Source organism: Lepus europaeus, chromosome 14 (assembly GCF_033115175.1).
Source record: "Lepus europaeus isolate LE1 chromosome 14, mLepTim1.pri, whole genome shotgun sequence".
Lineage (NCBI taxonomy): Eukaryota > Metazoa > Chordata > Mammalia > Lagomorpha > Leporidae > Lepus > Lepus europaeus.
The window spans coordinates 74,817,723-74,889,811 of record NC_084840.1 but is presented as its reverse complement, the minus strand read 5'-3'; positions in this window follow the sequence as shown (position 1 = coordinate 74,889,811).

The window sequence follows — 72,089 nt, the reverse complement described above, 5'->3', positions numbered from 1 at the left end:
ATTTTGTAAAGCTTTTCTTCTGTTTACCAGTGTGATTATGAGTCTGAAAATAACTGCATTACTATATTTTCATACACTGGTGTGTTTTTATATTCAGCTTTATATGACAAATTGATTCATAAAATTTAGAACATTAACACCTCACTCCAATTGCTTGTGAATTAAAAAGCTCCTTCCATAAACACTCATTCATTACACTGTTTTACGGGAAAAAATAAAAGATGCAGTTGGTGGCTTTACATTAATTCTTCACCCCTAAGTATAGCCAGTGCAATTTTCTTTATTTTAAAGGAAGTACATAAAGAGTTCATTAGACCTTTTGCTGACAGTGCAAAAGGGAAGGCTTGAGCCCCAGCTCTGTGAGATAAATGAACCTCGCTGAGCATATTGTCACCAACAACTTCTCCAGAGTCAGGTGAAATGGCTGATTTGTTAATTAAGATGCAACTGAGTCTTTAAAGAATTGTTAAGAGTATCTTAACGTTGCCTCAGAGAAACATAGACCAAAATCATGGATTGTGAATTGACAATGACAGAACAACCAATCTACTCGGTTAAAGGATGCGAGAATGTAAACATAATCGAATAAGTGATTGCATACATAATTCTTATTTTAATTATCTGATTTAACTGAAGGGGACATTAAGAAAGGTAGCAAAATGCTGCAGAGATGCTAGGAAACTCTGGGTGACTTATTAAATTAAATATAACTTTATATACAAAAGTCACTTGTGTTTCTAAATACCAACAAGGAACAGTTGCTGACTGACAATCAAGACATTGTTTTTCAGATAGCATTTAAAAACAGTGAAACATCTAACAAAATATATGAAAGATTTGCATGCTTAACCTATAAAACATTGATGATAACTTTCAAAGCTGATATACCATGTTCATGGGTAGAAAACCTCTATGTTATTGATCTATCAGTGCTGTCCAAAGAGATCTAGATTCATATAACACCAAACAAATCATTAGAAAGTTGTTGATGTATAAATTGAGGAGCTAATTCTAAAATTTTTATGAAAAAGCAAAAAACTTAGAATAACCAACATAATTTAGGAAAAACTGGAGGGCTTGGGCTATCTAATTTCAAGACTTATAAAGAGGCTACAGAAATCAAGGCAGTGTGGCACTGGTCAAAGAAGAGATATATAGAACAATGAGTCTGAATTAGATTCCAGAAATAGATCTACATGTAATAGTTTTTTTTTAGATTTATTTATTTATTTGAAAGTCAGAGTTACACAGATAGAGGAAAGGCAGAGAGAGAGGGAGAGAGGTCTTCCATCTGATGGTTCACTCCCCAATTGACCGCAATGGCCAGAGCTGCACTGATCCGAAGCCAGGAGCCAGGAACTTCTGCTGATCTCCCACGCAGGTGCAGGGGTCCAGGGACTTGGACCATCTTCTACTGCTTTCCCAGGCCACAGCAGAGAGCTGTATAGGAAGTAGAGCAGCTGGGTCTTGAATCCGTGCCCATATGGAATGCCAGAGCTTCAGACCAAGGTGTTAACCCACTGTGCCACAGCGTTGGCCCCTACATGTAATAGTTGACGTTTTACAATGCTACCTTGAAAAAAGGGTAGCCCTTTCAACAATGTTACCAGAATAATTGTTATACATAACCAAAAAACAAAAAACCTGAAATATATCTTTCACCATACACAAAAATGAACTTGAAATGTTATCACCTAAATATTAAATCAAATACTACAAAACCTCTAGAAGAAAACTGGATAAAATTTGTTGAGCTTGGTAAAGCTATCTTAGGACATAAGAAGAAAACTGTGTAACAGGAGCAATTGATCAACAGGACTTCATCAACGTTAAAAAAAAAAAAAAACTTCTGCTCTCGGAGACATATTGTTATAAAAATTTTAAGTCAGAGACTGGAAGAAGATCTTTGAAAAAAAAAAAAAAGTGTGATATGATAAAGCTCTTGTGTCCATGATATTATTATAAAGAATTCTTAGAGTGTAAAAATAAAGCAAATAAGACAGTTAAAAGAAATGGGCAAAATATTTAAATAAAACTCATTACCCAATAAGATACATGAATGCTGATTGAGATGATGGATATAAGGAAATGCAAATTGAAGCCACAATGAAATATAAAAATGTACTTATTAGAATGGCTAAAATTTTAAAACCTAACAGTACCAAGTGCTGATGAAAATGTAGAGAAATAAAAGTCTCTTCTATTATTGGCCAGAATGAAATATGGCCCAGTCACATTGGAAAACACATTGACAGTTTCCTGTAAAATTGATCTACAAGCCAGCAATCAGCTGCTAAGTATTATCCCAAGATAAATGAAACTTATGTTCACATGAAGATCTGTGTGAGAATTTTTATTGCAGCTTTATTGATAATAGCTAACAATGGAAAATGACCCAAATGGCCATTGAACAATGAATGGATGAACAAATTGTAGTCCATTCACATAATGAAATACAATTAACAATAAAAAGGAGTGAACATGTAACAGCAGGAATGAATCTCCGAAGTATTGTGTTAAGTGAAGAAGATAGATAGATAAAAAATACTACCTCCTGTATGATTCCACTTACATGATATTCCTTTTTATGAAAAAAAAAAGAGATTTATTTGTTTGCTTATTTGGAAGGCAGAGTTAGAGAGAGAGAGAGAGAGAAGGAGGGAGAGAGTAAGGGAGAGGGAGACAGAGAAAGAGAGAGAGAATTGTCCATCCACTGGTTCACTCCCCAATGGCCCAAGAGCCTGGAATTCCATCTGGTCTCCCACATAAGTACAGGGACTCAGGCACTTGCGCCATCTTCCACTGCTTCCCCGCGCACATTAGCAGGGAGCTGGGTTGAAAGTAGAGCAGCTGGCTGGTGCCGCGGTTCAATAGGCTAATCCTCCACCTACGGCACTGGCACTAGTCCCGGTTGGGGACTAGTCCCAAGTCCTTGGGCCCTGCACCCACATGGGAGACCAGGAGAAGCACCTGGCTCCTGGCTTCGGATCAGCGTGGTGCGCTGGCCGCAGCGCTCTGGCCACAGCGGCCATTGGAGGGTGAACCAACGGTAAAGGAAGACCTTTCTCTCTGTCTCTCTCTCTCTTTCACTGTCCACTCTGCCTGTCAAAAAAAAAAAAAAAGTAGTGGAGCAGCTGGGACTCAAACCGGTGCCCATATGGCATGCTGGCACTGCAGACATGGTTTAACCCACTGCACCATGATGTCAGCCCTTACATTATTTTTTATTTTTTTAAACAGTTACAAAAAAGCATATTCTTGTTTAATTTTCATCCCCTTACAAAGACTAATGAATCAGGCTGTTTTGGAAATGCTACCAAAAATGGAAGACATTAGTAAAATTTTTGTTTGTTTGGGTGTATAATTGACAATATTTATATTTAACAAAAAAATGCAAGGTGAAAATATAAATGACCATAAAAATATTTTGGCTCTCATATTCTCATATGATAAACTATAGGTAACAAAGCTACATCAGACATTACCAAAATCTGGGGCAGTTGGAGGGGGTAAAGTGTAATGATGACAAAAGGAATATTTTAGAAGGTAGGAAATTTTCTAAATCTTGACTGTGCTGGTGGTTACACAACTCTATACTTGTATTTTTATCAAAACTCTAGAATTACAAGATTAAAAGGTTGAATTTGGGGCTGGGGATGTGGAATAGTAGCCTAAGCCTCCACCTGTGGTGCTGGCATCCCCTATGAGCACCAGTTGGAGTCCAGCTGCTCCTCTTCCAATCCAGCTCTCTTCTGGTGACCTGGGAAAGCAGTGGAGGATGGTCCAAGTGCTTGGGCCCCTGCACCCCTATGGGAGACCCAGAGAGGGCTCCTGGCTCCTGGCTTCGGATCTGCCTAGCTCCAGCCAGTGTGGTCATTTGAAGAGTGAACCAGTAGATGGAAGATCTTTCTCTCTGTCTCTCCCTCTATCTTTCTGTAATTCTGCCTCTTCAATAAATAAATAAAATCTTTTAAAAAATAAAAAATGTTGAATTTTACTCTAAATGACATGTTTCCTTTACAAATGGAATGATATCTATATATACTCAGACCAGGGTAGAAAACATGTAGAATAAATGATCTTTCCTAACTCGCACTGTGACCACACCAGTTAGGTGAGTCATAGTCAAGGTCCTTTCCTTACTTGGTTCACGGTCAAATCCACTCAGCATGTTCTCTGGTTGATTTGATGCCATTTTCTATCTGCCTTATGAAGCACTTAGTTCTTGCAAAAGCAAAACTAGCTGTCTCTGACTTATCTCCCCAGATACATCTATGTAAATAGGAAAAGACAACCTCTGGATGTCTAAATAATTTGCTTTTGAAGAAAGTTATCTCTAACCCTGGTATAGAGGAGTTCTTTGAGGGGGGAAAAAATTAATAGTCAAGGCACACTTGATGCTGAAGCAGTCAAAGCCAAACAGGACAGGGTTAGAGAAATCTTCCACAAACTCTTCCCCTAATATGTTCTTTAAGACACAGATCTCCCATAAAGGCAGCCCTTACTGTTGCTTCACTTTCTACATTCTCTGAGTATAATTCCCAATGGCCGGGGATACTGTTTACATTACTTTCTTTTACCACTGTATTTTCTTCATTTCCACCCTCTAGTCAAGTAGAAAGTTACACTCTGGTATTTCGGGGTAGATTGGTAATAAATAATTTGTAGAGTCTCCCTCCCCAAGGCCTCGGAGATCTATCAGACTCCTCTGACAATGTCTTTACTTGCTGGGCTTGGTGGCAGGTGGTGGTGAGAATCCTCAGGCCTTCCTAAAAATTGATTATCCCCATTTTCCAGTGACCCTAGAGTCAGAATTTAGCTCAATGTTTACATCACAATTTGCATATCGCACGCTGGTATGTTAGGTTAAAAGCATGCAAGGATGGAGAGAGGAAAACTACACTGAATGCTGTTCCACCACTTGTAGCAAAAAAGGAATAAACAAAATTTACATGATTTTCTGGTTGAAATTTGTATTTTGCTCAATATCTGATACAGGCTAATTCCTTTCTAACACATCTAAAATGAAGCAATAAATGATAAAAAAAAAAAAAACTAACACTCACGACTAATGGTTGGCGATAATCAAATGCCAGAATTTTACAATGATATAAATTATGGGAAGACAGATGGGAGCTGAGCAGGGGGAATTGGTCCAGGTCATGAACCAGTGACTACCCGGAAAAGAAGATAGGAAGAACCTGGCAGCTCTGCCACACCTCTCCTCTGACTGGGAACCACAACCGCATAGGAACATTATGGGCAAGGGTCCCTCTACCATGCTGAGTGCTGAAAGGAGAGAATTATCAGCCCTCATTCTTACCATCATGCTACAAATCCTAGAAACTCAATAAAATCCTAGAAAATCAATAGATATGAACGATAGCTAACGGAAGTCCTGTATACTAATTACTATTTCTGAAGGACAAGCTAGAGTCAAAAGAATTCATCAAAAATATAGTGAGTAAAAATTCTCCTTACCAAAGGACATAGGCATGTAGGAGCTTGCAAAGGCCCCCCATGATGAAAAATAAAATAAATACACAAATAGGTGTTATTCTCACTTTGACTGATTCTGGAGAGAGATTTACAACCAGAATATTTAAAACATGTTGCTTTATATGTTTTAAGTGGAACAAAAGCAAGCCCAATGATGAAGTTCTCTACTGAACATGATATGTCAGAACTTAGTAAAACAACATAACAGAATTTTTGGATAAAAAGGACTTCATGGGGAGAATGTAGTCTTTTTTTTTTTTTGGGTAACTTCAGCAGGAAGACTTTCTCAAACACCCAGGGGCTCAAGAAGGTTTAGCATACACATCCTCTTCCCAGGAAAGAGTGAAGATGTGTTTCCACCAACCAAGAGATCAGGTAAATTCCAGAGTTTAAGAACAGGAATGGGGGCCGGCGCTGTGGCATAGTGGGTAAAGCCAGCACCTGCAGCGCCAGCATCCCATATGGGTGCCTGTTCGTGTCCCGGCTGCTCCACTTCCCATCCAGCTCTCTGCTATGGCCTGGGAAAGCAGTAGAAGATGGCTCAAGTCCTTGGGCCCCGGCACCCATGTGGGAGACCTGGAAGAAGCTCCTGGCTCCTGGCTTTGGATTGGTGCAGCTCCAGCCTTTGCGGCCATCTGGGGAGTGAACCAATGGATGGAAGACCTCTCTCCCTCTGCCTCTCCTCTCTCTGTGTTAACTCTGACTTTCAAGTAAATAAATAAATCTTAAAAAAAAAAAAGAACAGGAATGATGTGACATGGAAGAATCTCTGTCATCAATGAATGAAGTTAAACTAGAGAGAGCAAATAGTAACATATATTTAAGAATAATATTCTAAAATCCTAAATTATATTAACAAAGACAGAAAATGCAAGAGAATGACCCTAACTTGTTCCAACTAGAATATAGAATATAATTTCCCTCTTTTGTTGTTACACCTTTATTATTTAAATTACTCAATTTGCTTAATGTAGACACACATAATTGCTTTTAAAAATATTCAAGCAAGGCCGGCGCCATGGCTCAACAGGCTAATCCTCCGCCTAGTGGCGCTGGCACACCGGGTTCTAGTCCCGGTTGGGGTGCCGGATTCTGTCCCGGTTGCCACTCTTCCAGGCCAGCTCTCTGCTGTGGCCAGGGAGTGCAGTGGAGGATGGCCCAAGTGGTTGGGTCCTGCACCCCATGGGAGACCAGGATAAGCAACTGGCTCCTGGCTTCGGAACAGCGCGGTGCGCCAGCCGCCGCGCGCCAGCTGCGGTGGCCATTGGAGAGTGAACCAACGGCAAAAAGGAAGACCTTTCTCTCTGCCTCTCTCTCTCACTAGCCACTCTGCCTGTCAAAAAGTAAAAAAAAAAAAAAATATTCAAGCAAGAAAGTTTATGAAGATTAATACATGAAATTCTTCTTTTGCTCTATCCCTAATTTTACTTCCTTCTCACCAAAACTAACACTTTATTCAAAATCTTCTTGATTGCCCAAATACAAATGTAAGAATATCTGAGGGTATTTTAAAAAGTTTCTGGAAAATCGAATTTACAAATAAGTGTATTTTGGTGCAAATATTTGAAATTCACACTTTCTTTCATAGTCTGCATTTTCTATAAACTTTTAAAGCCCCTTCATATATGTGTGATACATGTAAAACAGTAATAAAGAAAAGTATATTTTGGAAGGCTTCTATTTATGTTCAAGATATGAGAAAATATGATGATATAAAACAAAAAATGAAAGAGGAGGATGAAATTTTAAATAGAATTTTCATTTTATATGCTTTTGATAAAACACTTCTAATGAAAAGCAAGGGTTTTTTTATGCAAGTATCAAAACTTAAAAATACAATAGCAATTAAAATCTACTCTGCAAGTGGTAATAAACAGTTACAAATCATAGAGGGCATAGCTGTACTGAGATTTTCTGGAATCTTGAGAGATATGTTATGGTTATTTAAATTTTTTAATTTTTAATTTTTATTATTTTATTGTTATTGTTATGATATATGTTATTTTGAACCTTTTATTTGGAAATGATTTGAGATTTACAGGCAGTTAAATAGCACCAAGGTCTTACATCTCTTTCATTAAGTTTCCCCTAGTGAGAGCTGTAATTACAGTGTAATACTAGGACCCAGAAATTGATACTGCTACAATCCATAGACCTCACTCAGATTTCTCCTGGATTGTGTGTGTGTGTGTGTGTGTACTTCTCTGCAATTTTATCACATGTGTAGGTTCTTGTGAACATCACCACAATTGAGATACAAAACTGCTCTAGCACCACAAGGATCCCCTTCCTCTCAGCGTCCCTATCCCTGGCAAACCGTTAACCTGCTCTCTAGCTCTCAACATTGTTGTTTTGAGTAGATTATGCAAATGGAATCATACAATATGTGCCTTTAGAGATTGACTTTTTTTTCCCTCAGCATAATTCCCTTGAGATCCATCAAGGTTGCTGTATCAAGATTGTTTTCTAAATGTGTGCATTTACTGTCAAAGCCATGTCACATCAGTGCACACTATTAAAGGATTTACTATAAATAGATATGATAGTATGAGTCATGTGAGTCATAATCAATGATTCCTAATGGAGCAGGATAGTTGAAATTTACAAGGAACTAACATCTTCTATTATATTATACTAGCAGGATTGTTGTCAAGTAGTCCAATACTTGATTTTAAGAGTATGCTGTCCTCTAAGATACCCAGAACAAAAAAAAAAAATCTTTCCAAAGCTTCTTGGTATAAACCTAGAGAGAACTAACTGTTAACAGCTTTTGGACTAATTCAGAGCTTTCTTCTGGTTAAAAAAAAAAATAAAATTAGCTTTAGACCTGAAGCAAACCTCTTTCTACACAACCACTGTGTGACAGAAATGGAATATTTCCAGTTTGGACATTCACATAAATCAGCAGCTCTCAGATTTCACAGCATCATGTCAATACTACTTCTTGACAGTTGAAGGTCAAGGCTATGTAGGTCATCTTTTCTATTAAGAGAGAATGTAGGTGTTCTGGCCATCACCTGAGCGTTAAACCTCAGATCAGTTGCTACTTTACCCATGGTAAAAATACAGCTGAAGGGACCACCGCCTACAGTGCCAGCATCCCATATGGACCCCAGTTTGAATCCCGGCTGCTCCACTTCTGATCCAGCTCTCTGCTATGACCTGGGAAAGCAGTAGAAGATGGCCCACGTCCTTGGGCTCCTGCATCTGCGTGGGAGACCTGGAAGAAGCTCCTGGCTCCTGGCTTCAGATCAGCCCAGCTCTGGCTGTTGCAGCCACTTCGGGAGTAAACCAGCAGATAGAAGATCTCTCTCTCTCTCTCTCTCTCTCTCTCCACCTCTGCTTCTCTGTAACTCTGCCTTTCAAATAAATAAATTTAAAAAAAAATACAGCTGAGGAGTGGCAAGATGGAGTAATAGGAAGGGAACACACTGATAGTCCTGGGAGAGACAGTTTAATAAAAGTGGAGATACTGCAGGTTCAAGGAAGAGTAGGGGAAGAAACAGCAGAGGAAACTCTTCCGGAACTAGTGATTCACAGTGGACCTGCGTGGAGAGCGTGGGAGCCCAAGTTCAGGACACCAGCAGCAGAATCAACACATCAGCGCTGGAACGCGAGGTGAGCCGAACCTGAATAGCCCGAGACACCAGCAGGAAAGCAAAAAGAGGAGACTAGAGGGAACGAGGCTTGAAACCCTGTGGGGAAAAGTTCACCAGGCTAACTAGAAGAGAAAGAGGGAAAAAAAAGTGACCAAAACAGACACGAGTTTCTCTCTCTCCACTCACCTCTCAAAGGCGAGCAAAACAAAGAGCAGGCGCCATTTTGAACATACGTCATAAGCAGGGCAACCTCAGGTCTGCACCAGCCCTGAGCCAAGCAGAAACACCAGACTCTGGGGTGGGGTGGGGTGAAACAACAGGAGATTAGGATCTAATGAGTGTGTGGTGTTAATGAACTGAGTCTGTGAAAAAAGAGACGGTGGGGGAGAGAACTCACCGAATTCACCTGAGTACTCTCCAGAGACGCTACAATTCGGTAACCTTAGCAACCCAGTGGGAGTCTGCAGGAGAATTGGAGCCCAAACTGAGGGCAGCACAGATTCCCTGTGTGGTCCTTGGGAAAGAGTTTCCAATCTCTGGCTCCTGTGGGTATATAATTCACCTGCTAACTACCTCCAATTCCTTTCAGCTGTGCGGAAGTACTTCCCTTGTGAATCAAAAAAGAAAGAAAGAAAGAAAGAAAGAGAGAGAGATTTACCACACCTAACCTGGGAGTGTCACCTTTGGCACATCCTCAACCCTGAGGAACCAAACAGAGCTCTCAGGCCACACCCATCTCAAGCCTCTAAGGCTCCACCGAAAGCAGACAGTCCACTTAATATAGAGCCATAGTATAAAAAGAAAAAATACTGCAGTGAAGAAACCAAAGAATATCTCCAATATGCCAAACAACAAATGCAAAAACCGAGATAACAAGAACAAGGGAGACACTATGACACCCCCAAATGAAAAAGACACCCCAATTCAAGATTATGAAGATGATGAGATAGAAGAAATGCAAGAAGTGGATCTCAAAAAATTGATAAGAACATGAAGAAGTTCTCAAAAACAAATTCTTGAACTACAGAAATCCTTAATGGACAAGATAGAAAATCTCTCACGCGAAAATGAAATATTAAGGAGGAATCAAAATGAAATGAAACAACTAGTAGAACAAGAAACTGTGATAGTGACAAGAAATCATAATGAAATGAAGAATTCAATAGATCAAATGACAAACACATTAGAGAGCCTTAAAAACAGAATGGGTATAGCAGGAGAGAGAATATTGGACTTAGAAGACAGAGCACAGGAAAGCATACAGTCAAACCAAAGAAAAGAAGAGGAAATTAGAAATCTAAAAAATATTGTTGGGAATCTACAGGATACTATTAAAAAACCCAGTTCCTGAAGGCATGGAGAGAGAGAAAGGATTAGAAGGCCTTTTTAGTGAGATACTTGCAGAGAATTTCCCGGGTCTGGAGAAGGACAGAGACATCCTAGTACAGGAAGCTCATAGAACCCCTAATAAACATGACCAAAAGAGATCCTCACCACGACATGTTGCAATCAAATTTAGCACAGTGAAACATAAAGAAAAGATTCTAAAAGGTGCAAGAGAGAAATGTCAGATTACTCTCAGGGGATCTCCAATTAGACTCACAGCTGACTTCTCATCAGAAACCCTACAAGCTAGAAGGGAATGGCAAGACATAACCCAAGTACTAAGAGAGAAAAACTGCCAGCCCAGAATATTATATCCTGCAAAGCTCTCATTTGTGAATGAGGGTGAAATAAAGACTTTTCATAGCAAACAGAAATTGAAAGAATTTGTTGCCACTCGTCCTGCCCTGCAAAAGATGCTTAAAGATATGTTACACACAGAAACACAGAAACATGGTCATCAATATGAAAGAAGGTAAAGGAAGGAAACCTCACAGCAAAAGATCACAGGAAGCTCAATTTCTCTTTGACATAGAATTAAAGTCTGATTCTCTGTTAAAGCAATGTGTTAAAGTAATATATTATGTTCTCTTGATGTCTGTTAAATTCTAATTGTTCAAAAACAGCTGAATTTTTATTAAGAGCTATGGGTTATTTAAATATGTGCTTATTTTCAAAGATTGGAATAATCACCTTGTAACAACGATCAAATTTGGTCTATGTTATGTCATGATTTTAAGGAATCTTATTTCAACCAGATATTTTGGATTTTGAGCCTTCTTGGCATTCTTGACAGGCATTCATAAAATCAAAGTTTCAAACAATCTGGACTCTAAAATTTCCAGCAAATCTAGGACTTTGGTTTTTCCAGTTTGGGCCCAACTGAAAAAATTGAAGGACCTGTGTCTCTCATCTTATAGAGACACCAACTAATCAGGCTATTTGGATTATATTAGAAGTTCTGTCAAGTTGTGACGTGGTACTAAATTTTAAGTTTCTATAATGGAAAATGCTATTAATACAAATGTTTGAGAATTAAAAAGTCTAGTGATGTTGTGCTACTAGACATTATAGTTATCTATTATAATCAGAAAGCCCCAGAGGCCTAAAGGGTTAAATACTTGTAAAATCCTACAGGTGCTTTCAAAAATACTGTGAAGTAAGCAAGTGCCTCTTGTTGGTTGATGAGTTTATAATTTTAAACATGGCAACTTAAAGTCTTTTGTCATCCACAGTTATATATGATTTGCTGCTCATAAAACTAAAGCGTTGTTGGTTCTGTGTTTAGCTGTCCTCCTATAGGTTCCTATGGACTTTTTCCAGCCACTTGTATTGTATTCAGTACTTTGGGACGGCTCTGTAAACAGATGAAGCCAATAATGTATGAACAGTACCAACTGAGAGAAGTATGGTTAACTGAGGTTACTAAAAACAAAAAGCAATTCAAATCAATTGGCAATCTACAAAAAGAGTTACAGATTTTAAAAGCTATTATTAAAATTGCTATATTGGTCTATTATGTTATGTGTGTACATATTGTATGTCCACATGGGAAAATGTTATTAAGAATTTTATTTTAATTGGCTTATAGATAAGATTGTCCATAAATTTAAGCTGCTAATTTTTTTTTTGACAGGCAGAGTGGATAGTGAGAGAGAGAGACAGAGACAAAGGTCTTCCTTTTTGCCGTTGGTTCACCCTCCAATGGCCGCTGCGGCCAGCGCATCTCGCTGATCCGAAGCCAGGAGCCAGGTGCTTCTCCTGGTCTCCCATGCGGGTGCAGGGCCCAAGGACTTGGGCCATCCTCCACTGCCTTCCTGGGCCATAGCAGAGAGCTGGCCTGGAAGAGGGGCAACCAGGATAGAATCTGGCGCCCCAACTGGGACTAGAACCCAGTGTGCTGGCGCCGCAAGGTGGAGGATTAGCCTGTTAAGCCATGGCGCCGGCTGGTAAGCTGCTAAATTTAATCAAAGATACATTTTAATTCGTGTGACCTGAATCTCTGTATCATATGTTTTATACTTGTTGGTAGAAAGAAACTAAAAACATTTTATATGTTTGTGCTTAAGTTTACTGGTTAAACAAACTACACCATGTTAGATATTTAAGAGGTGCTTCCAAATACATGATTCTTAAAATTTATAGAACGCATTGGACCTTCTGGTAAATGTTTTCTTAAGTTGTTATCTAATAGTTGAAACTGTTTGCTAAGTATTCATGTGATATTGCTATTGTCAGCAAGCAATCTAGGACTTGCTCCCTCATTTCTCTATTCTTAGGACTTGCTCCCTCATTTCTCTATTCTAAGCCCAACTTGTTCTTTCATTTCTCTGTTCTCTTCATGGTAGGTAACTAATTCTATTATGAAAAAATCTGTATGATGCAAAATTTAATCTTTAAACCTTATAAAAGAGATGGCTAACATTTTTCTGTAATAGCATAGCCAAAATAAGAGCTTAAATTATAATCTCATAGTAGAAAAAACTTCCCTTTCATACCAAAGGGAAAGAAAGTTTTTAAGTAAGAATATAATTTTCCTCATGGGCATTGTCTACCTTAGAAAAACTACTACAGAACATGCCTGTGACTATAGACTTGTAGTTCAGGCCACCGAAGATTAGAGATGGGACTTGGGCACTCCCTTGACTTGCATCCTCTGGTCTGCTTTAACACAAACCAGGAGGAAAAGAAAGCTAGGCATCAGAAGCAATGGGTGGCAGGCCTATTAATGGCTGATCTGTACGGTGATCTGCCCTCAAGGAGACCCAACAGGCTAGTCCACTGCAGTGGCTTTCAATGTGGTAAGCCTGGGCTTCAGCAGAAGTCAGCTTGTGAAGAGCCCTGGCAGCTCTGCCAAGAGTTGGATCATTGGAAATGGACCTGTTCTGGAGTCAAAGGATGCCCAGGTCAGAGCCACAGATCTTATTGGCTCTAAGCTGAAAAGCCCTTCACTCAGCCCAACTTCCAAAGTGACCACTGCAGCTGAGGGGACGGCCAAGCAGGGCCAGCAACATTGCAGGCAGAACTGTAAATTTCTTGTTAGAGATGCCCCCTGCCTTTACCTGGCCAGCTCTCCTCCCAGGCCAGCCAAGTAATGAAAGTCAACAGAGTGCCTTCCCCCAGGAGGTTCACACCTCCCTTAGGATGTACCCCATATGAAGAGATAGATAGGTCTGGGCCTCTTAACTTACAAGGCCTAAAGCCCACCAGATTATTATCAAGCCCCTTCTATCAGGTTCTATTTGCCTCTCAATCAGAAAACTTAATTGTAGCTTAGACAGCACCTTTCTTAGCTCCTCTAATAATGACTCTGTCCTTTGTTCTAGACCCAGTCTAGCGTACTTGGGCCTCATTCCTTTGTAATCATAACCTCTACTCTACCACCAATGGCTCTACTCCCCACCTGTGTGTACTGATGATCCTCTTCCCCACTTAATGCTGCATAATTGTTCAGACCTGGTAAATGCCACTCTTAGGATCATTGGTTACTATCCTCACTCTGTCTTTTATGACCTTGTCTAAATATGATCAGAGTCGGCGAATTTGGAAGGCTTCCATAGCCTTGGCAACTCATGACGAGAGCCTAGGGTGGTTGCTGGTGCCATAAACTAGAGTGTCAATTTGTTGGCTCAACAACAGGAGTCACTGTGCACTTGCTCCTCATGTGAGATCTCTGTCCTTAATGTGCTGTACATTGTGATTTAATGCTATAACTAGTACTCCAACAGTATGTTTCACTTTGTGTTTCTATGTGGGTGCAAACTGTTGAAATCTTTACTTAATATATACTAAATTGATCTTCTGTATATAAAGAGAATTGAAAATGAATCTTGATGTGAATGGAAGGAGAGAGGGAGCGGGAGAGAGGAGGGTTGCGGGTGGGAGGGAAGTTATGGGAGGGGGAAGCCATTGTAATCCATAAGCTGTACATTGGAAATTTATATTCATTAAATAAAAGTTAAAAAAAAAGAAAAAAAATACAGCTGAGACAACTGGTATCTAAGAGACAGGCTATGGAATGAATTAAGCATCCTCACCAGACACTTGCCACAAGCAGAGCATTAGAATGTAAACTGCTTGGTTGATATTAATTTAGACCTCTTAGAAATGCCTCCTCTGAACTAAGATTCATGACCATGCACTCAGTTTTCATCAAAAATTGCTATTAAAAAATACCTTCACAAAATGCATTTATTTATTATTTTTAAGTAAAGTTTATTTTTCCTTTTGTAAGTAATGCATACCCCTTGTAGCCAAATTGAGAAAATGCAGGTAAGTATAAAAGAAGAACAATTGCATGGATATTCCTATTCCCCAAACACCACAGTTTATGTTCACTCTCTTTCTTTGTTCTATGAAATTACTTTAAGAAACTTGTGACAAGATAATAAACATAATTTACAAAGTATTTTTTTCCTGAGAAAATAGCACTGAGGACATGGTTTATGTTATTTTGTCACCTTAATCTGAGTCTAGACAATATCTTGAGAGAGAAAATCCTGTAAAAATGATCTTTTCAAACAAATCAGTAGGACTTCTTTAATCACAGCACTGGACTAAGTATCTTCTTTTCTATATATTTTACTTGGTGACAAGAAACTCAGAAAATCATCTGCTCATTTATCGTAATGAGCAGCTACAGTGAAACATCTCCTACTCCTTCTCCTTCCCCGTGACTTCTGTTCCTTTATCTTTACTTTAGCTCCCCCGAATATAAAATATAAATGAGTCTCCCCCCTTTTTTTGTAAAAAGCACTTACCAACTCCTTTTTGAAGATGATAAGATGCAAATAAATAGATAAATTTACAGACAGGCAAAAACATAATAACCCTTTTACTTCCACTCTGGGAAAAATATAAGAGTAAAATAATATTAGCCAAAGAAGAGGTAAGAGGGAGAGAGAGTTCAAAAAAAGAGTGAGGGTAGTTCAAAAAGTTAATGGAAACATGGAATTTTGTTTTAATTTTTATTTAATGAATATAAATTTCCAATGTACAGCTTATGGATTACAATGGCTTCCCCCTCCCATAACTTCCCTCCCACCCGCAACCCTCCCCTTTCCCGCTCCCTCTCCCCTTCCATTCACATCAAGATTCATTTTCAATTCTCTTTATATACAGAAGATCAATTTAGTATATATTAAGCAAAGATTTCAACAGTTTGCACCCACGTAGCAACACAAAGTGAAAAATACTGTTGGAGTACTAGTTATAGCATTAAATAACAGTGTACAGCACATTAAAGACAGAGATCCTACATGATATTTTTTTAAAATTAATTTTCTATGCAATTTCCAATTTAACACCAGGTTTTTTTTTTCATTTTCAATTATCTTTATATACAGAAGATCAATTCAGTATATATTAAGAAAAGATTTCATCAGTTTGCACCCACACAGAAACACAAAGTGAAAAATACTGTTTTAGTACTAGTTATAGCATCACTTCACAATAGACAACACATTAAGGACAGATCCCACATGAGATGTAAGTACACAGTGACTCCTGTTGTTGACTTAACAATTTGACACTCTTGGAATTTTTAAAAAATGTTTATTTTGATCCAAAAAATTGAAGTCCATGCAAAGTGTTTTCATAATATGCATTTTCATTAAGTTTTTGAAGACCCTTGTAAGCATGAATTTTAAATTTTGTTTTATACCAAAATGAAGTTATTCCACTTTCCATGGATTTTTTTAAGTAGCCTCATATAGGACATAGAGTGTTTACAAACTACATAATTAACCCCATATCACTAAGATTTGACTGCGCACAAAAATACACACAACACAAAAAAATGTAAAGATAGGATTTGGCTGGGTGCAAAAATACACACACACACACACACACGTACACACAAATGTAAAGATAATCTGAAGCTTGGAAGATTAGCAAAATGTTTGTTGAGACAGCTTCACTTTCCACACATCCTGTTTTCTGTTGTCCAGGGCACACACCGCTGTCATCCAACTGGAAGTCCTAGATTTTGGTGGGTGACTCTTTGAATGAACTCAAAATACCAGACTCTGTTTTGCTGCTTCTGTGTACCCCATGCTACTCCTGACCTGAAAAGTCCACACAGCGTGGAATATCGAGGTAAACTCGGGCTCCCCTGAGCGGTGGCATGCTAAGGTGACAAGATAAGACGGAAATGAGCAAGACGTAGAGATGAAATGAAGAAAAGCAAGCATTTTTTACATGCTAATAAAGGAAATTTGTAAAGAAAAGAGAAAATTTAAAAATTCAGAAAGTAAAAGGGAAGCACAGGGATTAAATACAAGTCAGGCAGTCTACAGGCTTATCTTATGTGAAAAGATTTGGAGGAATGGAGCTCATGGGTGCTGGGCTGGGACTGGCTATGCAGAGAAAATAAAGTGGCTTGGGATTCTGGTGGAAGGCGGGAGAGGACCTAGAAACAGTGGGGACAGTTTGGATAAATGCAGTTTCAGTCTCACACATTGGAAGATCTGGGAAAAAACAACCAGTTGACAGTCACCATAATAAAGGTCATAGTCCTAAACGCTGATAACATTTTACAGTTAGAATGCTGATTTTGTATTTGTTGGCCTTATTAACTCTTAAAATCCTGGTTGCATAGGTTGACCACATTATTATTGTTTCTGTACTGAAAATGATGTGTCTAGTTGGTTAAACAACACACCTGAAGAGGCCCTGGAAGTGGTGGTGGACCTATCAGAGAATAGCCCAACAGCCGGATAAATTATACAACGTACTGCAGCTGTCCAGCCAGTATTTGCTGGGGAAAATGAATGAATCAAATCTCACTTTGTTGCTGGATTTTTTTCTTAGTCTCATTATCCAAGGAAACTTTGAAATAGTTCAGAAAATTACTTCTTATTACACGATAATGGACTTCTAAACTACTGTATTTCTAAAATAAGCAAACTAAAACATGAACCAAAAAAAATTTAGAATACTTAATGTTGGAAAGTGTAAATTCTAAAAAAAAAAAAAAAAGCAGTATTCAAATTCCAAAGATAAATACTGGCAGCATTTTGGTGCTATATCCTAACTGTTGATTTCCTAGATGTTTTCATATGTATTTACATATATCATACATAAATTCATTTTTCAAGATTTAAAAACACATTGTAAACACTTTCACATTCACAAATGTTCCATCTACTCCATGAATTATTCTTTGTGTGTGTGTGTGTGTGTGTGATGAAAAACACATAAAATGAGATCTACCTGCAGCAAAGGTTGACACGTATCGTACAGCATCATTCAGTGGATATATGTTCACCATGGAGCAGAAGAATCTCCAGGAATTGTTCCTCTTCAGAATAAACCTACTGAGCAGCAGCTCCTCATGCTGCTGATCCTTGACCCCTGGCAATCAGCATCCTATTTTTGGCTTCTAAGGTTGTTTCCTCACAGAAGTGGAACTGTTGAGTGTTTGTCCTTTTGTGACTGGCTTATTTCACATTGCATATCCTCAAGTTTCATCCGTGATGAGATTTCCTTTAGTAAGGCTAAATAACATTCCATTATATATATGCATATATTATATAATTATATATAAGTATATATAATTTTTTAAAAAATTATTTTGGCTAAAAACCAAGAAGTGGGATAAGTGGGTCTTATAGTGGTTCTATTTTAATTTTTTTAACTTTTTAATTTTTATTTTTTAAAGATTTATTTTATTTATTTGAAAGACAGAGTTACAGAGAGAGGTAGAGACAGAGAGAGAGAGAGATCTTCCATCTGCTGGTTCACTCCCCAGATGGCTGCAATGGCCAGAGCTGAGCAGATCTAATGTCAGGAGCCAGGAGCTTCTTCCAGGTCTCTCATACAGGTACAGGCGTCCAAGGACTGGGGCCATCTTCTATTGCTTTCCCAGGCCATAGCAGAAAGCTGGATTTGAAGAGGAGCAGCCAGGACTAGAACCGGAGCCCATATAGGATGCAGGTGCTTCAGGCCAGGGCGTTAACCCACTGCTCCACAGCACCAGCCCCTCTAGTTTAAATTTTTTGAGGAAGCTCCAAATTGCATTCCATAGCAACCACACCATTTTTCATTGCTTCTCTTCAATTTCTCCACATCCTGGCTACTGTTTGTTATTTTCTGGTTTTGTTTTTGTTTTTTATAATGCTCACCCTGAGATGTTGAAGTAATATTTCATTCTGCTTTTAATTTTTATTTCCCTGGTGATCAGTGAAGCTGTCCCTTTCTTCATGTATCTGTTGACTATTTGTATGTCCTGTTTGGGAAAGTATCTATTCAAGTCCTTTACCCATTCTAAACAATTTTAATTTAAAAAAAATTTGGGTTATTTGGTTTGTTAATGAGTTATAGGGGTTCCTTATATTTTGTGGATAGTAATCCCTTACCAGATATAATTTTCAAAAACTTTCTCCAGTTCCATAGGCTGCTTTATATTTTATTGCTTCCTTTACTGCATACATGCTTTTTAGCTTAATGTAGTCCTCTTTCTCTATTTTCAGCCTGTTGGCCATGATCTTGGTGTCTTATCCAAGAAATCACTCCCAAGACCAATGTTATGAAGCATTTCCCTTATGTTTTCTTCTAAGAATTTTACAGTTTTGGCAGATTTTTTTCTTAAATTTATTTATGTGAGAAACAGACAGAAAGGTCTCTGATCTGCTAGTTCAATCATCAGATGTCTATAAGGACCAAGATTGAATCAAGCTGAAACTTGGATCAGGAACTCAACCCAGTCTCCCTTTGAGTGGCCAGGACTCAAACACTTGAGCCCTCATCTGTTACCTCCCAGGGTGTGCATTAGCAGGACACTGGATTTGGGAGCAGAGCTGTTTCTAACTGCAGGCACTCCAATATCGATGTAGGTGTTGTAGGTGTTCCAACCAGCAGCTTAACCAGAAGACCAAACACCCCAGTAGCAGGATTTTTTTTAAGTTTTTTTTAATTTATTTGAAAGAAAGGAAGAGAACTCCCATCTGTTGGTTCACTCCCCAGATGGCCACAACGATCTGGGCTGGGCCAGGCTGGAGCCAGAGCCAAGAGCCAGGAGCTTCATTCAGGTCTCCCACGTTGGTGCAGGGGACCCAGCACTTGGGCCATCTCCCAGGCCATTAGCAGAGAGCTTGATCAGAAGTGAAGCAGCCAGGACACAAACTGGCATCCATATGGGATTCCAGCATTGCAGGAATGCCTGCCCCCAGTAATGTGATTTTTAAAGATGGCCTGATAATTCATCACTAGTTCTAACATAATTTATTTAGTATTTAGTTGCTAAACATATAAAATGTTTCTAAGTTGTGGTAAAAGTATTGCTATGACAAACAGCTTGGCATTCAAATTTTTATATCTGACCATGAATATTTCCTTAAGATAAATCCCCATAAATAGACTTGGGAAACCCAAAACATTAAACATGCAACGTCTTTAGGTACTTCTACATTTGCCTATGGCATTATCCCTTAACCAACATTAAACTATGAAAATACCAGGGAAGAGCGGCAAAGGGCAGGTAGATATGATTCCAAGTTCCCTGGTTTATCATGGAAGCACCCTGCTTATGATTCAGATAATTCTAAGTTGGAGGAACTTGCAGAATCACAAAAGAAGTGTAATGACTTTAACAAAAGTCCTCTGGTACATGATCCAGAACGTAAAGTGCCAAATGTTTAATCAAGACTCTCATGAAAAAATAATACAAGACTTAAAGCCAATGTCAGGATACGCGAAGTTTTGTAGAAAATGGAAAAGGCAAGAATAGCTGCAAAAAGGTTTATGGGTGTGGCCCATGTAGAGGAAAGGTAAGGACAGCACAGGCCACCTTCCAGCAACTATCATTAAATACTTATGGCCGGCACCGTGGCTTAACAGGCTAATCCTCCGCCTTGCGGCGCCGGCACACCGGGTTCTAGTCCCGGTTGGAGCGCCAGATTCTATCCCGGTTGCCCCTCTTCCAGGCCAGCTCTCTGCTGTGGCCCGGGAAGGCAGTGGAGGATGGCCCAGGTCCTTGGGCCCTGCACCCACATGGGAGACCAGGATAAGCACCTGGCTCCTGGCTTTGGATCAGCGCGATGCGCTGGCCGCAGCGGCCATTGGAGGGTGAACCAACGGCAAAAAGGAAGACCTTTCTTTCTGTCTCTCTCTCTCTCACTATCCACTCTGCCTGTCAAAAAAAAAAAAAAATACTTATGCACAGCAGGAGTGGCCATTTGCTCTAGCAGTTACGACACACATTAAGTCAGCCACAGCCCACCCAGAAGTGCCTCGGCCTCACACCCATCTTCTACTCCTGACTTCAGTTTTCCACTAATACAGACCCTGGCAAGCAGTGAAGATCTGCCACAAGCAACTAGGTTCTGTCACCACAGGTGGGGAACATGGGTTGAGTTTTGGGCTCCCACCTTCAGCTTTAGCCCAGCTCTGACCACTGTAAGCATTTGGGAAATGAACCAGTGGATAGGAGCCTTCTCTCTCCCTCTGTTTCTCTCTCTCTACCTTTTAAATACATACATACATACATACATACATATCTTTTTAAAATACATAGCAAAGAAGAAGCAAAATTACTTGCATTTCCTTTTCTTCCCTTTTTCCTTATTCTGACAAATGATCTGTAAATTTAAGAGGTGAGGATGATATTGTAAAAAGACATATAGCTATTTAAAATGAGATTTTGTCTTTAACTTTGGAGATTCGCTCCTAGGATGGTAGGGTCACTTGCAGATGGGTATGAGCCAACGCTAGGGACACTCCTTTGAGAAGTAACATAGGCAATAGAAGCAGCGGAAGTCTTGGCAAGGGTATATTTTGAATAGATATTTGAAAAATGTGACAAGGCTAAGAAACCATGACTAGACACTTATAATCTTGTCATCACTCTAGGGGAACTATCCAGTCAGGTCATTAAAAGGGTAATTCTGGAGAATTCCTTAGCAAAATGAATGATTGATAAGAGCATGAGAAGTAGGTCAGCCTACAGGGACTACCACCTCCCCATGCAGCGCCTGTGTGTGCATCAGGCGAAGTCTCCCTCCTGAGCTAACACAGGCCCGTGCCTGAGTGGACACTGGAAATCAGAGCAAGGCTGCTCTCACTCTAGCAGAAGAAATCCTCTACCACAACAGTGGCAAGAGTCCAGCTCTCACGGACTTCCCCAGGGCAGATGCCGCTATTAGAGCCAAGATTCCATGATGCCAATCTAGAATGGTGCAGCATCTATGATTAAGAGCTTGGCTGTCAATGGGCTTGGATTAGCTCCAGATGCACCCATTACCATTAGTGACCTCCCTAAGACATCTCCCCTCCTGTAAAACTGATGTGATAATGAAGTCTTCCTCACCTTGCTTGAGAAGAAAGAGCTTGACCATCAGGATAAAAGCTCCAATAAAAAAAAAAAAATTGTGTTGCAATAGAAGGAAGACCTTTCTTTTGAAAAAGCAGCTGGTAAAACCCAGAATGGGCTGCCCGGTTAGGCAGGTCTCAGTTCTGGAATGTGGAGGCAGAGTTTGGCCTGCATTTTTTTTTTTTTTTGACAGAGTGGATAGTGAGAGTGAGAGAGAGAGACAGAGAGAAAGGTCTTCCTTTGCCGTTGGTTCACCCTCCCATGGCCGCCGCAGCCAGCGCGCTTTGGCTGTTGTATCGCGCTGATCTGAAGGCAGGAGCCAGGTGCTTCTCCTGGTCTCCCATGTGGGTGCAGGGCCCAAGCACTTGGGCCATCCTCCACTGCCTTTCGGGCCATAGCAGAGAGCTGGACTGGAAGAGGGGCAACCGGGACAGAATCCGGCGCCCTGACCGGGACTAGAACCCGGTGTGCCGGCGCCGCAGGTGGAGGATTAGCCTAGTGAGCCGTGGTGCCAGCCAGCCTGCATTTATTTTTAAAGATTTATTTATTTGAAAGTCAGAGTTACACAAAGAGAGGAGAGGCAGAGAGAGAGAGAGGTCTTCCATCTGCTAGTTCACTCTACAATTGGTCTCAATGGCCAGAGCTGTGCTGATCCAAAGCCAGGATCCAGGAGCTTCTTCCGGGTCTCCCATGCAGGTGCAGGGGCCCAAGTCCTTGGGCCATCTTCTATTGCTTTTCCAGGCCTTAGCAGAGAACTGGATCAGAAGTGGAACAGCCAGGTCTCAAACCGCCGCCCATAATGGATGCTGGCACTGCAGACGGCGGCTTTCCCCACTTCATCACAGCGCTGGCCCCTGGTTCTTGTCTGAACACTTGTAGCAGTGATATAGGCTGGCCCCTGGTTCTTGTCTGAACACTTGTAGCAGTGATATAGGCTGGCCCCTGGTTCTTGTCTGAACACTTGTAGCAGTGATTTAGGCAGAGAGGTAGCTAGCAAAGAGGCTATGAGGTCGTCAGACCCTCACCGCAGCTCCACCTACACTGTGGCCCTACTGCCTGCACCTCCCCACACCCACCACCCTTCCTGTGCAGTGGAAGACTGTAGCTCTGTGAAACTGCCGTTTAGAGCTGGGACCCACCAAACATATCCAGCCTGGCTGCCAGCAGCTTCTGCACGATGACCTTTAGCCCATTTTAATGTCATTGACAGACACTCCTCCCCTGTTCTGCATTTCACATCTCCGCACTTGTGAGTTTTCCAAAAAAGGACGAGGAAATGGGAGGTATTCAAGCCCTGCCTGCAGCCTCTTTGAAGATCCAGCTAAAGCTCACTCTTGAAACCTCCCAGAGTGCACTTGTCTCTCCTGCATACCAGCACTCCTTCTTGAGTGTGTGCCATTGCTTTGCATACAAGGAAATGTGCTTCTCTGCTGACTTTTTACTTAGGTCTCATCCCTGAATTCCTTCCAGCACTGGAGACAAGAACCTAGACCCAGATTCCTTATGACAGCAGGATATCTTCTCACACAGATGGGATTCAATTGTAAAATCCTCAGGAAACAGCGCATGCAGTTTTTAGAAAGAGATGTTTGTTTACGTAAATGCAGACAAGCGACACAGAGATCTTCTATCCCAGCTGGCTGCAACAGCTGACTTTGGGCCAAGATGAAGTCAGGAGCCAGGAACTCCATCCTGATCTTCCACATGTGTGGGAAGGGCCCAGCTACTTGGAACATCATCCAAGCAGGAAATTGGATTAGAAGGCAGCAGGCAGGACTGGAAGCAGGGATGCAGCTTGGGATGCCAATGCTGCAAGCGATGGCTTAACCTTCTGTAACACAAACCAGTGCCTACACTTAGCTTTAAAAGCTGCAGGAATGTGATACTGCTGTGAGCAGTGAGTGAACTGTGCCTTTTTTAAAGAAAAAAAAAAAGATTGATTTATTTATTTGCAAGGCAGAGTGAGAGAGAGAGAGAGAGAGAGAGAGAGAGAGGAAGAAATCTTCCATCTGTTGATTCACTCGCCAAATGGTTACAACAACCAGGGCTGTGCCAGACAGAAGCCAGGAGCTTCTTCCTGGTTTCCCACGTGGGTGCTGGGACCCAAGCATCTGGACCATCTTCCACTGCTTTCCCAGGCCATTAGCAGGAAGTTAGATTGGAAGTGGAGCAGCTGGGACATGAACCAGTGCCCATATAGGATGCTATATACATCCTATACAGGGTTTATACATTATGCCACAACAGAGCCCCTGGGTTGTGCCTTTTAAGGAGAAGCTCCAAGAAGAAACAGAATGTAAAAAACAAACAACTGCCTGGGTAGCCTTTTGGTAGACCTGTCCTGGATCACGCTTTGCTGCAAACACTGGAGTCAAATGGGATTTCCTTATGGCTGCAATCATATAAGATACTCTCCAAATCACCAGGGGGAAGGAAAGGTGATTTAAAAATTGGTGCCATTCACCTTGAGACACAATGATGGGGCTGGCGCTGTGGCATAGCAGGGAAAGCCACCGCCTACAGTGCCAGCATCTCATATGGGCGCCAGTTCAAGTCTCGGCTGCACCACTTTCCATCCAGCTCTCTGCTATGGCCTGGGAAAACAGTGGAAAATGGCCCAAGTCTTTGGGCCCCTGCACCCGAATGGGAGACCTCGAGGAAGCTCCTGGCTCCTGGCTTCAGATCAGTACAGCTCTGGCCATTGTAGCCATCTGGGGCGTGAACCAGCAGATGGAAGACCTCTCTCTATCTCTCTCTCTCTCTCTCTCTCTCTCTCTCTCTGCAACTCTGCCTTTCAAATAAATAAATCTTTAAAAAAAAAAAAAAAGATGCAATGATTTTAAACAGCCCTTGTCTTGGCTGTTGAGAAACAGAGCTTTTAATTTTTCCATACTATTTGTTGAACTCTTTACTTAGTGTAGGGTTAATCATTTGAGTAGGAAGTTAATTGAAAATAGAGGCCGGCGCCACTGCTCAATAGGCTAATCCTCCACCTGCGGCGCCGGCACACCGGATTCTAGTCCCGGTCAGGGCACCGGATTCTGTCCTGGTTGCTCCTCTTCCAGGCCAGCTCTCTGCTGTGGCCCGGGAGTGCAGTGGAGGATGGCCCAAGTGCTTGGGCCCTGCACCCGCATGGGAGACCAGGAGAAGCACCTGGCTCCTGCCTTCGGATCAGCGTGGTGCTCCGGCCACAGCGTGCGGGCCACAGCGGCCATTGGAGGGTGAACCAACGGAAAAGGAAGACCTTTCTCTGTCTCTCTCTCTCACTGTCCACTCTGCCTGTCCAAAAAAAAAAAAAAAAAAATAGATCCCTGTATAAAATAAGAATGGGAATAGAAGAGGGAGGAGGTGGAAGAGTGGGAGAGGTAGAAGAGGGAGGGTAGGGTGGGAAGAATCACTGTTTCTAAATTCACGTATATGAAATACATGAAGTTTGTATATTTTAAATAAAAGGTTTCTAGATAATAATAAAATAAAAAATTGATGTCATATGAATATGTTGATTGTCTTGTATGAAATGACACTCTGAGCATTGAGTTTGTAATTTTTTTTTTCATCAGGGAATCCATTTAAATTGGCTCTCTCAGTTAAGATTCTCACACCCTACATCAGAGAGCCTGGGTTGGCTTCCCAGCTCTGGGGCCAGACTCCATCTCCCTGCCAATGCAGATTGTGGAAGGCAGCTGTGATGAGCTAAGTAGTTGGATTCTTTTTTTTTTTTTGACAGGCAGAGTGGACAGTGAGAGAGAGAGACAAAGAGAAAAGTCTTCCTTTTTCCGTTGGTTCACCCTCCAATGGCCGCCGCGGCTGGCGCGCTGCGGCCAGCACACTGCGCTGATCCAAAGGCAGGAGCCAGGTGCTTCTCCTGATCTCCCATGCGGGTGCAGGGCCCAAGCACTTGGGCCATCCTCCACTGCACTCCTTGGCCACAGCAGAGAGCTGGCCTGGAAGAGGAGCAACCGGGACAGAATCCAGTGCCCTGACCGGGATTAGAACCCGGTGTGCCGGCGCTGCAAGCGGGGGATTAGCCTATTGAGCCACAGCACTGGCCAAGGTAGTTGAATTCTTACCGCCCACATGGGAGACCTGAATTCAGCTGGGCTTTTGGGTGAGCAGATGGAAGCTCTCTGTTTCTCCGTGTCTCAATTTTTTTTTTTTTAAATAAGGTTGCTATGGATCTTACCAAAGTATATAATTAAAGGTCCTGATTAATAATGCCTTCACCATAATTCCTTGTTTTCTAAATCATGGAGGTTAGGCTTCAGACTTAGCCTAGACATGACATTTCACTTAAATGTGGAAACCTTGGACTGGCACAGGGAATTTTCCATATGCATTAAACAAAAGACCAGTCATTAAAAATAAAGGCTTTTTCTCAATAAAAATATCTGTTTGAAGCTTTAATATATCTTAAAATATTTCAGATCACTTGTTTACTTTGAATAACAAATATTTCAAATAGGAAATAGGATTAAAAGTACAAATCTGGAAATAACTTGTTAATAGAGCAATATTCTGGGCATAAATTACTTGTAAAAAGTAGCTGTGCTTGAAAAAGTGAGTAAATAATTTACTGTTTCAATAAATAAGCTTGATATTAAAGGGACATGGAAGAATTTTTAAATAAAACAAACAATAGAGCATTTAACAAGAGAATCAGTATTTCCCAACCTATCTACAAGTATATTGTAATTTCATAACCAGTTTTTCTTGAAATGTATCGCTAGCGATAATAAACTATGTTCTAAAAATTTGAAAACTCTTTAATGTTTTATTTATTCTGTGTCATGTGGTGTTTGGAAAAGTTGCTACCTTGGGTACTGAAAAGAAAGTACAACTACGCTCTCATGACTCATGACAGTGTGAATTTGACCAATGTTTTCATCTCCACAGGTCTCCTTTTTTTCTTACCTGTACTCATGAAGGTGTTAGATTATATTAGATACTCATGATAATGTCATTTCTCTTCTTCTTCTTCTTTTTTAAGAAGTATTTTATTTATTTGAAAGGCAGAGTTGAGAGAGAGAGAGAGAGAGAGAGAGATCTTCCATCTACTGGTTCACTCCCCAAATGGCTGCAACAGCCAGGGCTGGGACAGGCTGAAGGCAGAGTCAGGAGCTTCGTTTGCAGCTCCCACATAGCACTTAAGCCATCGTCCATTGTTTTCTGAGGTGCATTAGCAGGGAGATGGATCAGAAGCAGAGCAGCTGGGACTCAAACTGGGACCCATATGAGATGCCAGCATTGCAGGCAGCGGCTTACCCTGTAAGCCAGGCCACCTAGACCCACGTCCCCTTTCTTTTTAAACCAGAATATTTATCACATAAATTATCATTGAAATCCTTAACATATTTTTTATTTTAATAATTTTTTAAAAAAATTAGAATAGTTTTAGCTTTAAAGAAAATTTCAAAAATAGTATGGAGACGTTCCATATGCCCTTCATCCAGTTTCCTCTTACATTATTGCAGTATACTTACCACAACTCAAAAACCAACATTGATTGGCACATAGCTTTATCTAAACTCCACACATCATTTGAGTTTAGCCAGTTTTTCCCTGTGGGATTCTTCTGTCCCACAGTCTCATCCAGGGTATCGTATCACCTTACAGAGTCATAACATCTTCGTAGCCTTATTTCTTCTGTCACAGGTTCTCAGATGCCCCTTGCTTCTGATGATCTTAGCAGTTTTGAATAGCATTGGTCAGAAGTTTCACAAAATGATTCTCAATTTGAATTTGCTATTTTTCTGAAAGTTAGAGTGGGGCTATGTGTTTATAGGGTGTGAAGTATCATCTTCATTGCATCATATCAAAGATAGATGACATCACTGGTGATGTTGGCTGATCACCTAGCCAAGGTAGGGTTTGCCATGTTTCTCCATTGCAAAGTTGTTTTTGTCCCTTCCCATCCATCACCCTTTGGTAAGAAGTCACCTAGAGCAGCCCATTCTCAAGTAGGAAAGGAGAGATTAAACTTCACCTCTCTTCTGAAATTCTTCTGTAAGAAGGAATTCTCTCTTTGATTTATTAATTCAATGACATATTTATATCAGTATAGACTCACAGGTGTTTTATACTTTGGGTTACTCAAATTATTCTTACTTGGACCATTGGGAGTTGTCATGTTGACTCCCATGTTCCTTTGGAAGACCTTGATCCTTTTGTTCTTTGACTACTCTTTAAATTTCTCTCCATACAAAATACATTCTTCTATGCTTTTTTAAAAAGTCATTTGCATATGCTTACATAGTGAACCTGCAAATAAATGTTGCTGTTTTGTAGGATATATCAAAAGCAGTGGCCATTTCCAGGCCTACTCCTAGTTCCATCTAAATACTATTAGGGTACAATTAATTTAACGGAGGCACCAAAATATTTATTAATTTGAAAGGCAGAATAAGAGAGAGAGAGACAGAGAGAGAGAGAGGTCTTCCATCTGCTGGTTCACTCCCCAAATGGCTGCAATGGCCAAGGTTGGGCCAGGCTGAAGCCAAGAGCCAGGAAATCCATCCAGGTCACCCACGTGGGTGACAGAACCCCAAGTACTTGAACCATCCACTGCCTTCCAGGGGCATTGCAGAAAGCAAAATCAGAAGCCTGGAGCACCAGGACTCAAACTGGTGCTCTGATATGGAATAGGGATGTCCCAAGTGGCAGCTCAAGCCAGTACGTCACACTGCCAGTCCCAAGACCTCTTTTTTTTTTTTTTTTTTTTTTTTTTTTTTTTGCCTTTAAGCCCTTGTACAGGTCTTAACACACACACTGAAGATCATTTCACTCTTGAGATTGAGAAAGAGGGTTTCTGGGACCATGGCCTGGGATTTCATGCTTCTTTTTTTTAAGACTTTTTAAATTTATTTATTTGTGAGGTAGAGTTACAGACAGCGAGAGGGAGAGACAGAGAGAGAAGTCTTCCTTCCGTTGGTTCACTCCCCAAATGGCTGCAATGGCCGGCGCTGCACTGATCTGAAGTCAGGAGCCAGGTGCTTCTTCCTGGTGTCCCATGCAGGTGCAGGGGCCCAAGCACTTGGGCCATCCTCCACTGCACTCCCGGGCCACAGCAGAGAGCTGAACTGGAAGAGGAGCAGCTGGAACTAGAACCGGCACCCATATGGGATGTCAGCACCGCAGGTGGAGGATTAACCTACTGCACCATGGCCCAGCCCTGGTTTTATGCCTTTGTAATAGGCTCGCCAGGCCTGCTTCATTCTGTACTTCTCTCTATACTTGTTCATTGAATCTTCAGACATATGCTGTTGGTCATAGGTTTAAATGGACAAGAAGGAAAAATGGCTCAAGCCAATAAACATGTCCCTGCCAATATTTTGGCAGGAAAGAGAAGGAAAGGCCGGATGGAAAATCAAGACACACGCCTGATTGGCAATGGAACGTAGAAGTATTAGAGTCACCTACTCTAGGCAGGCGCCGTGGCTCAACAGGCTAATCCTCCTCCTAGCGGTGCCGGCACACCAGGTTCTAGTCCCGGTCGGGGTGCCGGATTCTGTCCTGGTTGCCCCTCTTCCAGGCCAGCTCTCTGCTGTGGCCAGGGAGTGCAATGAAGGATGGCCCAAGTGCTTGGGCCCTGCACCCCATGGGAGACCATGAGAAGCACCTGGATCCTGCCTTTAGATCAGCGCAGTGTGCCGGTCGCAGCGTGCCGGCCGCAGCAGCCATTGGAGGGTGAACCAATGGCAAAGGAAGACCTTTCTCTCTCTCTCTCTCTCTCACTGTCCACTCTGCCTGTCAAAAAAATAAAAATAAATAAATAAAATAGAGTCACCTACTCTATAAAAAACAAAAGTGGGGAATGTTAGTAAAATGGCGCAGTCTTATCTGTGGTATGATCTACACCCTGACACCATCCTAGGCTCTAGCCCCCGCCATCATTGCTGGAAGCCAGGTGGCCACATGGCCCAAACACCAGTGTCAGACCCACGTCCATCTTAATGGGATTTGCTGCTCCTACTTCCCAGTCTGCCCCCTGGCAAATTTTTAAAACGACCTGTTCCTGAACGCGTGGCTCGCTCTCTCTTCCCTCTGTCTCCTAACCTCTGATTCTGTCTCTCTTACGCTCTCCTTCTCCTTCTTTTCTTCTTCGCCCCTTCCCTCCAGTCTGTTGGGTTTCCCCCAATAAATTCTTTCCCTTAAAAAAAAACAAGTATTAGAGACATATTTATGTATTAAGATACTATGTGATAAGCTACCATCATAAGCTAATAAACCTAGCTAAGTTGCTTCCCATGATGGATAGAGACGAGCAGATAGCATCATTATCCGGATGTAACAATGGAAAGAGAGGACAGGTGGCAAGCTCCAAGGCAGAGCTTCCCCAGATCTCCATGCCCTGTATTGCGTTTTGTTACAGATCTCTGCTTCAGCTGATCCTGGGTGGGACCTGTCATTGTGCATTCTTAACAAGGTGATGCAACTATTGCTGGTCCAAGGACCACACTTGAAGAGTGACCACCATACAACTTGAATGAATCAGAAGCACAGGTAATCACTGAACCCTTATGACGTTACTAGAATTCTCCTTATTTGAAACTCAGCTACAGAGATTTGTTGCTACTTTTCTTCTAATAATCAAACTAAAGGTTTATGATTTTGTTCACTACCAAATAGAGGTGGATGGGATTTGGAAATGCTGTAAATTGGTAAGAGGAGGTAGAGGGGACACAAGGGACATTTTCTAACCTCCCATTCTCAAAGGTAGGTCATTTTCCCTTAGTTATTTGACAGGAGAATATAATTGAGAAAACAAAGAAATTATTGTGTATTAAAATATCAGAGATCTTGGGCATGTCCTATTTGAGCTAGCATTTGGCTACATGCCACAGAGTGCATCATATTTCTAGACTACATGTCACATCAGACATGATCAATAAAGTGAATGATCAGTCAAGTGATTGGAGGGTATTTCTAGCCAGAATACTGTGATTCTGTTTGTTCATTTATTCCATAGATGTTCAGGGGGTATCTCTCTTGACCAGGCTCTGTCAGAGAATTAAGTCAGACACAAGACCATGCAGCTTCACATGCCAGCAACAAAATGAATACAAGACGTAATTACAATAATTGCACAAGTGTTGATGGGTGCTTTAATCCGAGGAAACATAGGGCAGCGTGATAGTAGTTGGGAAAAGGGAGTCCTGAGAGGCATCCAGTTCTAGCATCAACCTCTAATAACCTCTAATAACCTCTTGCTTCTTTTTCTCCTGCAAAAACATGAACATTGTGATAACCTTCTGCCTATTTCCATCATTGCAAGTCCACCACCAACAGATTACATATACAGAAAGTATTATCATACCCTTTCCTATTTCTCTAAAAATACAAGAACAAGAATGATGAATTTCCTATTCTAACATACCCTATCACCTATCACCACTTTGCCACCAAAAATGGTTTGTTTTTCATGGAAGAATTGACCATAATTGGGAAAAACGAACTCCAATAGCCTACAATAATCTATTAACACTGTAGCCCTGAACCCAGAAATGCCATTTGTATGCAACTGAATTAAGAACTATGACTACTTGTCATAACCCAATCAACTGATGCCATTTGCTTTGCATATGAGGCCAAAATATTAATTATCATCATCTACAAAGACCATAGCACTGGTGCAAACATTTTGCTTTTAGCAGATTGCTCACACTGAGTATAAATCACCTGCCGCTGTTTTCCTTGTGATTTACAGAACCTATTATCTGCAGTGGTTTTGTATTTGTCACCAGTGACTTCTTGACACAGCATTCCTACGAGAAGTTCATACCCTCTTCAGAAAACACAGCCGTGCGGCATTCAGAAATCTAATAGATTCAAATCAAAGTTTAATTTTTATGGTGTGAGTGGAGAAGGATTTCTAGGCACTAACCCTTTCCTTTGAAGTGAAATACTCTCAAGGTTTTTGCTCTGATGATTAAATTAATTGATGCACATGTTATTGCAAAAAAAGTTTTTAAATGAGCTTTTTGTGATCAAGATCTTTGTGATAAGCATCTCTGCTTTTTTTAGGAGTTGGGGTTGAAATTATTCGGTTAAATTAAACCTATAGACTTTGTGATGCTGATTTTTTTTGAAATGGCAAAAATTCAATGGGTCAGATTTACATTTTCAATGAAAAATCTTAAAAATGATGCACAGAAGCTAATTGTCTACAAAGGAAATGTTTCCCTTTTCTGATGTTCCAAACCAATGGTTCTTTTTCTTTCTTTGTTTTTGGAGTGTATCCCACACGCTGAATTGCCTCTCTCATTTACATATTAAAACTTACTGCAATGTGGGCCACGTGTTTGGTGCTGACCCTTTGGATGCCCAAATCCCATCTCAGAGTGTCTGGGTTCAAATCCCAACTCCTCCTGCTGACGTGCTCCCCGGGAGGCAGCAGGTGAGGGCTCGGGAACTGGGGTCCCTGCCCCCATGTGGGAGACCTGGATCCCTCCCCTGCTCCTGGGTTGTCCTGGCCCAGCCCAAGGTATCGCAAATATTTGGTGAATGAACCAGCAGATCAAAGATTTCTCTTTGTCTCTCTCTCTTTGCTTACCAAATAGATAAAATAAACGTTTTTTAAATAAACAAACAAAAAATACTTGCTGGAATGAGCGAAACAATCTCCAAAAGAATGGTAACAGTTGGCTCAATGTGCTACCGTGTATTTTTCTGTGCTCGTATGAGCATACAGATGGTGCTCTGTCACCTCCTACTTCTTTTTCTCCCTCTCTTCCTCACTTGGTTTTCCTTCCCCTCATTCCTCATGCCTTCCTGCCCTTTCTTTCTCCTTCCTTCTACTCCTCTCTCTTCATTCATTCTTTGATTACAATAGAAATGATGCACAGTGTGCAATGCACTACTTACTTTGCAGTACTTTTTTAACTTAACAATATGCATGCTTTTCAATCAAAACATGCAGTTCTTTCTCTTTTTAAAATCATTCTTAAAAAAAAAAAAAAGTATCCTAAGCTGCAAACATGGTGCCGTGTGTTCAACCTGAAATCTGTTAATGAATATAGGGAATTATTTTCCTTTTTCTCTCCTTTTTTCCTTTCTTCCCTTTTTTAAAATATTGATGGCAGAACTATCATAACAATTTGTTGCAATAAATTCCCATATGTGTGTGTGTGTATGGTTATATGTGCCAGGCTCCCAAAATGCGATTTTAATTATCATTCTGAAAACAGGGAGCAAGTGTCTGGCACAGTAGTTGAGATAGAGCTTGGAATTCCCAAAACCAATTTTGGAGTAGCTGGGTTTGGATCCTGGCTCAGCTTCCGATTCCAACTTCCTGCTAATGCACATGCCGGGAGGCAGCAGGTGACAGCTCAAGTACTTGGGTTCCTGCTGCCCGTATGGGACACCCAGAATGACTTCCTGGCTCCTAACTACGACCTGCCCCAGCCCTAGCTACTGTGGGCATTTGGGGGGAGTGAATCTCTCTCTGTCTCTCTTTGTATCTCCCCACCTTTCAAAATTACATAAATAAATAAGAAAATGGGAGGCTGTCTGTCGAACTTGAGTAGTAGGGACAGAAGTAGCACCTTCTTAGTAGATTGCCTCTAAATTCGAGAAAAGCCTGCACTGCATGTTCCCACGCATATGGTGACTATGACTTCAGCAGCAGGATATTTGTCCTCTGATGTGGTATCCTTTAAGACAGGAGTTTACTATGTTACTGACATTATTCTTTGCCTCTTGAAATCCAACCTTGTATTTTTACATTAGGTGTAAATGTGTGGCGGGTAGCATGATAGAATCAATTTAGTGGTTATTTTTATCAATATTAACTGCTACTCCTTGTAAATTATAATCCCTCATTATTTATCCTTCAGGTGAATCTATTTATCTTTTGGTGCTATGCAGATTACGTTAAGATTAAAAATGAGGGGGCCAACACAGTGGCACAGCAGGTTAAAGCCCCCTGGCCTGAAGCGCCAGCATCCCATATGGGTGCCAGTTCTAGTTCCGGCTGTATCCAGCTCTCTGCTATGGCCTAGGAAAGCAGTAGAGGATGGCCCAAGTCCTTGGGCCCCTGCACCCATGTGGGAGACCCAGAAGAAGCTCCTGGCTCCTGGCTTCAGATCAGTGCAGCTCCAGCCATTGCAGCCATCTGGGGAGTGAACCAACAGATGGAAGATTTCTCTATCTGTTTCTACATCTCTCTGTAACTCTGTCTTTCAAATTAATAAAATAAATCTTTTTTAAAAAAAAGATTAAAAATGAGCTCTTTTTAGCTTCCAAGGGACTAAGTGTCCTGCTTTCTGAACTGTCACTAAAACTCTGACCGATGGTCAGGTTTTTTTGGTAAAGATTTTTATTTATTTATTTCATAGGTGGAGTTGCAGACAGAGAGAGGGAGAGACAGAGAGAAAGGTCTTTCATCCACTGGTTCAGTCCCCAAATGGCCGCAACAGCCGGAGCTGGGCCGGTCCAAAGCAGGGAGCCAGGAGCAGGGGCCAAAGGACATGGGCCATCTTCTACTGCTTTCCCAGGCCATAGCATAGAGCTGGATCAGAAGTGGAGCAGCCAGGACTCGAACCAGCACTCATATGGGATGCCAGTACTGCAGGCAGCAGCTTTACCCACTATGCCACAGCACCAGTCCTGAGATGGTTAGTTCCAGGAAAGGAAATTACACATCTAGTAAGATATGGAAAGTTAGTGTTTCCTTTGTGTTATATTCATTCTGTGTATTTTGAATTGTAGACTGGGAGCCAGAGTCTGCAGATCAAATCCTACAGTGAAAGCAGCTTTTGTAAAGCGAGATCTTGAAACATAGATGCCCGTGTGTAAAATGCCATGCTTGAAGACTGTGGAGTGTTTAGGCCACACTCCCTTAAAGGCCTGTTGGAAATGTCAGACTTATTTAAATAGGAAGCCACGTCCCTGATGAGAGGACGGCAGTGCACCACCCTGCCCCCCCACCCCCCACCCCCGACACTGGCTTCGGCCCATTCCCCAGGGGAGCAGATGCGTAACCTCACCTCCTGCCTTCCCCTTGTTTCCCGGACAAGGGCTTTCTGGTCCATTGATTTCCTTTGAGACACACGCTCAGGTCACACAAACTGTGAATCCGGGCCTCTCTAACTAAGCTCCCAGCAAAATAAAGGAACAGAAGTTGCTCACAAGGGAAACCCTGCTCAGATGAAGGAGGCTGGGATCCCCCGTGGGGCCAGTGCTGACTCTTCGTGGAATTGCTAATGGCCCAGTGGGCTCTGCTGAGTGTATTTAACAAAGGGGTGCAATCCTGGAGCTCAAGCAGTGCACGGATGCAATCTGTATTTTCATCTGATTGTGTTGCTTGCAACAGCCCCCCACCCCCCACCCCCGCCATGATGGAATCTGGTAATCGTCAGTATTGACAAAGTGGCATTTCTTTTTCCTTTCACCCTTCCTACTGCATCTATGTCATTTATTATAGCAGCTATCAAAGAGAGCAACAGAGAAAGTGGAAACACCAACAGGAGCGTAGTCACATTCTTTGTGTCTGTAGCTCCATTATCCGTTATTAAATCAGTGTCAAGGGCTAGATTTTGATGGGGGAATAGATTTCTTATCCTCTGCTACCTGTTGTCTGAGCCTTCCTTACTTAGTGGTTAAATCATTGTAGCTCTCGCAAGTGAGAATAAATGCATGTATTAATAAATAAAGCAAAATAGAGGCACATAGACAGAAATAGCAAGAGGGAAGGATGGTGTCTGACACACAGGAAATGTTTTGTGACTGGTCTCAAAATCAATAGCTTAAAGGGGCATGTCTTGGGGAAAAGTGACCCGACTGGCTTAACTAGTACAAGTAACAAAACAGGCAGGCCATGTAAAAAGAGGGCAAATTTATTCTCTCCTGTGCCAGGAAAAACACCTCCATGGTATCTATTTTAAAAGCTTTCTACCCTTAATTCAATTTTGTACATTCAAAAGCACTTATTCAAGAGAAAAAAAAATTCTTTAAAGGAGAACCTTCCAGAAAGGCACTGTTGTATGTATAGTATTACACCATGAGTTGGGGAATCAAACTTCTGGGGTCCAAACTAGGGATCTACCAAGTTTTATTTGTGTAGACACAGTACCTAAAGCTCTCTCTTCTCCAGTTTTATTTTCTGTACCAAGGGGGTGATCGTTGTTTCTCTCTTTAAGGAGTTTAGTGAAAATTAAACATGTTGAGACATGTACAGGGCCTAGACCAACGTATACTTCACGAAAAAAGACTCAGCAAAAGTTAACCAGTATTATGACAAACCAGAAAACAGGATGACCTGCTGATGGGAGTGAGGGAGTGTCAGCAGGCACGCTGAGTCCATTTGCTTGGGGTGTTGTCAAATCATCGACTGAAGCAGGAGTTGCTTCGAGGAAAGCTTCCTTTGCTTGTGACAAGTGTAGGAGACAGCGGGAAGATACAGTTCCCCAAAGACACTACCTCTCTGAGAAGCAGTTTGCCAGGGCTCTGGCCAGGGTTACAGGAGACAGAGGAGGACCTCCTTGCTGGTAATGTACATCTTCATACATGGTAGGTGCAAAGGCCTGATGCGAACTGATTTCCTGCAGCTTGACTGTGCCTTGTTTCGTGATGGTCTGGCTCCCTTTGAGTACAATGCTGTAAGACTGGCTATCCTGGAGCAGCCTCTGAAAAGCTCACAGAATCAACTGTTTCAGATTCTCTTCTGCTGTTCCACTGCTTGCTTTTTGCCTACCAGCCTTGGAGAATGTGTGGCCCATGGGCTGGATAAGGCCTGCAGAATCATTTGGTCTGGTCCTGCCAATAAATCTATAGCAGGCCAATCTTTTAAGTTGCTGATTTTTTAAAATTTATTTTTAATTTTTAAAAACGTTATTTAAGGTATAGAAATTTCATGTGTTTCGTATACAGATTCAGGAACATACTGATACTTCTCACCCTCCGCTCCTTCCCATCCGCGCTCCCAACCCTTCTTCCTCCTCTCGGATTTTGATGTTATAAATATCCAAATGGCCCTTGGCAGAAATAAGGCTTTCCACCTCTGGTGGATCCTACACTCTTGGTTACAAGCAAAATAAAGATCTCATGGGGGGCCGGCACTGTGGCATAGCAGGTAAAGCCACCGCCTGCACATGGGTGCCGATTCAAGTCCCAGCTGCTCCACTTCTGATCCAGCTCTCTGCTATGGCCTGGGAAAGCAGTACCTTGGGCCCCTGTACCCACGTGGGAAACCTGGAAGAAGCTCCTGGCTCCTGGTTTTGGATCAGCACAGCTCCAGCCATTATGGCTATCTGAGGAGTAAACCAGGGGATAGAAGACCTCTCTCTCTCTCTCTGCCTCTCCTTCTCTCTGCCTCTCTTTCTCTCTCTGTGTAACTCTGACTTTCAAATAAATAAACAAATCTTTGGAAAAAAAGATTTCATAGGATTGGTAATTCTTGATTTTTTTAAGAATTAGTAGTAAAAATATAATAAATACACAAATAACACAAGGTAGAAAGGAGGAACAAAATTCTGTGACGCGAGATGCAGTCTAAAGGTGGCATCATGATTTTCCTGCCTTGAGAGCAAATGTGAGTGCAGAATATTAAGCAAGAGTGCTTTTGAGTTTTTGCACTGGCGATAGCTGTGCCTTGAGCACATCGCTTGCAAGGCTGTTTCAGATTGTGTTTTCCTGAGTGAAGGTGGTCGAAACCATCAGGAATTGAGCATCATGGGTAAAAGGCAGACTTGGAAATGATCCTGTATTTCTAAGAGGTAAGCTCAGGAAGACGCATCCCTGCACTTAGCTATCTGAGAAGGCACACAAAGTTTATAAAATCGCTGAGTCGTAGTCATTCTCTGGAGCAGGTGCACCTGGCCTTTTCTGTCGCTCTGTCCATACAATGCCCTGAGACTCTTCCCAATCACCACGTCTCTCCTCTTCCAACAGGACACTTGGCACAGTCAGTGTGATACTAGGAGAGCCACTGTCTCTTATCCACTTAAACAGAGCCTCTACACAATGCCTTGAATGCAGATGCTAGAAACCAGCAGATTTTATTCTCTCATGGTCTCCCAGTCTCCCTCTCCCTTGGCTTAAGTTTCCTTTGCTCTGTACTTACCACAATTAACTCCCTGAATTGAGGGAGTGGTGCAACCAGGCTCAAGAGGCCATTCATGCCCCCTGTACATAACATCTTGATATTTGGGCTCGTCATGAAGGATTTATTTACCAGGAATTCTAGGACCTAGGGAAAAAGTAGCTACTACCTGCATGTAGCCGCCAGACTAAATTCTCTAAAAAGCATGATGTCACTGGCCATTCAAAGGAAGGCCATGAGCACCACTGACCAACCAGGGCTCTGGACTTGCACTGAGCCGACGTACACTTCTTAGTCCCAACTTCAGTGTGTAAGAACCTTTCCCCTAAATGTTCCGGGAGCATAAAAGTTGAGCAGTCACTGCCTGGCTTCTTCCTCTGTTCTTGCAATAAGTAGCTACATTGTTTCACCAGCCCACTGTCAGTTTTTGATTTGCTGCCTGTCCATCAAGCAAATTCAGTTTTGGGGAATCCATAGCAATTTCTCCAATCAGTTTTGGGGATGAGGATGTTAAACAACCAATTGATGACCACAAAGGAACAACAGTTTGGACTGGGCATCTCACTGTTAGTACACTGGCCCCTGGCCCACAGTCACCCTTGACAGCTGTCTGGAAGGTTCCCGAGTATTTGCTAGTCTAGGGGATTGCCTCAAGTTGCTGCCTGCTGACCAAGCATCACTGGCCTTTGGGGTAGAAGTTAGGCTTAAATTCAGCTTGAAAATTTACGAAGACATTTTTTGTGAGTATTAAGCTCATGCTTGAGGGTGCCATGTCCATATATATCATGCTAAATTGGTTCAGCTGTGACTGGACATTGGATTTAAAGGGAATTTTCCCTTTTGGGAGCTAAGGAGATCAATGCTTTGAGAGGTTGGTTTGTAACTTCACGAACTTGTTTGTAACTCAGTTCTTTGACACATCTGGCCATAAATAGTAATGAGTAATCAGAACGCTATATAGTCCCCTAGAGTGTCTTTTGCAAAATAAGGAAATTTTAGTTTTAAACCCATAAACGAAAAATAGTGATGTTTTACTATAATACTGCTTGGCCATTGTACTCCCTCGGATTAGTAAGCAGTCACTAAATAGATCGCTGGCTTATGTCACTGTTTTCCAGTTAGATCTGCTTCATGAGAAGAAAAGAAAATGGAATTAATTGCTATATATGCAAGCTTCTATGCTATTATATCAAAATAAGCCCCCAAATGGAATATATCTAAAATAGTGGTTTGGAAGAATTATATGAAGCAATGTACCTGTTGGTTCACATAACTTAAGTAAGTATTTGAGGAGCTGGCCTTGCAGCATGATAGGTTCAGCCACCACTGGCATCTCATATCAGAGGGATAGTTCGAGTCACAGCTGCTCTGCTTCTGATTTAGCTCCCTGTTAACGCGCCTGGAAAAGCAACAGAAGATGGCTCAAGTCCTTGGGCCCCTGCCATCCATGTGAGAGACCAGGATGACCTCCCGGCTCCTGGTTTCTGCTTTGTCCAACCCTAGTGTTGTGGCCATTTGGGGAGTGAACTAGTAGATGGGAGATGCGTTTCTCTCTCGCTCGCTCTCTCTCTCTTTCTCTCTCTCTCTCTCGCTCTCTTCCTCCCTTTCAAAAAATAAATAAATGTATACATATTTTATAAGTAAATGTTTAATAAATAAACTGTTTTGGATTCATTAAAAGGGAAACAAAAAGCAAAGATATTTTCAGAATTGTCAACATACATCTGTGTGTGGGTTTTCTGGTAAGAAAAAAATGAGCTTATCTGTGTTAGATATTAAAAATCATGAGTGTGTAATTTTTGCCTAAGAAAAAATAATACAGATGGAGGTACAATACACTATTTGTTGTGTCCTGTATATTAAATATAATAATTTAGACTTGAGTTTTTCTTCCAACAAGAAAATGGTTTACTATGATAACTATGCTCGCCACACCCTGGTTTAGCTTCTACAACAGTCTAAGGATAGCTGTTAAATACAGGATGTGTAAATAGAACTAAGATAAATGTTTCTAAATGTAAATTCAACTATTCTTATCTTCCTAACATTTATTAAAAATACATGTGGATTTATTAAAAATATTTTTTATAAATTGCTGATATATGACAAATAATTCAAGACTAACTTAAAGTAATTAAGAGTTAAAATTCCATATGTTCTGTTCATTGGAATAAAAGAAAAATATATGTTCATTTAGAGACTTTTTTAAAAAGTACTTATTTATTTATTTGAAAAACAGAGTTAGACAGAGGGAAGGACAGATGCAGGGAGAGGGAAGTCTTCTATCTGCTGGTTCACTCCCCAAATGGCTGCAATGGCTAAGGCTGAGCCAGACCGAAGACAGCAGCTAAGAGCATCTTCCGGGTCTCCCACGTGGGTGCAGGGGCCCAAGAACTTGGGCCATCTTTCACTGCTTTCTCAGGAGCATTAGCAGGGAGTTGGATAAGAAGTGGAGCAACCAGGTCTTGGACTGGTGACCATATGGGATGCTCGTGCTGCCGACAGAGGCTTTACCTGCTATGCCACAGAACCACCCCTGGAGATTTTTTTTGAAGGATAATTTTGAAATGTAAAGTAAAGGAACAAGCAGGATGGGGGAGAGATAGAAAGTTGTTAGCATGAGAGTGTATTTTTGGTGAGGATGAGTGAAAAGGCAGGAGTGTTTTTGAATAAGGTCATTTTATGTAAAATTTTTGTCCTAAGGTAAAATGACTGGATTATTCTAGACTGAAAAGAAAAAGAGCAAAAACCAAAGGTATAAGTGAGTCAAAGAAGATCTGGGCAAATTCCCCAAGGCTTCAAAAGGATAAATCTTGGGGCCAGCACTGTGGCAAAGTGGGTTAAAGCCCGGGTCTTCGGTGCCGGCATCCCATATGGGCGCCAGTTCAAGTCCCGGCTGCTCTACTTCCAATCTAACTCTCTGCTATGGCCTGGGAAAGCAGTAGAAGATGGTCCAAGTCCTTGGGCCCTGGCACCCACCTGGGAGACCCAGAGGAAGCTCCTGGCTCCTGGCTTCAGATAGGCAAAGCCCTGGCCATTGCAGCCAGTTGGGGAGTGAACCAGCAGATGGAAGACCTCTTTCTCTCTCTCTCTCTCTCTCTCTCTCTCTCTCTCTCTCTCTCCCTCTCCTTCTTTCTCTTTGTAACTCTGATTTCAAACAAATAAATAAAACTTTAAAAAAAAGATGAGGATACATCTTGTAATAAAAACGTGTGTGATTAAATTGTCTGTAACTTTAAAATACTATTTGCGTAGGTTTTCTCAACATGGCACACTAGCAACAAAGGCACACTGACAGGACTAGAATCTGATCCTCTGTGTTAAAGCAACCAGGTTTTCTCTTGGTTAACAAAAGTTTGTAAGAAGTTTTGATCTTTAATTTTGAAACCTGTTTTTCTGCAATTCTTCAACTATCTTCTGCACTGTAGTTCCCCCTCCATACCCCACCCCCTTCTTTTTATACAGTTTGCATTTAATTGATGACTCTCTTCTATAAGCTCTTTTCTTCCCTGGCTCTGGCTCAAGTACAACCTTACAATAAAAACATTTAAATTAAAAGCCTAGGGGCCAGGGTTATGGTGCATTGGGTTAAGGAGCCTTTTGAAGTATTGCCATCCCATAGGCGCGTTGGTTCAATTCCCAGCTGTTCCTCTTCCAACACAGCTCCCTGTAACTCTGCCTTTCAAGTAAATAAATAAATAAATAGAGCTGGCACTGCGGCATAGTAGGCTAAGCTTCTGCCTGCGGTGCCGGCATCCCATACAGGTACTGGTACATGTCCCAGCTGCTTCTCTTCTGATCCAGCTCTCTGCTTTTGGCCAGAAAAGTGGCCCAAGTGCTTGGGGCCCTGCACCCATGTGGGAGACCCAGAGGAAGCTCCTGGCTCCTGGCTTCAGATGGACCCACCTCCAGCTGTTGCGGCTATTTGGGGAGTGAACCAGCAGTTTGACGACTTTTCTCTCTGGCTCTCCCTCTCCGTCTGTAACTCTACCTCTCAAATAAATAAAAGTTCAGGAAAATATTCTACTGAGATTCCCATGGTTTGCAACACTTTGATAAAGTATACTCTTGAAAACAAAGATAGAAGTATTTACCTTTTCCCCTAATTACTTCCTCCAAAATTTAAAACCAGTGAATATTTATGTTTTTCAAGGAAATGTGATTGTTTCCATGAGTTCATTAAGAATCTGTTCTCCGGGCTAGCGCTGTAGAACAGCGGGCTAAGCCGCCACCTGCCGCGCTGGCATCCCTTATGGGCATTGATTTGAGACCTGGCTGCTCCACTTCTGATCCAGCTCTCTGCTAATGTGCCTGGGAAAGCAGAGGAAGATAGTCCAAGTACTTGGGCCCCTGCATCGATGTGGCAGACCCGGATGAAACTCCCTACTCTTGGCTTTGGCGTGGCTCAGTCCTGGTTGTTGTGGCCATTTGGGGAGTGAACCAGTAGATAGATGATCTCTCTCCCTCCTCTTTCTGTCTCTCCCTCTCTCTTTGTAACTCTGACTTTGAAATAAATAAATAAATCTTGTTCTTAGAAAAAGAATCTGTTCTTTTCAAAATATGATACAGTTGGAAACATGGGGAAATGTAAAATCTATGCTTAGTCTTAGTTCCCAGTCGTGCAGTTAGCAAATGAGTTTGTCACATTCTGGTAGCCTTATACTTCAAAAGATCCAAATTCTATGGTTAAATAACTTCAGTGTGCCAAGGATTGCCTTGCTGACTCTGAGAGTTTTTCTAAATCTGAGATTATTATGTGGAAAATCAACTCTTCTTGCTGTACTTACAAAAACAGTCTATCCACAAACTAGACTGCACCTGCCATTATTAGTTTGTTCATTGTTTCTAAGACGTAAAATCCATTTGTTATGTTCTTGTTGGTTTCATGTTTTCCTTTTGGAGCTTTACTTCATTTGCCTATCAACATTTCCACAGAAGTATAACTCCTAACAAAATCATGTTGACCTTGCACTTTTAAAAAAATATTTTATTTATTTGAAAGACAGAGTTACAGAGAGATAAAGCCAGAAAGAGAGAGAAGTCTTCCATCTGCTGGTTCACTCCCCAAATGGCTGCATTGGCCAAAGCTGAGCTGATCTGAAGCCAGGAGCCACAGGCTTTTTCTGGGTCTCCCAAGCAGGTACAGGGGCCCAAGGCTTTGGACCATCTTATACTGCTTTTCCAGGCCATAGCGGAGAGCTGGATCAGAAGTGGATCAGCTGAGACTTGAACTGATGTCCACATGGGATTCTGGCACTGCAGGCCAGGGCTCTAACCCACTGCATCCCAGCTCAAGCCTGACCTTGCACTTTGAAATGGGGACTCTTATCTGCAGAAGCCATTAAGCTATGTTTGGTAATGGACTCCAGGTGCAGTTAGCATAAGAACCATGCCTTCTAAAACCTCCTTGTTGCTCAACTGTGGCTAAATGATTTTTGACACTGAATCCTGGTTATCAATTATTTCCTCCTGGCATGGGACCAGGTTAGACCAGCAGCTGAGCCAAATACAGCCTGGCAACAAGGAACAAGCAGAACCTAACTACAGGAGGATGGATCAGTGTTGATCACAAGGAAGTAATAAAAAATCAAGGTGAAGTCACTGGTGTCAACCCCAAAACAAAATTAGGTGAAGCTGAGAGGTTGTGAAGGAATGGTTTTTACGCATGATTGCCTGATAGCAACTGTCAAGAGGATTCTGAGATGAGAAGACCACACCAATGTACTATTCATAGTGGAATCTAGGAGTTTCTTTGACTCCAGTGAGCAGGTGAAATGCTGGGTGGGGAATATATCAAGGAAAGACTAATGCATTGCCTGAAATATGAGGTTTACCTTATGTGTCACCTGTTAGGAATTAGTCTATAGCTCCTCCAAGTTCCTGATGTAATACTACATCCTTTTACTGAGAAACTTGTTTCCAATTTCTATGATTTTATCATTGGTGTAAATTTAAAAATGTCAAATCCTACTTTAATAAATGTGGTACATTGTATTCGATTGAGGAAATCGGGAATGTTTTTGTAGGGAGCTAAATTTTGTTTAGTTCTTGGAAATAAAAGCAGAACTTTCATAGGCAGATATAAGAAATGGATGAAGAGAAAATTAAGAGAAAACTTGGGGAAAAAAAAGAATCCAGCCCATGTCCAGAGGACAAGAAATAGGTAAGCTTGGCAGAATAGATTATCTTTTCACTATGTGTACTTGTTATTTACTGCTCTATAACAAATTATCCTAACAGTTAGTGGCTTACAAAAATAACAATTTATAAGCTCATACAGTTTCTATGTGTTAAGGATTCTGGGGCAGCTTAGCTGGATGGTTCTGATGCAATATCTCATGCATGTCTTGTGTTGGGATGTGCTCCTCTGAGGACTGGACAAGAGCTGGTTGAAGGTGTCAGAAAGCTTCAGTTCCTCTCTGTGGAGACCTCTTACCATGGAGAATAGCTTGAATGTCCCAGAGATATGGCAGCTGGATTACTCCAGAGCAAGTGGTCCAACAGAGATCAAGGCAGCAGCTTCAGTGTCTTTTGTAAACTAATTGGAAGTCATGTTGTTGATCTCTTCACAATACCCTACCGGTCACATAGATCCAATGTGGGAAGGGTGTTAATACCAGGAATCATTGAAGAACATCTTGGACATGGTCTATCATATCATGTTAGCAAAAGGTCTATTTATTTTCTTATCACTCTCTTTCAGTGGCTTGGTCCTGAGACAAATATAAGGTGATATATTATTTCTATCCTCTTAATATCGTATGTTCCCCCCTATCCTTGGGCTGTTGTATAAAGATCTATTTATGATCCAGCACCTGCCTCTCTCTCAAACCTCAACCCCTATCATTTTCTCACAGGATCACATTGCTGCAAGCAGGGTGGACCACTGCTGTTCCTGAAATGCACTGTGATTGACCACAATTCTTCGGAATGCCATTATTCACTTATGTTGCATGTGGATGTCTCCTTATTCTCTATGACTCAATTTAACTGTCAACCCTGTGTACAGATCCATCTACAGTATGTTCCCAGCAGCATTATTCACAACGTCCCCAAAGGAGAATCAACCCAAGCATTAACAAATGAAATGCTAATAAAATGTAATCCTTCCATAAAGTGTAGTTCTTACAGAAAATCATGCAGCCTTAGCAAGATAGAAAGGAAATTCTGACAGGCTACAATGTAGATGAGATTGGAAGGCATTATGCTAAGTCAAACAAACCAATCACAAAAGGACAAATATTGTATTATTCTCCTTCTATGAAGTACAGTAGTCAAATTCATGGAGACAAAAGAAAGGGACTGGTGTTGTATCACAATGGGTTAATGTGCATCCTGCGATGCCAGCATCTCATATGGGTGCCAATTCAAGTCTTAATTGCTCCACTGCTGATCGTGCTCCCGGCAAATGCACCTGGGAAAGCAGTGGAGAACAGCCCAAGTGCTGAGGCCCCTGCATCCATGTGAGAGACCTGGGTGAAATTCCAGGTTCCTGGCTTGGGCCTGGCCCAGCCCCGGCCTTTGGGACCATCTAGAGAGTGAACCGGTGGAGGGAAGATCTCTCTCTCTCTCCGTGTGTGTGTGTGACTGCCTTTCAAATAAATAAATAAACAAATCTTTAAAACATAAAATAAAAGTAGAATAATGGTTACCAGGGGCTTGGGGAAGGGAGGAAGGGGACTAACTGTTTACATGTATACAACTTCAGTTTGGGAAAATCGAAAGCATTAAGGAAATGGATGGTGATGCAACAATGGGAATGTACTTAATGCCGCTGAACTCTGAACTTAAAAACAGATCCGATGATCAATCTTATATTATGTATATTCACCATACACATCAAAAGTGCTATCCCCATCCTTGTTAAGCCTTCCCAGGCCACCCTAACCCTCACTGGGTAAGGTTATACCTGTGGTGCCATGTTGGGCATACCTGTAGGACGAAAGCTGTCGCACACCTCACTGTAATGACTGACTTGTCCTGTTTTTTCTTTAGTTTCTGAGTGATTTGAGGGAGAATTTGTATATTCAGCTTTGTGCTCCAGGTATTTAACACAATGCCTATCACTATTTGGTGACTGAATAACGAACTCCACAAATGAACCTTTATTCTGTGACTTTCTTCTATGAGTTGGACAATAGACATGTATCTGCCATTTTAAGTTGTAAACTCCTCTGATTATTTTAGATTCTAAGAATTTCAAAGCACATAGGCCACATCTGTCATTTCTTTCATAACCTGACAGTAGCTAATATTCTAGTAGGTTATGGAGGATGCTCATTTTTGGTGCGACAGCTATCTTTCTTGGGTGGAGATGGGTAGGAAAATTGCCTATTACTCTCAGTTGACAGGAAGAGAATACCTGAGCTTGTCTGGAAATATCCAGTGTTTAAGAAAGATTTTTGCTCTCAGTCTCTTGGCTATGATTTGGGAACTTAATTAATGAATAGTAAAAATAGGGAGTGATTGGTTACTCATTCATTTGTTCAATTGACCAATCATTAGTCAAGAAAGATTTACCAACTATCCATTGTGTACTGCCATTGGATATAAAATAATGACTCCAAAGAAACTGAGTCCTTCTTCTACGGTTAAACATTTGGATCATTGCCATGTCTAGCTCAAGATAACACATAAAAATTATTTTATTCTAAGTGTTTTCTCTTTTAAAAAATATTTATTTATTTATTTGAAAGGCAGAGTTACAGAGAGGCAGAGGCAGAGAAACAGAGAGGGAGAGGTCCCCCATCTGCTGGTTCACTCCCCAAATGGCCACAAGGGCTGGAGCCAGAAGCTTCCTCCAGGTCTCTCCAGGTCTCTCATGTGAGAGCAGAGGCCCAAGGACTTGGGCCATCTTCTACTGCTTTCCCAGGCCATTGCAGAGAGCTGGATTGGAAGTGGAGTAGCCAAGTCTCAAAGCGGTGCCCATATGAGATGCCAGAGGGCAGATGGTGACTTTACCTGCTATGCCACAGCACCAGCTCCTCTTATTACTTTATTATACTCTTGTTTCTCTTCAGATTGCATAAATATTTTGCCTTTTACTATAAATTATTTTCAACACAATTAAATAGATAGGACTTGGAATTTTCCTAAAATTTGGGCTCAGAAAGATTGTTCCTTCTAAGATAACACAGTAATGTTGGTAGTCTGAGAAAGCAGCAGAAGACGGCCCAAGTGCTTGGGCCCCTGCACCCATAAGGGAGACCTAGATGAAGCTCCTGGCTTCCGGCTTCAGACCGGCCAATCTCCGCCACTGCAGCTGTCTGAAGAGTGAACCAGCAGATGGATGGCCTCTCCCTTCTTCTCTATTTCTGTCTCTGTAACTCTGCTTTTCAAACAAATAAATAAGTATTTAAAAAGAAAAAAAAATTAATGTTGGCAGTGAAGTCATGAGCACTGGGCCTATTCTGGATGGCACTGATCTCTCTTCAACAGCTCATTAACAAGAAACATCTCTGCAGAATGCCTGCCAAACTATTTCAATATGATTTTCTAATTTGAAAATGTGTTTCAATAACTTTTATTGGCCATTCTGTGCAACACCGTGAACAGCTTTTAGACAATATTATCATTGTTTAAAGTTGTGCAAAAATGAATCTGCATACAAAAACAGGACAAGGTGGAAGAGAATTGAGAGATTTTTTTTTTTAAGTGATCCAGCCCAGGCCGGCGCCACGGCTCACTTGGCTAATCCTCCACTGGCGGCATCGGCACCCCGGGTTCTAGTCCTGGTTGAGGTGCTGGCTTCTGTCCTGGTTGCTCCTCTTCCAGTCCAGCTCTCTGCTGTGGCCCGGGAAGGCAGTGGAGGATGGCCCAAGTGCTTGGGCCCTGCACCTGCATGGGAGACCAGGAGAAGCACCTGGCTCCTGGCTTTGGATTGGCACAGCAAGTCGGCCTCAGCGCGCCGGCCGTGGCTGCTATTTGGGGGGTGAACCAATGGAAGGAAGACCTTTCTCTCTGTCTCTCTCTCTCTCACGGTCTAACTCTGCCTGTCAAAAAAATATATATAAACAGCCGATAATAAGGCTGAGATCAGAAGTCATAATCAGTGGGAGGCTTTTTGATCTCCTGTGTTTCCAGGCTAACATTGCTGTCTGGCTCTGGCTGAGTGTAGCTCAGCAACACCTTCTAGAAACTGTGGTTTGGGGTTCCAGCTTATTTAAAAGTATCCAAGTTACAGCTGTCAGTGGAAAGGAGTACTATATTTTAGTACACTGAGAGTCTTGTATACAGCTAACTCACTGATTTAGTTAGTCACTATTTCCTTAATATCAGGATATATAACACAGCACTTTCTTGAGAGAGCGGGTTGAATTCAAGCTGCATTCTGGAAGGACTGGTATTTTAACAGATCTCCTCAGTCTGGGAACCTCACTCCATCTTATTATAATTACCTACATTTAACATACCAAAAGGAGTTCCCCACCAGCAACTCTATACAGGAAACAAAAACAGAATTTGTCCACAGGCCCCAGGAAATGGATTATACGTGTATAACTAACACTCAAATTAAATAATACTTTGTTAGGCTGTTATGATTGAAGTGGTAAGAAAAAAAAAATCATGATTCATCAACTAGCTTAAGTCAAAAATATATTTTTTGTGTGTGTTTATAACTCAAAAGCCCAAGAGTTGTGCTGGTTTTAAGCAAGGCTAGATTCTAGAGTATAAATTATCCTCTGCTGCTTTTTGTTGTTGTTCAAAGATGCATTTATTTATTTGAAAGGCAGAGAAACAGAGAGCAGAGAAAGAGAGAAAGAAAGAGATGTTCCATCTGCTGGTTCACTTCCTATATGGCCACAACAACCCAGGTTGGGCCAGACTGAAGCCAGGAACCAGGAACTCCATTTGAGTTTCCCAACTGGGTGGTAGGAACTCAAGTACTTGAGCTATCATCTATCTCTCCTTTCCAGGCACATTAGCAGGAAACTGGATTGGAAGCGGAGCATCAGAGACCCAAACCAGAGCTTTGACATGGGTTGTAGATGTCCCAAGTGATGGCTTACTGCTCTATACCAGAATGCCAGCCCATCTTTTAGTTCTTGCAATGATCAACCACTTTAGGTGAGTTGGTTCTTGCCTTTATCCAAAGGAGAAAAGTGGCTTTTGGAAAAGCTGTGCCTGGTCTAGCTCACATCTTGCTTGCCTTTCCTTGAGCCAGCCATTGGAACCAGGGAATAGTGTACTGAGAATGGACAGTATGGGCCTTCTAGTGACAAAATAAGGCCACACAGGGGAGAGGCAGTTCCTAACTGAAAAGATTCTGGATGGGGTGGGAAAGTGATGCCCTACATAGTATGTACTATGCATTAGATGTAGTCACATAGACTCTAGTGAAGCTGTCTTAATTTTTCCATTAGGTATCACCAAATCTTTAACAAGGAGTGACCAAGAGAATGTCTTATCCCATTTCCCCTATCCTGTATTCTGTGCTAGTGTGAGTTAAAATGGTGACCATTCCCTGAGCATGGCTGATTCTAGCCATAGGCAAGAGTAACTTTTTGTTTCTCTGACATCTGCCATTCAGTCTTTTGAAGTGCAGAGTGATCTTTAACTGTGCTCTGACTGCAGAAACAAATTCACCAATGCAATGACATTCTCATCTCTTTCCCTGGATCTTCTTGTGAGCTCCCCTCTTTTTCATTCAGTTATCTGTACTTACAGGCTACTTCCTGGGCTGACATAAAGAATAACCCCTCATTGCGCTCACTGTTAGCCTGCTTTAGATTCTCATAGCACTGATCAGAACCTAATCTTAAATAAATCTCGTTTAACTGTTTATTTTCTCTTCCCCTGGGAATATTTATCTTAAAAGAACTGCCAGTAGGCATCCTAGTTTCCAATCTAAGCACATGTGCAGAAGTATTCGGGTTAGTTGAGATCAGATTGTCTACCTCTACTAATTAGTATTTCCTAGGGAGGGCTTTTCAGAATCCTGATTCCCACGATCAAAGCATGTCTGGGAAATGTTCCCTAGAATATGTTTTGTGAGGCCAAGGCTATCTTTTCATGGTAATATTCTGAACACCTAAAAGTGTGCCTTGCTATTCAGTAGATGCTCACTAAATATTTGCTGAATGCATGAATCTAGAAAAATCTAGAAAGATCTAGAAAACTCTAGAAAAAAGTGCAGATAGCTGAATGATCAACTTCGCATGTTTTCTTATTTAAGGCCTTGAGAGAGTTGCCTACCAACTGTGTTGAGTTCAGTCTTGATGGCAGTTTCTGTGGAAGACACTTTGGGAAGCTTTGCGGTAAGGTATTTTGTTGTCTGACTCCCATGCAAAAAAGTTAAGTTTTATTACTGAAAAAGCAGAGGAGGTGGTGGCCACAGTAGTATTGACAGCAGGTTCTGCTGGGCAGAGCACAGTTCCTGTTTTAAAGATGTTGAAAGGCATACAACGGTGTATGAAGAGGCACTGGGGGATTCTTCCTGGACAGCAAACGGCTCTTATAAAACAACAATTTGATGAGCTCAGTGTAAATGAATCAGCAACATATGGATTCAATTTCCCTTGGAACACACATGGCTTCAGCAATTAAACACTGCAGCCATTAGTAGGAAAAAGAAAACACAACGGGGATTTGATGGAGGACATTTGAAAACACATCTGAGGTCTTCCCTGAGTCCCACATGCGGTCATTCCCACAGAACACATGGAGTTCGAACTATGCCAGGTTCAGGAAACGAACTGTCCTTTCCCAACTGCAATCTGTGGAGAACATAAGAGTAACTTTGCCAGCAGCTCAGTGGAGGAGAAAGGGCTTTGATCTTTGGGATAATGGCTGGGGTAGAATTACACTTTGGGGGGAGGTTACAGTCTCCCCCTTTGTTAGACTGATAACATACATGAACAAAGTGTGTGTGTGTGTCTGTCTCTGTGTGTGTGTGTCTGTGTGTGTGTTGTGGTAATTGTCTCCAAGAAACTCAAATCTCTCCAAAGACATTATCTCACTCAGTTTTATTCTGTGCACCCAAGAGATAAATGTAATTATCCCAGTTCCACATTTGGGGAAGGGACAAGGAGAGCAGAAGGTGGAGAGTGAGGTCCATTTCACACCAGCTGGCCTGTGGACCAGTCTCCAGCCAGCAGCCTGCTGAGTCCTGCTTCCTCTTGCATCCTGCCTCTAGACTAATAAAGCCATGTACAGCATTACTGTATATTAACTTGAAATTGGCTCTCTGAAGGGGAATTCTGGCTTTTTCCAATGAAGCTGTAGCACTTGGCAACTGGTGAGGAAGATGCAATTAATTTTTCCCTCCTGAGTAAAATCATTATATAAACTATCTCAGTGGCCTCCCGGGCCAGATACAAGACACTGAATTATACATCACACAGGCTGATCCCTCACCAAACTGCTCTGGGCCAAGCTGAAAACCCAAAGGCCACACGATCGCATGTCACCCTCTTTGCTCCATGGGCACAGCAGTTTTCTAATGGGCTCAGATATGGGGAAAAATCTCAACCCCCTCGCGTTGCACTTTAAAAGTCTAGTAAAATGTTTTTGGATACCAAAAGAGAGGAGCCTGTAGGATCTAATATTTTTAAGCTTTTTACATCTTTCTCAAATATTCTTTTTTCCCCTGAAGACAACCCACCAGGGTTCTGTTAGTATAACACTCTAAAGCTTCAGGAAATTTTATGCAGGACCCATACCAATGGGCCTCTGTCTTGGGTGACCGTTAAACATATGTGAGAGAGGGCTTTTAAAGAAATATCACACTCATCGGAGCAGGTGTGCTTGCTCTAGAGCGAGGCCCAGGCATCTGCAGGTGACTCCCGCTGGCACCCAGAAAGCAAGCCCTACAAGAGCAAGGCTACTTCTGCTCCAACCCTGTGGCTCAGACAGGGGAATCAGCCTCGCCAATTCACAGGCCATGGCTGGGTCTGTTCCGTTGACTTGGGCATTGCAGAAGTACTGTACTCATTTGGGTACTTGTTTCTAAAGGTGCCTGGGGATTTGTTTTAATCTGGTATGGTAAGACATACACAGACCAGGAATTGACTGTTCTGAAGGGAGACATTTATGCTCAAAGCTCCTGAGAAGCAAGAGTGCTCCATAAGGGGGAGCAGCACAGTAGGTCAGAAAGGAGAGAGAGAGAGAGAGAGAGAGAGAGAGAGAGAGAGAGAGAGAGAGAGGCTATAGCATGGACAAAATCTTATTGAGATTTCACAGGAAGAAATAGGAAGGTCTCCTGAGCACACTCAGAATCAGATAGTTTGAGTATCTTCAGCAGGTGCTGGGTATGGGCGTGGCCTCCGGGTGTGTGATCCTGGCCCTGGAGTGATGGAAGGCAGGAAATCGTATCCAGGACTGCAGGTCCTAATACAAGGAGGAGGGTGGAGGTAAGGAGGAAGGTGGGGATATGAGACTCATGGGAGGGGAGGTCTGAAAGGACTCCCACCCGCGCAGGAGCCCACCTGTCTGCTCAGCAGCAGGTTTCAGGCGTCCACAGGGGGTTCGTCAGCAAAGGTTGGTCACAGCCAAACATGACTGTCTCTAGCAAGCAGCAATCCTGGGAGGCCCAGCTCCTTTTTAGAATCAAAAGACCCCTCAGGGCCTGTGCCTTGGTGAAGTAGGTTAATCCTCTGCCTACAGCGCCGGCATCCCCTATGGGCTCCATTTCTAGTCCCAGTTGCTCTTCTTCTGATCCAGCACTCTGCTGTGGCCTGGGAAAGAAGAAGATGGCCTAGTGTTTGGGCCCTTGCACTCATGTGGGAGACCAGGAAGAAGCTCCTGGCTCCTGGCTTGGGATCAGCATAGCTCTGGTCGTTACGGCCATTTGAGGAGTGAACCAATGGAAGGAAGACCTTTCTCTCTGTCTCTCCCTCTCATTGTCTGTAACTCTACCTCTCAAATAAATAAGTAAAATCTTTTAAAAAAGAATAGAATCAAAAGACCCTAAGAGGTTAAAACATCCACCATAAAATACAGAAGTTTTAAATAAATAACACGATACATGCAGCACTGCTCTCATCACCAGAGTGCTCATTGAGGATCATGAGACCAAAATAATAATTCACAGTTTTGAAGCAGATCTCTTCCACTTATGCATGGTTTTTGGAATATGATTTCTTTTTACATCTTCCTAGCAAGTCTATTGCCTTGAAACGGCAACAAGGCAGAAAGGGATAAAGGGATATTGTTCCCCCAGTGGCACAGTTAGGGTTGGAAACCAGACCTTTTGAGTCCTGATCCTGGGCTCTGTTCATGCCAGATCCAATCAACAAGAGCCCTGGGTTTATCCTCTGATAACTGCTGTGCACAGCAGCTAAGGATCTGTCTGCAAAGCACCTGTAGTTTCTCCCCTGCTCTGGCAGGCAACGCTGGCCTGTGCCATCACCTGCTAACAAACACACCCACGCGTGCTCTGCTTTTCAGCACAGAACATTCCCTCAGTGTTCCAGGTGGGATGTGGGAGGTTTTTCTTACAGAACGTAGCTAGAAAGGGGGGCTATATATCACATATGAAATACTGATGGGCCAGCCACCGAGAAGGCTGTAGCCTTTGACAGCCAAGACAGGGTCCCTTCTACCAGCAAATGGACACTGTGTCATGTCATTTTCAATGAAATATATGCACTTTGACATGAAGGTAAAGTACCTGCGGCTCTGGCTTCTGCCTTAAAGTCCCTCTCCGGCTATAAGGACATCAAACAAACATTTAGACAGAGGGCTCCTTAGCCAGCTTCTCCACGGCAGTGAATCAAGTCAGAAAAGTAATTCAATCCACGCTCCCCAGATACAAGGAAAAGGAAGAAAAACTGCTCCTTTACACGCCATCCTCCCCATGAAACTATTTGTCAATTTCCTCCGAGAGCCTGCATCAATCCCACCTAGCCTGCTCGCCGAAAGGAGCACCGGGTGGAAATGCAAGCTGGCCGGCTCTCTGCTCTCCACACCGCCTCCTCCGAGGCCTAGCGGGACGCGACTCTGGCTGCCCAGAAGGCGTGGGCTTCCGGGTTCTTCTCCACACTCTGCTGGGGTGCTGAGCGCGCACGCTCAGTGAATTTTTATACGACTGACTTAGCAGGACTGGATTTTGTAGGAATCAGCTAAGCTCCGCGCCCCCCACCCCCCACCAAAACAAAAGGAATGAAACATTTACATGGAGAGCTGGACTCCATGAAATAATCTGAGCGAGGCAGAGGACCCGTGTTGCCAGAAGCACCCAAGTCAGTGACATGGATGGGCTGTGTGCTGGAATCCGTGAAGGCAGAGGCTATGGATGAGCAAGAGCTGGGATTCAGAAAGCAGCAACTCCAACATTTCCGGTTGAGAGTTTAAAGAGAAAGAAGTGAGAGAAGTTAAGTCATTCAGCCAAGGTCATGCAGCTGAGTGCAGTCCACCATTCTGAAAGCAGGCTCCATCAGGACCTGGGTCCCCTGTCCCCCAGGCCTGTGCCCTTAGCCTAAGGCTCCAAAAGGGTGCCTGTGGTGTGTGTGTGTGTATGTGTGTGTGTTGGAGATTTTCAGACAATATGTATTTTGTGGATTTTACTAATTATAGTACCAAAAAATCCCTTTCATGTTGTGCAGCTGATCCTGGAAGTGCTAAGCAACCCCCGGACTTTTGTTACAAATCAGTATTCCCTTCAGAAAAGGTTCATTGTGGTTAGTCTTCAGCACTTAGAAGCTCCTTTGTGTCAATTAAATGTTTCACATCCCTGAGGTCACCAGATTAGCATGGTGAGCCAAGCCAGAACAATTTTACAGATGAGCATCAACATGTCCATATTTCTTTTTTTTAAAAGATTTATTTTATTTATTTGAAAGAGTTACAGGGAGAAATAGAGACAGAAAGAGAGAGAGAGGTCTTCCATCTGCTAGTTCACTCCCCAAATGGCTGCAATGGCTGGAGCTGAGCCAATCCAAAGCCAGCAGCCAGGAGCTTTATTTGGGTCCCCAACATGGGTGCAAGGTCCCTAGCACTTGGGCCATCTTCGACTGCTTTCCCAGGTGCATTAGCAGGGAGCAGGATCAGAAGTGGAGCAGCCAGGACTCGAACCAGCACCCATATGGGATGCCGGTGCTGCAGGTCAGGGCTTTACCCGGCTGCACCAAAGCACTGGCCCCAATATTACCCTATTTCTGTTTATGCCCTTTGATAGGGGAATAGTATGCTTCCAAGATACATGAGGCAGAATGAAAGACTCTATTCAAAGTAGTCATTGAGAGGGAGTAGGCATGTGGTATATCAGGTAAGATGCCACTTGGGATACCTACATTTCCTAGAGTGCCTGGGTTTAAGTTCCAGCTCTGCTTCCAATTCCAGCTTCCTGTTAATTCAGACCCTGGCAGCAAGTGATGGCCCGAGTAGCTGGGTCCCTGCCACCCATGTGACAAACTCAACCCTCCTGGCTTTAGCCAGGCTCAGACTTGGCCGCTCTCTCTCACTTTCTAATTTAAAAAAGGTCACCAAACAAAGAAAAAAAAAAGAAGTTGTGTTTCCTTTCTTATGAATGTATTGCTAATTAGAAATAGATGAGGTGTTTACAAACCCCACCCTGTAGATCCATCAAGCTTGAAACAACTGATCAAATACCAGTGTTTCTGTCACCCCACCTTTATCTGCTCAGCCCCTGAGCCCACAGTGACTGCAGAGTGTCTGTTCAGGAAGTGCTCTCTTTCTCCTTGCTCACTGCCCTCCCTCCCCACTAACACACACACACACACACACACCCCGGCATGTGGCTCCTTAGGATGCAGTGAGCAGTCTTGACTGCCTGTTGTGCCCTTGTCATGGGTGAACACGAAGGACGCTCATCACTTCTTCCTGCATGGCCCTTGGAGCTCCTTGTAAGGAATTCAGTCCTGCCTACCACTGAGTGGGAAATTTTAGTCATAAGTCAATCCAACGGGGACAAGCTCTGTTGAATTTGCCTAAAGCCACTATGGCAAACAAAAGCAGGAAATGCAAACTCTAAATTGCCTCTCTTCTTTCATCCACTCTGCTGCCTCCTGCCACCATCCCTAGCCAGGCTCATGCAGAAACCCCAACTCCCTCCTCTTTTTACATATCAAAAAGCGCTATGGCTTCTGGATAGCCACCAAAGCTTGGAAGCCAAGGGATCAAGGGATGTAACAGTCTCCTTCTGCTTCCGGGGACCATAGGAATACACATGAATATACTTGCGTCTGAACTCTCTCTATAGGAAGAATCCATACCCCAAGCAGCCTTGCTTCAGCAGCTAAGCTAATTGTCTCAGTGAGGAAGGAAAGGAAACAGCCAGGGAAGACCTTCTGCTCCCAGGGGCTGAAGAGCCATTGCCAAATAATCAAAACCACATGTCCTGGTTGTTGAAATATTTTGATATGTGCCATTATACGTTAACAACATGTTTGTCGAACACAATATTTACCCATTAGCATGTGCCTGTCAGTGTGTAGGAAAATGACAGGTTAATGTTAATTTCATATTGAAATTTCAGCAGCCTTTTGAGATGGATATTCAATTATTTAAAACAACTCTTCATGAAAGCCTATTATTTGGAGCATCTGTTATTTTCTTATTGGACCTGGGTTTCAATATGAGTATAAAAGATCTTTAATTTGGTTACATTTGTGAGTTACAAATAAGATTTATCTTATATTTCATAATCATTTTTCCAGTGGTGACTGCCAAAGCATAATTTTGTACCAGGCCATTTTCAATTTCAGCAGACACTGGAAAATGACACGCAAATTGCTGTGATACAACTCTTTGTATATGAGGTAGGAACTCCACCAGTTACCAAAAATCATCAAATGAGGAATTGGCACAGATGCAGTGGTCTCCCTTTTTTGGGTTTCTCAGCACTCATCCCTCCCTTACAATTGCTTCATTGTGCAAAGCTCATGTAATATACATAAATATTGATATTGAGTCTGGTGTGTGAATATCTTACTCTTTCCTTCTAAAATTGTAGGCTATAACATTAGGTTTTGTCATTTGATTTTCTTCTTTTTTTATTTTTTTATTTTTTGACAGGCATAGTTAGTGAGAGAGAGACAGAGAGAAAGGTCTTCCTTTTCCATTGGTTCACCACCCAAATGGCCGCTATGGCCAGTGCTGCGCCCATCCTAAGCCAGGAGCCAAGTGCTTCCTCCTGGTTTCTAATGTGGGTGCAGGGCCCAAGCACTTGGGCCATCCTCCACTGCCCTCCCGGGTCACAGCAGAGAGCTGTACTGGAAGAGGAGCAACTGGGACAGAATCCGGTGCCCCGACTGGGGCTAGAAGCCGGAGTACCAACGCCACAGGCGGAGGATTAGCCTTGTAAGCCGTGGCGCCAGCCTTGCTTTTCATCTTATTCTTTCATTCATTCAACAACCATTGAGTACCTTCCCAGTGCCACACATGAAATCTGGCTCCAGGGATTGAGAATTGAACAATCCAGACCTCAGTTGTGAATTGCTCCAGTCTTAACTTGTACAATGATGATAATAGCAAAATAAGTATAAGGGGACAATATAGGAATGCTAGTTTCTATCTTTTTCTTCTTTGAAGGGAACAAAAACATGTGTTTAAAATATGTACCACTCAACACACTAGGACAAGAATAACTTAAAGTACCAAATTTGAGATTGATGCATTGGGGGATGGAGATTATTAAATTTTCCTGTTCAGAGAAAACATAATTAACATGATCAGTTTGAATTTTTTTTATGCCAAATTCACTTTCTTGTCCTAAAATAATGTTGTGCAAATTATTGGCAAGTCGTTTCATGTTCATGCTTAATGGAAAGAAAAAAAAATCTTTTTCTTGTATTTAAATGCCTATTTAGTTCCTTTTGGTCCATTTCCTTTGAACTCAATGCAAATGAGGGAGGGTTGCAGCTATTTCATAATCTTTCTTTAATCAAGCTCACTACAAAGCATCAGCCCACTGGGTGACGGGTGACATAAATCATGGTAACTTAATTCTGTGAGTTTCATTAAAGGATTTAGTATTTTTATGAACTAGAATATCTGAGGCAATGCCATAGCAGTTCCCATCAAATTGCAGATCTTACAGAGTCAGTGATGTGTTACTCATTGAAGGGGATGAAGACAAAATACCTGCTCCCGCCTCACACGGGCCTCATGACCACGTGGTTACCTTTCAAGTGTTCATGGATTTGGGAGAGGCTACCGGGTCCTGGCCCCAGGATGCAATGTGCTGAATGGATAGCAATATCTGCATTTTTCCCCTTACTATTCAAATATTTCTTTGATTTCTCAATATGCCTAGTTTTCTCAACAACCTAAAAAGACTAACTTGGTAGTGTACAACTTTCTGATATCCCTTTCCACTTAACTGTTATCTATTGGAAATTGTTGGCTTTTTTTTTTCTTTCTAAAGATAAATCAACTATAACAGTTCAAACCTAGTAGCTTTCTATCCTTCAAGTCTTCAGACACTTCTCTATAACAACTAAAAGTTTCTGTGTTCTTTTCAAATGACAGATCTGAAAATGTTCCTGTGATATTCATGAGAATAAAGAAGAAATTTTGTCTCCTAGAAAGGGAAATGAGAAAAGCTGATCTAGCCTGGAGGTTACAAGAATTTCAAGCATCTAGGTGACAATCATTGTATGATAGGACCCTTTGACTTGCAGGTAGCGTGTAATCCACTATTGATCATTGCTTGAATGTTGTGTTAGAAGTAAGGGATCTGGAAGCATTTGAGATCATGGGTGGTTTGCCTTGGGTGGCAAAGATGACAAATGTAAGATTTCCACTCACAAAGAAGCCTATTACATGTACCATTTTCCTTTGTTAGAAACAGGACACAGAACTTGGAAATGGGTACAGACTTCCTGAACTTTCTCCCTTCCCCAAAAGGATCAGCTCACCATAGACATAATGCAAGTTTCTCAAGGGCACATGGGCAATTAGTACTCCTCCTGGGAGGAACACCTGTTCTTTTCTGAAGAGGCAAAACAAACAGCAGCAAATGACTTGCAAATGTTCACTATACCTGAGTGAGAGAATTCAGATTCTTTCACCAGAGTGCGAGGAGTGAGGTTATCCTTGTTTTGATAATGGACCCCTCTGAGGATCTAAGAACAGTTTTACATTATCTGCAGTCTACATTGCGTATACATGGAAATTGTCATCTGCAGTGACCCTCTTAATTCAAGCTGAGAGCTTGTGCTCTGGGCATTGAAGAACTTTTCATTTTAACCAGAGCTTCCACATCCACATCAATAATAGAGGAACATTGCCCAAAGAAAGCAGTTCCTTTGAAGATAAATGTTGTCATTGTCCTGGCCATCTGGAAATCAACATTAGGGAAAAACTGGAAAGCTCTAGTTCTTCCCTGAGTCTTGCTGTGGTTTGGATGTGATTTGCTTCCAAAGGGATGGTGTGCTAGAAGGAGAAAATGTTGAGAGGTGGTGGCTCCTTTAAGAACTAGGGGCCAGTTGGGGGTACTTTGGTGGTCGTTGAGAGCATCACCCTCAGAAGGGATTAATGCCATTCTCACGTAGGTGGATTATTATAAAACATGGCCACCCTGCACTTCTGGAAAGGCAACAGAGATGATCTGAGTGCTTGGGCCCCTGCCACCATATGGGAAGACCAGGGCAGAGTTCCAGGTTTTTGGCTTTGGGCTGGCCCAGCCCTGGCCGTTATGGCTGTTTGTGAGATGAACCAGCAAATGAAAGATCCCTCTCTCTCTCTCTCTCTCTCTTTCCCTCTCTACTCCACTTCCCCCCCCCTTTCTTCCTTTTAAATAAATTAATCTTTTAAAAAGGAAAAATAAATGTTAGCTGCTATTCCTGCTGTTGTGTTTTTGTTGTGATTGCTACCAAATCCAGGCACTAAGATGAGCGATTTTACAAAGCACCAAGTGGATAATTAAATCATGTTTAAATATACCACTTTTTCTTACATTGTTTCAGCATCTGGCTCTTTAAGATTCCTCTAAAGCCTTCCAGTTCAGCTTTTACCCATTGGAAAAAAACCTGCTTGTCCTTGGGACCAAATTTCACCCCATTCTGTGCCAGTTACAGGATCTCAGGCAAGCTGTGTAACCTCTCGGCTTCTCATTTTCTCAACCGCAAGATGGAAATGACTGTTGGTGCCAGCCTCATGAAGCCAGTTGTTCAGAAGGAATACTTTAAAAGATGCAAACCACTCAGAACTGGGTCTGGCACACAATCATTTGTGGCTGCTGTTTTCACTCTTTCTGGCTGTTGGGGACTTGGGAACAATAGGTTTTGTTGTTGCTGTTCATCTCCACTTTCTACTTGTTCATAAAATGTATCTTACTCAATTATAAACTATAGCACTCTAGAACATCAATCTCCGGGGTCCTTAATGAGCCTTCAGTTCAAGTCCTCGCTTTGCAGAGGAAAAATCGAAGCCCAGGTAGGTGAGAAGACTTGCCCAGTGTCACACTGCAGAGCTGAAACTGAAAAATGACACAAATTGGTGCACATCCTCTCTCAAGAGGGAGCCTTTCACGCTCAGTCAGCTGGCTTGTTCCGGCACTGTCTGATCTTTCAAACCTTTTTAGCGTTGGTATTAATGCCAATATCTTATTTAACAGAAAGCTAAAAATGAGGACAGAACCAGTTTTCTCTTTGCTTTGGGATTCACTTAATGCTTCCAAATCGGTACGGTTATTTCTTTGTGTTTTCTTTTTTTCTCTATGACATGAATTTTTAAAATTGAAAGTCTTGGCCGGCGCTGCAGCTCACTAGGCTAATTCTCCGCCTGTGGTGCCGGTACCCCGGGTTCTAGTCCCAGTTGGGGCGCCCGGATTCTGTCCTGGTTGCTCCTTTTCCAGGCCAGCTCTCTGCTGTGGCCCGGGAGTGCTGTGGAGGATGGCCCAAGTGCTTGGGCCCTGCACCTGCATGGGAGACCAGGAGGAAGCACCTGGCTCCTGGCTTCGGATAGATTCAGCATGCCAGGTGTAGCGGCTATTTGGGGGGTGAACCAATGGAAAAGGAAGACCTTTCTCTCTGTCTCGCTCTCTCTGTCTAACTCTGCCTGTCAAATAAATACATAAATAAAATTTTAAAAAAGAAAAAAAGAAAGTCTTACAATGCATGCAATTGCCCATTGTTTTCCTCTCTTCTTTCTTTTATAACCTGTCAAAGCCAAATATCATCTGAGTTTATGTCAGATATTTTCCCATCAGCTCAAAGAGGCAAATGTATTTTGCTCATCTGGATTAACTGGAAAAATACAATTAAAAGCATACAGATGTATTTTATATAGACTATTTTATTACTTAGCCCTAAAATACCACTAAGCTTTTGTCCCACCATGATAATGATTGATTGCTGCTGACAATGACAGTTTGTCAGATTCATTGGCTGACTCATTTGTAACAGCCAAGTCATCTGCAATTCAATATTTACATTTAGTGCACGAGTTTAATTGTTAGTCACTGCTCAAAAGAGAGGTTGGCATTTGGGAGTCCAAAGGTTCAAGTTTCAGACTTACTTCTGCTACTTACTAGCTCTCTGAATTAGGGAAAGTCATCTAGGAAATGTGAGTCTCAATCTCCTCAATTATAAAGCAATAACAATGGTCATCCCCTTGCCTATCCATCAGAGTTTCCATATCATTTACTACAGCTTTGCAGGTTGTATGAGCTGATTACTCCCTGTGATATCCCTCCACTTCCCTCATCCCAACCATCAAAATTACACACCAGTGAGTTGCAGAGCAACATCAGAAAGTAAATACAGGGAGGTCTGCATTAAAACATTCTTGCCACTTTTTTCATGCCATCACTTGTATTTCTGCTTTGCAGTAAAATGTGAGCCTTCGAAGGGAAAGGGAACAACATAGCAGCAGTGTTTCTGAGACATAATGAACCTGCAATTGCTGGTGTAGCAGAACCTCTTACGAAGGAGACAGTTATTGCGCCCTAACCTTGTGGTAGCAGAAAACCATCATATTAGCTCAGCCCCGAATGATAAAGAATAAGACAGAAGAAAAATCTGACCTGAAAAGATAATCAACCTAGAAATCCAGAAACTGGAAGGCCCAGGAGAGGGATTAAGGCTGCAGCCAAATCTCTTCTTAATTTTGTTAATCAGGCATTTGTCAGCATAGGGCACTTTTGTAAGTGATGGAAAATCAAAGCTCATGAATAGGGCCTGGGATTCATCTTATTACTTTCTTTATCACTGGGGAACATTTCTCAAGTTGACTTCCTAAAAGGCATTTGGGTTCTGTCTCGTGTCTGAAGATAATTATTTCTGTCATGATGAATACTGTAACCCACCATCCTCAACTCCCTCCTGCAGACCACTCAGCTCTCCATAAAAGGAAATATATGACTTGGTAATAGAGCAGCTTCTCTATGTAAGAGACCTGGCAGAAAACCTAATGGAAGCAAAATGTTCCCAAACCTTACAAGCCAAAATTATTGGTTGGTATCCCTTGCTTTTTCAATGTGAACTTAGAATATTAATAGTGAATATTTCATTAGATAACTATAAATAGGAAAGTTGAAGCTCAACTTAATTCAGTGCTATGGGCAGGGCACACAGCTCTAAATAGAATGCTAGATCTAGACTTGTTTATCTCCTGATGAAATTATTGACTTTCATCTCACCCTCTTCTAACACTGTGATAGTGTTGTGTATTAGAAGCCAACAAAACCAGGATCTTAGCCTGCTTTGGCCGCATACCTGTTTGATGAAGCCCCTTGACTCTGTGAAATGGGACTGATTATTTAAAATTTTCTTTTATTTTAACACAATCTCTGACTTATTTTAAAAACATCAACTCTCACACAGATAAGTTCTCTGAACCATTCTTGAGAGTTTCCAACATGATTCTGAATGCTTTGAAGAATATTTTCTACAAACCTGGACCAAAGTCACATGCAGGACCATTAAAGTGGAGAAATGAAGATTGATACATTTATGTTTCCATAGCTCTCTCATTAATCTCTTTTTTAGCAGAAAGAATTCATTCTGAATTGCATGTTGCTTTTAGTTATCATGTTATTTTAATGATCAAGTCAAAAACGTGTGAGGACAGTTGCTAGGTTTTCTTCTTTTGCCTTTTATGACCTCAATGCATTTGAAGGTCATAGACCAATTATTTTCTTTTTTAAAAAAGCTTTATTTATGTATTTGAAAGTCATAGTTACACAGAGAGAGAAGGAAAGGCAGAGAGAGAGAAAGAGGTCTTCCATCTGCTGGTTCACTCCCCAGTTGGCCACAACGGCCAGAGCTGTGCTGATATAAAGCCAGGAGCCTCCTCCAGGTCTCCCACACAGGAGCAGGGGCCCAAGGACTTGGGCCATCTTCCACTGTTTTCCCAGACCACAGCAGAGAGCTGGATCGGAAGTAGAGCAACCAGGACTCAAACTGGTGCCCATATGGGATGCCGGCACTGCAGCAGGCAGCTTTACTTACTATGCCACAGTGCTGGCCCCACCAGTTATTTTAGAATAATCTTCACTTTGGGTGTTTCTGATGGCTCTATTGATTAGTTTCAGGTCAGTGGCAACCATATCACAAAAGTAATATCACATACATGGTGTCCAATTTTCATTGTCCTGGTACTGATGCTATTAATTTTATTCACATGATTATAATGGCTTTGTCATGGGATGGCTGGGTCCTGGTTCATGTCTCTGACACAGGAAAAGAATCTGAGGGCGAGACATAGGTGAAGGTTAGGAGAGATTCAACACTTATTTACATACGAAGTCTAAGTACACACTCAGGAAGGAGTGTGGGCATACTCAAGAGAAAGCCGTAACCCACCAGGTTCGAGGTCATCCTTTTACATGACCTGGAGGCACGGGATATGGTGCTTTCAGCGGAGTTTCCTAAGGCAGGGTAGGATTCCAGGATTTTGGTGGCTGCCCTTTTTCTGGCCTTTTTAGGAAGTTTTGGAAGTGTCATGGTGTCAGGTGCATAAGGAGAGTAGGAGTGCCAATCATGTAATGTTACTGTAATGATTTTGTAACGATAGGCTGTCAGGCATTGCAGGGGTGCACTGGCAGCCAGGCTGGGTATTTTCTGCCAGTGCTGGTGCTGGGTGGTGACTCTGCTGCAGTAGTGATTTGGATTGCTGGCCGGGTGAGGAGTTTTAGAAGCAACCTCTGGCAGGGCTGGGGGTTGACAGTTTCTCCGGTTCTTTCTCTGATCCCTGACTATTCCCTTACCTAGAACACTTTCCCCCTTGAATCTCCACTCTAATGATATTTTCCCTTCATAATTGCAAAGTGTTTAGTGGGAATATGTTTTGAGACTAAGTAAATATCCTCTTCCTTATCAAGCTTCCAATTTATTCACTTATGTATAGCAGTATGAACTCACGGTTTCTTATTTTATTCAATGAGATATAATCATTTATCATCTTTATTTATTTTGATGCTCTCATTATCCCAGAACTGGCCTTGAGGGAGCTCCTTCAGGCCGGCTGCCATGTCCTTTTGAACTACTCTCATCATTCTGTGATTCTTCTTTAGTTCTTGGCCCAACAAGATGTGTGAGGCCCATCTTGTGCTCTCCCAGTCCCAAATTCATGATTAACCATTTTTCCAAGAACCCTGGGGGGCTGCTGGTACACCATGGTATTTAGAAATAGGATCTGGGTATTAGGGGGGTTCACTGCACACACATAACCACATTTACCTCAATTTTTATGTCTATAGCTATCTTTATACAATAAACTGAAAATTGTATGTTCATACCAATACTCCAAATCAATTTACACCATGAAGTTAATTCTAGTTTTTCTTTCTTTCTTTCATTCCTTCATTTCTGCATATTTTTCTCTTTATCTTCCCCCCTTCCTCCCTTCCTCCCTCCTTCCTTCCTTCCTTCCCTCCTCCTTCTTCCCTCCCTCCCTTCCTCCCTCCCTCCCTCCCTTCCTCCCTTCCTTCCTCCCTTCCTCCCTTCCTTCCTTCTCCTCTCTCTCTTCTTCTCTATCATTCTTGCCCCATATTGGTAATTCCCTTGTCTTTTAGGAGAAATCTGCTTCTATTATCTTGAACATATTTACCAAAGAGAGCAAGGCCCCATATGTAGCAGGTATCTGTTGCTACCCCAGTTCCCTGCACAGAAGAAGCATCTCTCACCCTACTCAAGCACCTACCCCCTGCCCAGGCCTTGTTTCTACTTGATATTTGCAGATCCTCCTGATTCTGCTCAGGTGCCAACACACCATCCGCACCACACTGTACGGATCCCTCATCACATACTTGGGCTTCAAAGCTTTGCTCTGGGCCATGCCTCTCTCCCTGCCCCTACACAGACTCCTTGCTATGTCCCACCTGAAGATATGTTTACACCAAATTTATCTGATAATCGTTAGTCTTGCCTCCCTCCCTATTAACTATTGATGAAATAGTGGTAATAAACATACTATGTAAGAAAGTAATGTAAACTGTATAGAAATTAATGTCTTATCTGAAGAATTTCCTATAACCTGTGGAACTTGTCAGGTGCCAGGTGGGCCATCTTGGAAGTGAGGAATTAACCATGCTCTCCGTTGTTGGCCACAGTCCCTGCTGCGCCTGGTCTAAGCCTCTCTCATCACTCCCCAGTTGTAGGACTAACTCCTTAGGTCTAAGCTCATAGCGACTCTCCTACCCTCACCTGGCCCTTGCTTTCTCTCATGCTCCCTCCCCACCTCTACCACACCCTTCCTTTCTATAGTATCCTTCAGCATAATTCCAACAACACAGATACAGACTTCTGAAGAAGGGCCAGGTTGTGAGCAAGTAGATTGTGACACTCAGTGTAATGTTTCCATATATTAAGTAAAATAAAACTGGTTTCCAGGGCCAGCACTGTGGCACAGTGAGTAAAGCTGCCGCCTGCAGTGCTACATACCATATGGGCATCGGTTTGAATACCAGTTGCTGCACTTCCTATCCAGCTCTCTGCTAATGCACCTGGGAAAGCAGTGGAAGATTGCCCAAGTGCTTGGGCCTCTGCACATGCACAGGAGAGACCCGGAAGAAGCTCCTGGCTCCTGATTTCAGATGGGCCCAGCACTGGCGGTTGTGACCAGTGCTCTCTCTCTGTTTCTCCCTCTCTCTATTTCTCAAATAAATAAATAAAATCTTTAAAAAAAAACTGGTTTCGCTTACAATCACACCCAATAAGTAAAATGGATCCAACAAAATAGAATATGTGTTTCTTGCTCCCACAAATTCCATGATGGGGCATCATGTTAGCTGGGCAGTACCTCAAACTGTGAGACTCTTAAGAACGGAAGAAATTGACTCCCTCACAGTTCTGGCAATGAGGGTTCAAGATCAAGGTGTCAGTAGGGTTGGCTCTTTCTGAGGTTATGAGGGCAGGGTCTGTTCCAGGCCTCTCTCCCTGGCTTGCACATGACATCTTCTCCGCATGTCCCATCACATGGACTTCTCCCTGTGCTGTATCTCTGCACTGAATCTCACCTTTCTATAAGGATGCCACTCATACAGGATTAGGGCCCGCTCTATCTGATAACCTCTATAAAGGGCTTCTTGCCCAATAAGCTCCCGTTTTGAGGTTCTGGAGGTTAGGAATTTGGGTGAAGCAGTTCAATCCCTCCCAGCAACTCACCTCCGAGTATCAATTCAGAGGCCCAAGCTCCTTCCGTCTTGTGACTTGATCATCTTCGGCCAGCACTGTCAAGGTTTCGGTGATGTGGCAAGCTGGCAAGAGGGACTGTCACCTATGGGCAGGCTACCTGGGTCCAGCCTAGGAACAGAGGCACAGGACTTGCATTCTGTTGGCCCTGGCTCAGTTGCCTGGAGGCAGATGGAGAGCTGAACAAGTGTCCCGGAGGACAGGTGTGGGTTCTGGTGATCAGCCAGGTAGTCCTGCCTACATCCTGCTTCATTCCATACTACCTAAGGAAAGCATTGTAGTCAAGAAATGCAAAATAAAGTATTGGTCTCAAGAACTCCAGAGGGAAATAACCTAAACGATACCATTTCTTTTCACTTTTCAGGGTACTCGCAATGTCTTCATTACCAATTTGTGCTCTGCCAAGAAGAGTGATAGTGAAGAGAAGAGAGGTCCATGGTTGCCCAATGTAACTTGCACAGTTTAGCACTTTGGAGATTTTGCCCTGGGTCCTAGCCTGGCACAGTTGGGTCGCTGTGTGTTTAGATGGATTATGCCCATCTGGGTTAGAAACTCTACCATTCTCTTGGGAGGTCACTCTTTCCCTAGGGCTCCTGTTATCTTTATTTTATAATATTAATGATAACTGTAACCACCAGCTGAGTCGTGCGAAAAAGAGAATTATCTTACAAAAACTGAAATTCACCGCTGGGAATTTTTCTAAACACCACTGTGCATAGCAATATTTTTAATAGGGTGATTCCTACCAACCGGCTCACAACACTCTTGTCATTTTTTAAAGTAGAATTAAATAATACCAGGCAGCAGAGAGTGTGAGGCATAAATTACAGATGGCAGGAGGGCAAAGACACTGTATGGTGAATAAATTAAAGCCTTCAGTTATGAGGCCAGGACAGGAAGTATGGGGAAGGAAAGCTGAGGTTGCAAGAGAGAAATGTTTTCAAATGACATTGAGATGAGATGCAAGTCCCTGAGAAACTAAGACCCGAGGACCAAGAGTGCACAAAGAGAGATCTTCCCTGCAGAAGAGAAGGCTTTTCTTGGCCACAGAATATTATTATAAAAATGTATGCATTTCCCCCCTGAATTTTTCACTAGATTGTGAAGTCCTAAAGGTGAGGTGTAGGTCTGGTTATGTTAATAAGGTGAACAGACTTTGCAATTCATTATGCATTTTATGAGTGGAAAGGGAACATCTAGAAGACCGGATAATTTTAGACCCAAGGAAAAACAGAATTTATCTTAACTGCAGTCTCAGATTAAAATGAGGTCCTTTGGGAAGCTTAAAGAGGGGGTGGATATTAAGGGGGAAATAATTGATCTATTTGCAGCCATTGTCTTTGTGAGGATTTAAGGACTGCTTCTCCAGCCTCCAAAATTCCTTTATAAACTTGACCTTGTCACCATCTCTGTGGACTTGAATCTTCAGCATCACTTGCCTTTCCCACACCACAACCTCCTTCGCCCCTGTCTCAGTCTCTTCTCCCAATCTCTTCCCTTCCTCCAGGAAACTACTAGGGTCATATTTTCTAAAATGCAATGCTAATCATGCAGGTTCATTCGTAATTTTCTTTTTAAAAAATGTTTGCTTATTTATTTTCATCTACTTTAAAGGCAGAGAGAGAGGGCCTGGCGCTGTGGCATAGCAGGTTAAACTTCAGCCTGCAGCACCAGCACCCCATATAGACATCAGTTAGAGTTCTGGCTGTTCCACTTCTGATCCAGCTCCCTGTTAATGCACCTGGGAAAGCAGTAGAGGATGGCCCAAGTGCTTGGGCCCCTGGAGCCATGTGGGAGACCTGGAAGAAGATCCCACCTCCTGATTTTGATCTAGTCCTGCTCTGACCACTGAGGCCTTTTGGTAAGTGAACTGGCAGATGGAAGATCTCTCTCTCTCTCTCTCTTTCTCTCTCTCTCTCTCTTTCACTCTGCCTTTCAAATAAATGCATAAATCTAAAAAAAAAATTTTTTTTTAAATAAAGTTTAAAGCAGAAAGAGAGAAAGAGAGAGAGAGAAAGATTCAGTCTGCTGCTTTACTCCCCAGACGCCTTCAACAGCTAGGGCTAAGCCAGGCTAAAACCAGGAGCCAAGACTCCATCCAGGTCTCCCATGTGGGAGACTTTAGCCCTTACCTACTGCCTCCCAGGATACATTAGCAGTAAACTGGATTGCAAGCAGAGAAGCTAGGACTCCAGCTAGCACTCTGATATGAACTGCAGACACTCCAAGCAGTGGTTTAACATATTGCACAGCAATACCCACCCCATTAACAGTCTAACTTAAAGAACTGATCCCACAGGATGAAGATGGGAATCTGTGATGTGTCCTAATAGAGTCTGAAGCCATGTCTCTGAGTACAACTTTCTTTGCAGTGTTTAAACCTCACATTACACATCTCAGTCTTCCTCTAATACACCACCGTCATTCATGTCCAAGTTCTCGAATTTACACAGGATCTTCTAAGGTTGTTGCTGGCACATATGAGGCTTTGGGCAAATTGAATAAAGAGCCCTTCCTCTACGCCAGGGCACCTTGTTTACTGAGAAGACCTTGGACTTGGGCCCCAGCTTGGTCCATTGTCTTTTCAACAATCTTCCCCTAGGTCCTGAACTGTATCTGTAACAGGTGTGAGCTTATTTTTTGTAGTTATTGTTGTTTTGTTTGTTTTGGGGGTGTTTTTAAGATTTGTTTATTTATTTGAGATACAGAGAGAGAGAGAGGGAGACACACATATAAACATATACAGAGAGAGAGAGAGAGAGAGAGAGAGATCTTCCATCTGCTAGTTCACTTCCCAAATAGCCACAATGTCCGAAGCTGGGCCTGACCGAAACCAGGATCCAGGAGCTTCTTCCGAGTCTCCTGTGTGGGTTCGGGAGCCTAAGCACTTGGGGCATCTTCTGCTGCTTTTTCTAGGCATATTAACAGGGAGCTGGATCAGGAGTGAAGCAGCCAGACTCAAACCAGCACCCATATGGGATGCTGGCATAGCAGGTGGATAGTTTTACCTGCTATGCCACAGTAGCAGCCCTGTTTTTTTTTTTTTTTTTAAGATTTATTTAATTTATTTGACAGGCATCGTTAGAGGTGGGAAGAGATCTTCTACCCATTGGCTCACTCCACAGATGGCTGCAATGGCCAGGGCTGGGTGAGGTTGAAGCCAGGAGCTATGTATGAGCTTCATCTGTGTCTCATTAGTAGGGAGCTGGACTGGACGTGGAGCAACAGGGACTCAAACCGGTGCCCAAATGGGATGCAGGTGTCACAGGTGGCGGCTTTACCAGCTAAGCCACTGCAGAGGCCCCCTTGCTCACTACTTCAGAGTAGATCAAATGTCCCTTTCAGTTACTCCCAGGGCGGGTCAGTCCCTTGTGTTTGATAACCCTGTGCTTTGTTAATACAGCTGTCACTCACATTTGTCTCCCTGTTCTCCAAAATGACACGGTGGGTTTTTTCACTGCCTTTCTCTTTAAACCCCAAGTTTCAACCACATTATCCAGTGTGTAATAGGTGCTTAGTAAATATTTCACAGAGAAGGCAGGAAGGAGAGAGGAAAGAGTCATTAAATCTAAACTTGCAAAGAAAACTGAGAAAAGAAATTCCAAGCAATGTTGCAGAAATTAATGATTAGGAAAAAGTAAAATAAGATTACTATGCAGTGCAAAATTCTGAAGGAAAAAAATTCCAAAATGCTGCAATATTCAAAACTAAAAATTATATGGAGTGGACGAGTATTTAAATTATGAAAAATTTAAATATCTAAGAGAGAAAATTTAATGGAATTGAAAAGATACTGAGAAAAACAAAACTATAATAGTAGCTATGGGGGGCTGGTGCCGTGGCGTAGCAGGTTGGGCCTCCAACTGTGGCACTAGTGTCCCATGTGGGCGCTGGTTCAAGTCCCAGCTGGTCTCTTCAAATCCAGCTCTCTGCTGTGGCCTGAGAAAAGAGTGGAGGATGGCCCAAGATTTGGGCCCCTGCACCCATGTGGGAGACCCAGAAAAAGCTACTGACTCCTGGCTTCAGATTGGCTCAGCTCAGGCCATTGCAGCCATTCAGTTATATTAAAGTTCACATCATATATTTTGAAAGCCTCTTTATTAGGAGTATTGCATCTCCTAGGCTGATTGGCTCTTGTGCCAATATGAAATATACCTCTTTGGGTCTGTTCATTTTCCTTCTCTTAAAGTCTATGTTGTCTCATAGTGATATAGCAATTCCACCTTTCTTAAGATTGCAGTCTAAATGAGAACTCTTTTCTGTACATTTACTATTAACCTACAGATCTCTTTGTCTTTAAGTTGCATTTCCTATAGATGACATATTTCGGATCTCATTATTTTATCTAGTCTGAAAATCTGTGCATTTCAATTGGGGTGTTCAGGTCATTTATATTTTTCATAATTATACATATTGCTCTTGGTCTACATCTTGCTATTTACTTTTGAATTAATATAACTGTTTCTGGGGATTTTCCCCATCCTCTTTCTGCCTTACTTTGCTTACTGGGCATTTATAAGATGATTCCCCTTTATTTCACATGGGTATTTCAGCCATGACACTTGTTTTGGAGTTTCTTTGGGGGGATAGTACTATGTATCCTTGATTTATCTCAGAGTGCCTACAAACCATGTTGCATCACTTTGTGTAAGATGTAAGAGTTTTGGTTCGGGGCTGTGGCGTTGTAGGCTAAGCCTCCACCTGCGGTGCTGACATCCTATATGGGTGATGGTTTGTGTCCCCGGCTGCTCCACTTCCAATCTAGCTCTCTGCTTGTGGACTAGGAAAGCAGTAGAAGATGGCCCAAGCGCTTGGGCCCCTGCACCCACATGGAAGACCTGGAAGAAGCTCCTGGCTCCTGGCTCCTGCTCCCGGCTTCTGATCAGCTCAGCTCCAGCCCTTGCAGGCATTTGGGGAGTGAATCAGAGGACGTAGGACTTTTCTGTCTCTCCCTCTCTCTGTCTGTAGTTCTACCTCTCAAATAAATAGATAAAAAATCTTGGGGCTGGTGCTGTGGTATAGTAGGTTAATCCTCTGCCCGTGGCGCTTGTATCCCATGTGGGTGCTGGTTCTAGTCCTGGCTGCTCCTCTTCCAGACCAGCTCTCTGCTCTGGCCTGGGTAAGCAGTAGAGGATGGCCCAAGCGCTTGGGTCCCTGCAGCTGTGTGGGAGACCTGGGAGAAGCTCCTGGCTCTTGGCTTCAGATTGGCCCAACTCCAGCTATTGCTGCCATGAGGAAGTGAAACAGCAGAAGAAGACTTTCTCAATGTCTCTTCCTCTCACTGTCTATAACTCTGTCAAATAAATAAATAAAATCTTTTTTAAAACAAATCTTAAGAGACCGTCGCTGTGGCTCACTTGGTTGATCCTCTGCCTGCAGCGCTGGCATCCCATATGGGCGCCGGGTTCTAGTCCCAGTTGCTCCTCTTCCAGTCCAGTTCTCTGCTGTGGCCCAGGAAGGCAGTGGAGGATGGCCCAAGTGCTTGGGTGCCTGCACCCACATGGGAGACCAGGAGGAAGCACCTGGCTCCTGGCTTCAGATCGGCGTAGCTCTGGCCGTAGCAGCCATTTGGGGGGTGAACCAATGGAAGGAAGACCTTTCTCTCTGTCTCTCCCTCTCACTGTCTAACTCTATCTGTCAAATAAATTTTTAAAAATATAGTCAAAAAAATAAATTAAAGAAGAAAAACAGTCTTCATGGGTCAGAAGCCTCAGTGTTAATGAAAA